At 41.9% G+C, this 72089-nt stretch overlaps 1 protein-coding gene across 1 annotated transcript; it reads left to right on the top strand.

Moving 5' to 3' along the window:
- The first annotated feature begins 10755 nt into the window (after nucleotides 1–10755).
- CNIH3 (cornichon family AMPA receptor auxiliary protein 3) lies at nucleotides 10756–59518 on the top strand. The gene is made up of 6 exons (XM_009901213.2): nucleotides 10756–11019; nucleotides 36362–36430; nucleotides 40272–40319; nucleotides 54177–54289; nucleotides 56055–56198; nucleotides 58436–59518. Exons 1-6 carry the CDS (start codon nucleotides 10939–10941, stop codon nucleotides 58461–58463), a joined length of 483 nt encoding a protein of 160 aa, XP_009899515.1. The 5' UTR covers nucleotides 10756–10938; the 3' UTR covers nucleotides 58464–59518.
- Nucleotides 59519–72089: the final 12571 nt, after the last annotated feature.

Raw genomic sequence — 72089 nt, forward strand, 5'->3', positions numbered from 1 at the left:
GATTAGCTTTTCTTTGCTAAGTAGTTTCACTGGTGACAATGGTTTCAATGGCTACAGAATTATTGTCACTATAATATATGCTTCAGAAGCCAAAATGTCTCTCCCTCCTCCTCTCCAAATACTTGCTGAAAAATATTTTCCTTTGAGATAACCATGTCCACAAAAAACTCTCCCTGGGGTCAGGTGTACTGAGCACTGGTGAGACCACACATCTAGTACTGTGTCCAGTTTTGGGCACTGCAATATGAGAAAGACATTGAGCTGCTGGAGCAGGTACAGAGAAGGTCAACAAAGCTGGTGAGGCATTTGGAGAGTATGTCTTATGAGGAGAGGCTGAGAGATCTGGGATTTTTTTAGCATGAAGAAGAGGAGACTGAGAGGAGACCTTATTGCTCTCTACAGCTACCTGAAAGGAGATTGTAGTGAGATGGGGTCAGTTTCTTCTCCCTAGTATCAGTGATAAAACCAGATGAAATGGCCTCAAGCTGCACCAGTAGAGGTTTAAGTTGGATGTTGGGAAGAATTTATTTACTGAAAAAGTGATCAGACATTGGCACAGGCTGCCCAGGAAGGTGGGGTGGAGTCGCCATCATTGGAGGTGTTCAAAAAGTGAGTAGATGTGGCACCTTGGTGACATGGTCTAGCGGTCATGGAGGTGTTGGGTAAAAGGTTGGACTTCATGATCTTGGAGTTCTTTTCCAATCTTAATGATTTTGAGAGCTGCAATCCAAATCAAATTCTTATACTACCTGTTAGGAAAAGAAATGTATCAGAGCATTAAGGCACCCCTTTAACATACCTGGACCCTGCTTCTCCTACTCTGTGAGGACAACAAAAACAAATGCCTGCTGATTCCATCCACGACACCCAGTCAGCAAGAAGCACACATAGAGCATCTACCTCTCTTAGTCCATTGGCTAGCTGATGTCAAGGAAAATGCATTACTGTAAGGTTATTGCAGATTTAAGGAGAAGAGGGCTTGGTTTCTTTACAGAAAAACTACATGCCTTGAACTGAGAAACAGATTTGTGGTGTGTGTGTGCAGTACTTATGAGTCATGATAGTTTTTGTAAAGGCTGTTTAACTTTTTGAAGTTGACGTGAGTCATTGTTCTCTTCCCAGGTAATAACTAGTTAAGATCACATTTAGCACTTCCATTTCTCTAGTAATCTCCAGGACTTGTATTTCATTGATCTTCAATGAAAAAACTGCTTCAGAGTTCTGAGTGACAAGTAAAGGCTTTAAGAAATAACACTAAATACTTCCATTTGGAGAGCGTGGATGACTAGAGCTGGCATCTGGTACTGCTCAGCCACTTTTGTGTCAGAAATAAAAAGGATAACTGGTTTAACAAAGGAAAGCATACCTTGTTCTTCCTGATTAATGTAGCTATAAAACATACAGGACTTGGAAAAAAGCAGCACTGAATGACATAAATTTTATATTAACCTCCAAAAATGAGCCAAACAAGGGCAGAATTTTTACTTGCTACATCAAAATTACTGTTTCTGCCAGCCATTTCCGGAGTTAAATTGAATATTTCAGCTGGCATTCTGAATATTATTAAAGATGAAAACCCAAAGTTTCATTATTTGGTTTAGGTAAATTTATTTAGGTGTTTCAAGATGACAGAAAGAAAAGGACAGGATGCAATAATATTTTGTATGATGTTAAAATCAGGAGAGCTAATGTACTAAAGGTTTATATTTAGAATAAGAATGATCTTTCAGCACAGCATTCTCATGAGACTTCTTGCTAAACATGTTCCCACTCCTCCATTGCCACCTCCAACCTTTTCTTCTGGTATTTTTCCAATTTACAACACGAATTCTTCAATTCTTGTTGTCAAATGCTGAGATAATTTTTTTATAAGGGACTCACTGAACTGCCGAGAAAGACTGAGTGGTACAGAGTGCTACAATCATTAGTTTAACTCCCACAGTTGAAAAATATCCCCAGTTGTGGCTTTTACATTTTCTTTCTGGTACAATTTGAGGACTGTTTCAAAGTTACAGAAGCTTGGAGGATCACTTTGCACAGTCTTTAATTAAATTCAGTGTTTGATGAAGAGTTTTGTTATTGATATGCTAATAATAACAACCCATAGGTTTGGGGCAATTGATAGTTATTCCTGTAAACAGAGGTCGGGAAAACCTGAGACTAATTGAGCAGAGGCAGAGGACAAGGAGAAAGGGTGACAGCAGCCAGTCCATTTGTTCTGTCACTGCACTGCACGCTGCCATATGTCTGCATAGCCTACCCTTCCTTTCACATTGTGGATGTACCCTCCTCTCATAAAACTGCATCAGAAGTGAAACCACTTCTTTCTAAATAAATACAGCTATAATGTAACGTTTATGTATACATTAGTCAGCACTGGCTGTTATGCAGACCATATTGCACCTATTCATTTATGTGTGCAAGTCAAAAATGACTAAGACCATTAATTCAGTTAGAACACATATGTCAGTTTGGTGAAATACTGAATTCTTTTCTAAACCCTAGCAAAGATACCAGGCCTTAGCTTACTGCAGCAGATTGTTGTTTTCTGAACAGCAGGGATGAGCATTCAGTTTTAGTATGAAGAGATAAAGAGGAAGAGCATTTGGTTTAATATGAGAGAATTCAAGCTTCCCCAGAGAAGCAGAACTCATGAAGGGTATCACACATTTGACTTTGTTCTGGCTTCTCTGTTCAGAATGATGGAGCCATGAGGTGTGATCTGATACAGCCTGCAATGGGTGGGAGCAACCAGCGGGGCTTGTAGATGAGCTGAATATTTCAGCCTCTGGGGTGGGAAAAAATGAAGCGCTGTTAAAATCAGAAGAATCTGGTCCAGAATGTTAATGTACTGTTTAGACAAATGCATATCTTATGGGAATTGCCTCATTAGCATAGCTGGCTCTGCAGGATCTTCAGTGGCTGAGGAAGGGTTTCTCATCTGTCACATATTTGGGAAATTTGTATCTTGGTTTTCATGCCTTTGGTGGAATTCACTTATTCAGAACTGATAAAGCTGAAGGCCACTCTCTCCCCAGCACAGACCCTAATTAAATTCCCTCTTAGCAGGATTAAGCAATGTTAGCCAGAATTACTTGTGTAAAGTTTCCATGTATTGATTTGAAGCAAAACAGGTAATGTCAAAGGCAACTGAGACTGTTTCAGATATTCCACATTAAGATCTTACTTTCTGTTCCCCTCATGGGCTCCCATTTCTGTGTTGGGCTTCCTCTCCAGACTAAAGGTCTGGAACAGCTCAGAAAAAAGGTTCATAGAATAAAAAACTACTAGTAGACATGTTATTTTGCCAGTGCTGAAAATCTTGCTGCTAATTTATGGAAGGCTCATGTCTTCTCCATGTATTGGAAGGGCTTCACATCTGGAAGGAGTCAAGTTTTGGAAGACGAACATGACTGCTACCGTTGCCGTGGATAATTGTGGTCTTCAACTAATTCTCATCCTTCTAAAATCATCACACAATTGTTAGAGATCTGTTGAAAGTATGTAAATGTTTCCCCTATTTCATTTCTCTGGTTGTGCCACAAAGCAGGACCTCCTCTGCAATTGCTGTTTCCACTTGATTTTGCTACTCCATCCTGGAAGCAAGAGCAGAGATCCTGTTTTTCTGGAGTGCTCAGTGTGCTGTCAGATAGTATATCACTGGTGAGAAAACAGTCTTAATGAAATCCCAGGAAACAAAAGCTGAATTTGGAGGAGGTGAGGAAGTGGGAGGTGGTGGATAGACCAGGCTGAGACTATGAACTAGAAAGAAGATATGGGAAAGACAGTTTAATGGGGAAGAACTGTGTGGTAGAGAGGAGAGGAGGCTGGAAAATATAGGGCAGGAAAGCATAGCTTAGGATTTTAAGAAGAGCAGTGAGATAAATGCTCACAAAATTGCTCCACTAACTCTGCAGATAAGAACTCTCAAATTCTCCTTTGTCAAACACTTTTATTTGCTAGCAAATTGTCAGTGACATGAGGAGTCAAAATGTGTACCATGCCTCTGTGGTGCTGGTTATTAAAGCATGGGATAGAACAGCTCCTGGGATTAGTTCAAGTGAGTGATCTGAGCTGCAAATCTGAAGCCCCAGTTTTGTCAGTTGGCTCTTATGGGCATGAATGTGATAGTGTATCATTCATAGCTTCATAGATTCAGAGAATGGGCTGGGTTGGAAGGGATCTTAGAGAGCACCCAGTTCCAATCCTCCCTCCATGGGCAGGGACAGCTTCCACTAGACCGGGTTGCTCAAGGCTCTGTCCAACTTGGCCTTGAACCACCTCCAAGGAGGGGGTATCCACAGCCTCCCTGGGCAACCTGTTCTAGTGTCTCACCACCCAAACTGTGAAGAATTTCTTCCTAATAATCCAGTCTATATCTGCCTTCCTCAAGCTTCAATCCATTGCACCTCATCCTATCACTACAAGCCCTTGTAAAATGTCCTTCCCCAGCTTTCTTGTAGGCCCCTTTCAGGCACTGGAAGGCTATTATAAGGTCTCCCCTAAGCCTTCCCCTCTCCAGGCTGAACAGCCCCAACAGAGGTCCCTTCCAACAGAATTTTCCCCATGATCCTGTGATAATGTAGTAAACATTTACTTGGCTGCTTCCTACAAAAGAAGGTGGAAATTCTTGCTACCAGCTGGTGAACTAGCATATTTATTCACCTAAAAGTAAAATAAGATTATAGTCAGTGGGTTCATGAACTATCATATTCCTAGTGTTGGAAGATAAGACCCAGAAACAAAATTTCACCTGCCTTTATTACTGCAAAGGTAACCTTTACAAAATGGACTGACCCTGAAGTAATAGAGTTGTATCCTCTGGAATCTGCAGATGATCTGAAATAATAATGCTTAACAGTGTGAAATGCTTCTTTTAATCTCTGTAGGATAGTAGCAGTAAAGCCCAGGGATGGCAGCTTGTATATAAGCATTGTTAGTAATTCAGTATTATTTAAGGTTCACAAAAGAAAGAGTCAGATGTATTATTAAAATCTACTCAGTGTAATGAATGTCAATTCCCTACTATAATTAATACAATGACTTTTACTCTAACAGGCATTCAGGAATATGTGATGCTTAAAACCATAAGTTGTAGCAGTAATACATGAATCTTAAAGCTACAAACCACCTTGGCTGAGGGTGTAGTGCCTTGTTGGTGGATTTTAGCCTCTCACTTCTGGTACTATTAGTCTTATAAAGAATTGTCACAGATTGTATTGTCCCACAGATTGAGGGACCCTCAACAGTCATCCTGTTCAACCTCCCTGCAATGAGCAGGGACACTTCCAACTAGATCAGGCTGCCACATGAAGTGTGATGGGGCTTCAACCAGATCCCTGGGCAATGTGTTCCAGGATTTCACCACTCTCATTGTGAAGAACTTCATCTTTATGTCCAACATAAATCTACCATGTTCTAGTTTAAAATCATTGCCCCTTGTCCTATCACTGCAAGCCCTTCTAAACAGGCCCTCCCCAGCCTTCCTGTTGGTCCCTTTAAGATATTGAAATGTAGCTCTGAGGTGCCCTCAGAGGCTTCTCTTCTCCTGTCTTTTAGGTTTATACAGTTGTGGTACTTATTTAGGAGTTGAAAGGACTCAGTAGCAGTTCTTTCTCCTCTCTAATGCCATTCCATAAATTAGCCACTGGAAATTTTGTTCAGTACCTTCAATTTCTTTCATTATCTAGCACAAAATGTCATTTCATATAAAATCAAGTGCTCCAAGACCTGCTAACATAAGGACATCTTGAACTCATAAATCTGCTAAGTCTATTTTCACAATGTGTATAGGAACGCTGGATGTCATTTGGCTTTGAGGGCCATCTGTTGCTCACCAAATATACCCCTTTGTTATTATCTACAGAGTGACTAAATGTTTTATGGTCTCCTCATAGAGGTGCTCATAAAGTGAAAGTCACTCCTAACTAAAAAATCCCAAACTCTTTGTTTGTGCTTTGATCTATGATAATAGGTCAAAGAGAGAAAAAGAATGCACTGGAGAGACGTTATAGCAGACTTCCAGTACCTGAAAGGGGCCTCGAAAAACGCTGGGGAGGGACGTTTTACAAGGGGTTGTGGTGATAGGATGAGGGGGAATGGATTGAAGCTTGAGGAGGGAAGATACAGACTGGATATTAGGAAGAAATTCTTCACAGTTTGGGTGGTGAGACACTAGAACAGAGAGGTTGTGGACGCCCCCTCCCTGGAGGTGTTCAAGGCCAGGTTGGACAGGACCTTGAGCAACCCGGTCTAGTGGAAGATGTCCCTGCCCATGGAGGGAGGATTGGAACTGGGTGATTTTTAAGATCTCTTCCAACCCAACCCATTCTATGAATGTGTGAATATTTGCAGAGTGACAGCTTTGAAAATCAGCATTGCACTACCAGTGCATTTGTGGAAATTTGAAGGCAGGTAAATGAAAGATGAGGTGCAAAATGTGAGCCTGGGGCAGCTAAAATCAGCTGCTTAACACCAGAGAGCAAATATTAGTGCATTTCCTAAAGGACTGCTGCAGAACTACTGGAATTTTTATTTCCAGTAATAGAAAAGAAAATGGGGTGTGTCTCAGTGTGGGAGTGCAATTATATTTATTTGGGGAAAAGAAATGTTAAAATAGCAGATCTGAAAGTACCAAGGTTTTTCTGAAGTTGGTTATACTTGTACTTGTCTGGGCTGCCTAGTCCAGATCCCTTCCATTGATAAAACTGCATGCTCAGCTCCCACGCCTTGTGTCCCAGCCTCTGTGATTTGCATTATTTCAAGGGAGCACAGCTGGGTGCTGGACTGTAACTTCTCATGCAGCTGGGAGCAGATCCATCAGTTTGTTTGAAGGTTAGGACCAAGACCTTAGAAGTGGATGGGGACCTAACAAATAGACTGCAGTGCTCACAGAGGTTTAAACCAGTGAGGAAGGGATCAGGCACATCCATATGGTTTTCACCTTTTGCCTTGGATTTTGCCGTGGTTTGCAGTAGTTTCATTTAGAATTTGCAAAGGAGCAGCTCTCTGATGTGAGGTCATCATGCCACAGAAAGCTGTAATGAGTTCATAACCATTTAGTGATAACTGAGTCAAATCCAGAGATGTGCTAAGTGAAGGGTACATCCTTCCACTACACTCCATCATCTAAATATCTCAAGACACTTAAAGTATCCTCATGGTATAACATAAGAAGTCAGTAGGACAAAAATGTCACAAATACATCTTGATAGATTTTCCTTACACTGCATATCTGAAACTTTTGTAATTAGTCAGCCACTAGTGATGATTAATGACTAGAAATATAGCTAATGGGCAATATATGTTTCAAAGTCAATACCAGGAAAGACTGTGTGGGCTTGGAGGTGTTGGGCTGTGGAACTGTCTCCTTGCAAAATGAGAAACAAATATTTTGCCCTTGTGTTCTTTGAAGAGCTCCAAATATGTAGCTGGAATATAAATGAAGTGAGAGACGGTGAAAAACAGGAGAATGTTTACCTTGGAGTGTTGTCCTAAACTGAGATTTAATGGGTGTTTCTACTTCTGTCTTTTATGATACAGACACTGTAGATATATTTTGTATACTTTGTATTTATGATACATGGAGTGTATTTATATTTGCACATATATGTGTGTGTGTGTGTATGTGTGTATACACGTTAAGTCCTGCAGAAAGAAATGATGTATTTTCATTTTCTTGGAGCATCAGTTTTTCTATGTTGAGGCTTAAGATAGGTAATATATATCCAGATACTAAAGTAAAGCATATGAAGAGAGGTGATTCCTCCCCTTTATTCTGCTCTTGTGAGACCCTGCCTTTAATACTGCATTCAGTGCTGGTGTCCTCACCATAAGAAGGACACAGAGCTTTTGAGCAAGTCGAGAGGAAGGCCACAAGGATGATCCAAGGGCTGGAACACCTCTGCTATGAGGATAGGCTGAGAGAGCTGGGGTTGTTCACCCTAGAGAAGACTGCAGGGGACCTTATAGCCACCTTCCAATATCTGAAGAGATGCTAGAGGAAGGCTGGAAAGGGACTTTTGATAAGAGTGTTTAGAGGTAGGACAAGGGGGAATGGTTTTAAGCTCAGTGAGAGTAGGTTTAGACTGGATCTTTGGAAGAAGTTCTTTAGTACAAGGATGGTGAGGAATGGAACAGGCTGCCCAGAGAGGTTGTGGATGCCCTCTCCCTGGAGACGTTCAAGGCCAAGTTGGATGAGGCCTTGAGCAGCAGAGTTTAGTTAAGAGGTGTCCCTGCCCATGGTGGGGAGGTTGGAGTAGATGATCTTTGAGGTCCTTTCCAACACAAGCCATTCTATGATTAATGTGGTCAAAAAACCAAACCAACCCAAGCAACAAACAGAGAATCCCTTAAGATTTACCGAACCAAACAACAAACAAGATTTCTGTACCTCATTTACAGCTCTTTTCAAACTGAGCAGTTATGAATAAATCATTCATTTTCACAAGCATGCACTCAGCAGGATTTAAGATGCAAAAGAATTAAAAGGTCAGAGAGATACAATGTGCTTACTGCATCCCTGTATGATGCAATATTACTTCTTATTATTTACCATGTTCTGCCCTTCTGAATTAAAGCATAAAATCACATGTATGGTCTAGAGCAGCTCAGTTATAAAAGGCTATATCCATCAGCTTATTCCTGATTTGCTTATTAATCACTGGCCTTGACTCTTGATTCAAATCAGAACTCTTTCCTTCAGGATGTAAGTGAATATTATGTATTTAATAATATACCATCATTTTCAACAAAAAAATACATTGTAAACATTTAAAAAGAAAGCTTGATTTGAACTTGGCTTTGATCTCTTGTACCATGAAGTCTGACTTTTTACAAGTGACCACTGGCAAGTTTCTAAATAAATTTATTTTATTTTAATTATTTATTTAAAACATGAAATGAAAATAAATGAGAAGAAATTAAAAGATAGGAAAATAAATTAAATGAAAAGAAATTTCTCATTTTGTTACTGAACCCCCTTGCATCCATAAAAAGAATGAAAATGCTGTGAACTGGAAATCTTTTGAAGTTTTGTTTGGGTGTTTCAAATATATAGCTTTACAGATTCAGAGATCACATTGGGTTGGAGGGGGACCCTCAAAAGATCTTCTTGTCCACACCCCCTACAGTGAGCAGGGACACCTCCCACTAGATCAGGCTGCCTGGGGCCATGCTGAGTCTGATCTTTCATCCATGGTTTTCAGAATATTTTTAAATGGGACTTACTGGTGGTTCTGTGGTATTTTCTCCTGGAAACTTTTTGCTTACAAACCTGCTGTATTGTGTCAGCTGATGAGTTCCAAAGAGGTGGAAGAATTGATGGTAAATCCTACACAGATCACCTGCAGAAATAGCTAAGTCATGCCTGGAAACACTATGGATACTGTTAAAAACTGGTTAGGCCTTACCTTGAGTACTGTGTCCAATTCTGGACTCCTCAGTTTGGGAAAGATGTTGAGTTGCTGGAACGTGTTCAGAGAAGGGCGACAAAGCTGGGGAGGGGTTTGGAGCACAGCCCTATGAGGAGAGGCAGAGGGAGATGGGGTTTTTTATCCTGGAGAAGAGGAGGATCAGAGGAGACCTTATTGCTGTCTACAACTACCTGAAGGGAGGTTGTAGCCAGATGGTGGTTGGTCTCCCAGGTAACCAGCATCAGAACAAGAGGACACAGTCTCAAACTGCACCAGGGGAAGTTTAGGCTCAAGGTGAGGAGAAAGTTCTTCACAGAAAGAGTAATTGGCCATTGGAATGTGCTGCCCAAGGAGGTGGTGGAGTCACCATCCCTGGAGGTGTTCAAAAGGGATTTGGATGTGGCACTTGAAGCCATGGTTTAGTTGTCATGAGGTCTTGGGTGACAGGTGGGACTTGATGATCTTTGAGGTCTTTTCCAACCTTATTGAGTCTATGATTCTATAACAACAAGGTAAGAAGTCAAGGGCTTACCCTTCCTCCCTTCCTTTAAATACATTCTTCAGCAATTTGGATATTGCATAGACCTGAAAGCCATCAAGAGCACTCTCCAAGTTTGTGGCATGTCAGAAAAACTTACCTTTATTTATTCTGTAGTAAACAGACTGCTGTCCTGGTTGTGCTGGGACAGAACCACAGGCCAGCTATGGGTTGCACACCATTAGCAGTTCTGAGTCAGCCAGGACAGCCCATTCCAGCCCTAATCATTCTGCCACTCCAGGGTTGACACCTTTTTCATCTGATGCAAAAGGATGAGCTGATCCTAGTTTGCTGAACTACTCTATTCCAGTTCATTAGCTCCTAAGCGTGGTTTCTATCTCTGTCTCTGTCAGACGATGGCCACTCCAGCGCTGACCTCACTTCTCCAAGTGACACCCTGCCCCCAACTCGACCTTCTGCCAGCTGCTCTTCACTTCTCGGCGAAGCCGAGCAAGGCACATGGTCCCGGGCATGTAGTCACGTCCCACCAGGTTCTCTTAACCCTAAAGGAAAAAGATGAGTTCAGTCAGGAACAGGCTGCTGTGGCAGCAGGGCCCTACCGATGCCGCCGCGAAGCCCCTCGCTGAGGGGACCCGCCCCTCGGGGGCGCCCTGGCGACGGGGGCCGCCCACCGCCGCGCCTCAGCGGGGAGGGGAAAACGGCGGCAGAGGAGCCGGGCGGGCAACCCCAGACGCTGACGGCAGTTGTAGGAGTCGGTGCTGGCTCGGTGGAGCGAAAGCGAGCGGCGGTGTGGGGCGCGGCGGCCGGCCGGCCCCACTGCCTGCCTGCCTGCCTGCCTGCCTGTCTGTCCCGGCTCGCTGCCCCTGTGTGTGGCACTCCGTTCCCATGCCAGGGTGCTCGGGCACCTGGCCCCTTTCCCCGCTGTGATTTCGGGGAGTCGCGCGGTAGCCCGCCGGCACTGCCACCTCTCCTCACCCCTCCACCGCCACCGGGCGGCGGCGGGGGTCGCAGAGGGCACTCCCCACCATGGCCTTCACCTTCGCCGCCTTTTGCTACATGCTGTCGCTGGTCCTCTGCGCCGCCCTCATCTTCTTCGCCATCTGGCATGTGAGTACCCTAGCCCCTCCGCCGACCCTGGAGACCCTTAAAAACAGCCCTAGGGAAGGAGGGAGGGGGCGAGCGAGCGAGGTCGGTCGCTCGCCTCGCGTTGTGGCGGGAGCGGACAGGCTGAGGCGAGCAGCCCCGCACTCAGGAAGCTGAGGTGAAGCCCCCGCTGCCGGCGTCTGCCTCTGGTGTGGCAGCCCCGCACTGGCAGCCGTGCCAGGGCAGACGGACAGCGGCATGGAACCTCTGCGTGGGAAGCTGTATTTGTTAAGTTTTTGCCAGCTCAAAGACCAACAGCCGCCTGTTCGTTCGTTCTTCTGGGAAGAGCTTTGAGCCACAGCACTGCCCTGCCCCTGTGGAGACCTCCCTGGGCTCGTGGCTTTGTTTGAGCTCAAGGGTGGTCATGGCTCTGCCACTGACTCTGCTGAAACTGGAGGTCCTCGAGGTAAGAACGCTGCTCTTCTTGTCTGAGAATGTATCGTCGTGAGGGAGAAACCACTCCAGACTTGAAAGCACAGTTAGGCTGGTTTTCCTTCATTAATTACTACATTAATAACTTGAATAAAAGTCGGATTTTAATGTGAAACTTCATCCCTGTAATGCATCATGAACTGCATATTGGAGTACCACCCTTATTAAATCCCACTCCAAAGTGGTGGTGGCTCATTCTTTACTGTTCCCTGGGTGAATGTGGTAGGTGTGAGCATGTCACTTAGAAAGTGTTTGTTTCAGCATCACTGAAATTATTCTCATGGATAACTTGCAATTCCTTTAAACGATTGCATACTTTGAAATTACCAATGCTGTTTGTTCCCCAAATACCTTCATGCCATAAACATTCAGGATGGAACAGGAAAAAGCTGAAAAACAAGAGCAAGTGTCATGGTTTAGCACCAGACTTGGTAGATAATGGATGGATTCTATCTTTTCCAAGCAAAATGATGTTGTGGATACTTGGTGGAGTAAGACAAAATCCCCTTCTTTTGATTGACAAGCAATGGAGATACAGAATTTATTGAAACAAGAATAAAGCCACTAGCTTAGTTGTATGTAAGTGTATTAGAAGTATGAAAGAGATCACACTGTTGTGAGAATTCTTTGAAATGGAATTATTTGGAACAGGTCTCTTTTTTTTCCTTACAAATGAAACTCCAAAAGCATGATGGTGATGTCAAGTCCTGTAGTCATGTCACGTACTGAGAGGCTGAGAAAGGGCTCTAGCTGTCAACTCCTGCACTTCTCATCTCTGGAAAAAAATAAATAAATTAATAAAACCACAAGTAAAATCTAGGTGATTACTTATGTTTTCTTTGCTCCTCTTCACCACAACTTTAGGTCCCCAAAAGTGTGAACCCTACGGTTTCTTCAAAGGGTTGAGATTTAAAAGTGTATTCTGCTCTGAATCTTTTGCTGCAAATTGCACAGGTTTCTTCATTACCATCACAGTTTCCATGTGGTAGTGGGTTTTTTGTTTGTTGGAAGTCTGTTATCATGTAATTAGTCTTTTTTGACTGAAGTTGTGGATGTCTGAACACATGTAGTACTTCTAGCAAATCAGGCAAATCATTCTTCCACAAATCAGTGTAGTTATTGTAAATTTACTTAGTGGAATGTTTTCCAGTCTAGAAACTCATGGAGAGCAATCCTATTAGTTCTAGAGCTCCGTAAGAGGCAAGTGGGAAAGGGAAACCTTTTGTCAGCAGGCTTATATTTATGGTGCGTGGTTCCTGTACCTGTTGAAAAAAAACATCAAGGAGCTGAAACTGACAGTGGCTGGAAGTGCTGTTCTATTGTAACAGAGCTAGAATTGGTACCATCTTTTCTTATAAATAGATAAAAAAATCTATTAAAATACATGGTTAATGTCATGGAATAGCAGATTTAACACCCTGCCTGAATAAACTTTTTAAGCCTGCCCGGTACCCACATATACAAAATACAAGGATTTTTATTATCCTTCCTGTAAGGAACTAGGTTATAACAGCTCCTATTTCTTCTAAAATGCAGTCTAACATGTAGCTTATGTATTGAGTCATAGGAGTTTTTTACCTTAAACCTCTTGTTGTGAAAACCTTCCAAGAAACAAAACTCCTACTCCTTCCCTGTGACCTGATTTTTTTTCCCCCACTGTAATATACTTTTAAAGGACAGTAGATACATTTTTAAAGTACATTCTTATAAGGGAAGAGGAGGATTGAAATAATTATCTTTTCCTGTTAAAATGTTGTGTTTTTTTTTTAAGGTATTTTTACATTTTTGAAACCCACACTTGATTATTAAGACTAAGTTGTGAGGATCTCTTAACTTTAAAAGATTATGAGGTTCTTCAGCTGAATAAGAACTTATATTTTGTAAATTATTTTGAAGGACAAAAAAGAGCTATAGAACTATATGATAGAGGGATAAGCTGTATGGAGGACAAGCTGTAGAGGAGGGCCCAGGTGAACTTCATGAAGTTCAACAAGACCAAGTGCAGGGTCCTGCACCTGGATCAGATCTATCCTTGCTATCAATATGAGCTGAGGGATGAAGCAATAGAAGGCAGCCCTGCAGAAAAGGAGTTAGGAGTTCTGGTGGATAAGAAGCTGAACATAAGCCAGCAATGTACACTTGCAGCTCAGAAGGCAAATCACATCCTGGGCTACATCAAAAGAATTGTGGCTATCAGATTGAGAAGAGGTGGTTCTCCCACTTTGCTCTGGTAAGACCTCACCTGGAGTACTGCATCCAACTCTGGGAGCCCACAGCACAGGAAAGATGTGGACTTTGTGGAGTGTGTCCAAAGGAGGGCAATGAAGATGACTGGGGGCTGGAACACCTGTTCTACAGGGTCAGGCTGTGGGAGCTGGGACTCTTCAGTGTGGGGAAGAGAAGGCTGTGGGGAGACCTAATAGCAGCTCTCCAGTACCTGAATGCTGGAGAGGGACTATTTATAAAGGCCTGTAGTCCCTCTCCAGCCTTCCTGTAGGATGCCTTCAGGTATTAGAAGGCTGCTTGCATCATTTAAATGTTTTACACAAGGTATTCTCTCATCTGGACCTATGCAGCTGAGTGTGTTTCGTTGCAGTTGTGTGATACAGCTAACAGAATAATTAGGTCTACTGACTACATAATTTTGTGTTCTCAGCTAATCATGTTGTGAGCCCAAGGAGACAGTACATGGGCTTTTACTGATGATCACAGACACTTTGTTTTTCTATTCTCACCTCTTGTTCTTCTTTATAAACAGCTTTTTACTAATCAGTTTTACTCCCTTCCTAAATGAAGACTTAGCTTTAGCTTTCAGCTAACATTTAACTGAGCCATGTCAAGTCTGTTTGAACTCGTAACGAGATTATCACATTAATTTCTACTGTGGCTCCACTGAGTTGTGTCTGAAGTGAAGTGATTGAAGCTGACCAAATTGTGGTCTATTTGTCATCACTTAAAATGTGACATGCTTATGTGAAGTCCTGCAGCACAATGACTCTCCTCAAATACATAAGGTTTGGGTAAGCCAAGTCCTTCCCTTTTTTTATCTGCCTTTTTTTTTTATTTTTAAAGAAAGCTTTAAGAAAAGAGCTTTTCCAAGTGTTCTGTTTTATAATACCATAGTAAAACAATTTAGAAATTCCAAGAATATTGCTGTTTAAAAATATGTTAAAAAAAAAAAAAAAGGTAATTTCTGTAGTGGAGCTTCTCTTTTTATAACTCATGCCAGCATATCTTTAGATGTGTGCAACTGCTTCACAACCAGTAGTCCTTAAGGATTGCTAGAAAGTGTTAGGAGTATCATGCCAGTGAAAAAATTAATGATGCCAGGCTGAGAAGTTATACCACATTGAATGCATTTTGGAGTATTCTGATGTAATTATGAGTTCAAATGAATCTGCAAGCACCTCTCTGGCCTGATAAGAGTTGTGTATGCTGAAATTAGTGAGACTTACTGGAACCAAGCATAAGAATATGGATTTTCACCCCCCACCCCTTTCTTTTATGCTTCCCCTCCCCTTTTCTTCTGAAGTATTAATCCTGATAAACTACCCTGATATGACTTTGGATTGATCTAACAGATAAAAGTTCACAGGTCTATTTGAAGAGCGGGAGGCAGCAACTGAACAGATTCGCTGATTGCATTGGGTTGGAAGGGACCCTCAAAGATCATCTTGTCCTCCCTACTTGCAGTGAGAAGGGAAATCTCCAAATATGTCAGGTTGCTCAGGGCCACATCAAGTTTGACCTTGAACATCTCCAGGAGTGGCACCTCAACTACTTCCCTGGGTGACATGTTCCACTATTCTGCCACTCTCATTGTAAAGAACTTCTTCCTCACATCCAATCTAAATCTACCCTGCTCCAGTTTAAAACCATTGCCCCTTGTCCTATCGCTACAAGCCCTTCTAAACAGTCCTTCCTCAGCCTTCCTGACTGACTTTTAGTTTTAAATGAAAGCATCTTGTCCAGAGAAGGGCCACAAGGACCATTAGAGGGCTGGAACACCTCTCCTGTGAGGACAGACTGAGGGAGTTGGGGCTGTTCAGTCTGCAGAAGAGAAGGCTCTGAGGAGACCTCATTGTGGCCTTCCAGTATCTTAAGAGGGCCTACAAGAAAGCTGGTGAGGGACTGGTCAGGTAATAATAGGACATGGGGGAAATGGAACAAAACTGGAAATGGGTAGATTCAGACTGGATGTTAGAAAGAAGTTTTTCACCATTGAGGGTGGTGAGACACTGGCACAGGTTGCCCAGGGAGGTGGTAGAAGCCTCATCCCTGGAGGTTTTTAAGGGCAGGCTGGATGTGGCTGTGAGCAACCTGCTGTAGTGTGAGGTGTCCCTGCCCATAGCAGAGGGTTTGGAACTAGATGATCCTTGAGGTCCCTTCCAACCCTGACAATTCTATGATCTCTATGTGTGTGTGTGTAAACCACAGGGAAAGAAGATTTGGAACATATATTCTCCTTTTGGCTTTGTCTATTATGTTTTAACAGACAGCTTGAATTATCTATGCCTTGTTTTCTCATTTACTGTGTGTAGGTAACAGAAGTAAACTCCAAATACTTCATGTCATTTTATTTAACATCTGCCCCTAAAATGGTTTGGCTTTCTGACAGAATGTCTATGTACATAGAAGATGTTGCCACTTCAGTTATTTGTCACCATACTGTCCTGGAGGTGTGGGCTGTATTTTATTAGCAAGTTGTAGTGTAGATAAAAAAAGTCCAAAAGCTCTTCAAGAGTTATCACTGTGGAATTTGGTGAGTATGTGGTATCTGACTCACTTAGGCTTCCTCAGAAAATTTCTAGCCTGATTTGTGATAAATTGTACAACTTCAGATTAAAAGATACGTTAAAAGTACCCAAAAGAATCATTTAAAGTTTGGGTTCACAGCAAATTCAGTTGAGCAAAGCACTTCAGCCACATACTAGATGCTAGTCTATCAACATTCTCTGTGTATCAGTGACTTTATTAGTTCCTCTAACCTTGGCTTGGAGGGGTTTTGCCCAGGGAGGTGGTAGAAGCCCCATCCCTGGAGTTTTTTAAGGCCAGGCTGGATGTGGCTGTGAGCAACCTGATGTAGTGTGAGGTGTCCCTGCCCATGGCAGGGGGGTTGGAACTAGATGATCCTTGAAGTCCCTTCCAGCCCTAACAATTCTATGATAGCTATCTGTCTTACCTGAAAACCAGCAGAGAGCCACAAGCTCACTTGAACCTGTGCTCCCCTTTACTGAAGGCTGCCAATCATCTCAGTTTAACCTCTTTACAATACTTTAGGGCGTGTCTTGAAAGTAACTTCACAGATCTGTGGTTGGCCTTGAATTTTCTTTCAGATACTGACATTTCAGTGCTGTCCTTTAATGAGTCATTAATGCATTTCTCTGAGAATATTGGATAATTACATGATTAAAAATAACCCCAGATTAATGTTTGAACAGGAGCACAAATGCTGCTGCTGTGTGTTATACATATTTCTTGAAGACTTCTTTTTTTTTACATCTCTAAGCAGCTAAGCACATTGTCCCTGAAGGTTTCCTAGTCATGACAGTTAAAGGAATGAGTCTGATATTTCCACTCTTTAAAAGACAGAGCCCAACTAGATTGGTCTGGTTGTAACATTGCTTGACAGTTCCCTTACAACTTTTCTTTCAGAAGTTTGTCACATTAATGCTGGCAGGCAGATATTAGGCCAGGCAGCAAAGGCTGTGGAGCAAACTACATTATATGGATTGGAAAATAAGTATATTTCAGTTTAGTTACCTTGTCATGCTTAAAAATAATAATTAAAAATTGCATAGAGGTCTTTGGGGTCTACCACAGATTTAAATGCTGTGGAGAGATTAAATTGGATCTCTGTGTATGCTTGAACAGTCATAATGAGATTTATTTTGGAGAAAGATTTTAAATTGTGAGTGGTTGTCACTGGCTGCAGCTCCAGATGCTTCACAAGTCACCATGACTCCACTGTCTGTGTAAAAGCAATTATTCTGTGGAGACTTGTGCCTCCCACAAGTATGTTGTTTGTTTGTCACATATCCAATATATATTTTTTTTTTTTCCTGTTAAGATTAGCTGGCAAATCTACTTATGAAAGGGATTTTATATCCAGATTGGTAAATAGTGTATTTCTAGTGCATTTTTTTTTTACACTGCTGTGCTTGTTAATAAGCAAAGCAATGTGGCTGTCATAATTCATTAAAGTGTGAGTACAAGTCTTAGATGGCGTCTGGGGCATGAGATCATAGCTCTTGTTACATCTGTTTTATTCAGCCAATGCATACTACATTAACTCCCACTTTAAACATGGTATTCAACCCTCAGAGCTCTGGCTTAATTGAACCCCCCCAGTGCAGCAACATAAATATTCTTTATCCAAATATTTTGCAGAAAGAGTAAGAAGCTCAGCAGAGAATAAAAATCTTATGTATGCTAGACTTGTCTTTGACCCATTCCTTTCCCTCGGTGCCTTTGACATGCAGTTCATTTATCACTAGTGCTGGAGGTGACTCTACCAGGCAGTGAAACTAGGTCTCATTTAAGTCCTAAGTTGAGGATGCTGAAAAATTTAATCTTGTGGAGGTTGGTGGCTTGGAAAACATTTCTGTTTTCTGTAGAAACAAAGTCTCTCCCCCTTATGAAGCAGGTAAGAGCTATAATCATCTCCACTCTGCAGAGATAGTGGCTTAAAGTCACAGGACAGTGGTGAGCTGGTGGGGTAAAGGTAGAAGGATGTCAAATACCACTTCATTTACTAGATCAACTTCCAGGGTTTCACAGTGGGAAATTCCCATTAAAAAAAACCAAAACATAAATTCAGTTTGTGTCCATGATGCTGTGCAGAGAGCAAAATGCAGTTTTGATGACAGAATTGTTCCAGTGTTCCTTGATAGTAATTACAGGTTCTGAAATACCCAGTTCCTGTTAAAAGGTAGAATAAAAGATTTATAGATTAATTTTGATTGGAAGGGACCTAGGAAATAATCTAGCCAAATCTCCAATGTGGGCTTAATTTCAAAGGTAAGCCAGCTTGCTCAGGGCCTTTTCCAGATGATTTATGAACTTTTCAGGGGTGGAAAGTCCACAGCCTGCCTTGGAACCTGTTCCAGTACTTTCCTTGTCTCACTGCACACTGATTATCTTACACCCAGCTGGATTTCTGTGGGCGCAGCTTCTGACTTTTATTTCTTGTCCTCCTGGTGTACTCCTCTGAGAAAAGCATTGTGCTCACTTCTGCCTACCTGACCTCAGGAAAGTGAATGTAGTGATTAGATCCCATCATAGCCAAACCAGCTTCTCTAAGTCTCCTTGTGTGCTTCATGCTCCAAACTTCTACTACACACCAGAATGGAGAGGTCCTTTCCTGCTGGATTGGTTGCTCCCAGGTTGTAGTGTTGCCTGTGGATAGGCTATTCCCAAGTGCAAGACTTTGTCTTGGTTGACTGTCATGAGACTTGATGGCTGACTACTCCAACTTGTCAAGACTGCTCTTCATGGCAGCTGTGCCCACCAATATGTCTCAGCTGATCTCCCCAGTCCGGTGTCATCTACAAACTTGCCACATCTGTCTCATCTTCCAAATTATTGATGAAAATGTCAGCTTGCACCAGTATCAGTACCTGAGGAGCTTGACTTCTAACTGGGCATCAGTCAGACTTCAAGCCAGTGACCACTACTGTTGTAGTTTGAGCTGGGTGCCCCCCTGGTGCATTCACTTCCTGTGTCCAGAAGTCCAGCCCAGAGGGATGGACACAGGAAATTGTGTATTTCCTACCATAATTCTTTGCACCACTATAAGATCCAGTGCGGAGTCTGGCACTTCCTCTTTCCTTCCCTCTCCGAGACTTGGTAACTGGGGGAGAGATCTCCCGGCCATGGGCCTGATTAGGCCCAAGGCCACAGGGGGACGGGCAGTCTCAGGCCTGGCCAGCTGAGACTAGCCCAGCAGAGGGAGGGGGAAGAAGGAGCCCTGGGGGTTTTGCATGCACCCTCAGGTGGGGATGGGATCTTTCTTTGTCACTGTGCTTTGGGTTTTGTGTAACATTCACTGCTTTCTATTTAAACTTTCATCACTTTTGCAATCCGTTTGCCTGAGTCGTTATTTCTGCCTGTGGTGGGGAGGGGACCTGCCCCAACCCATTACAACTACCCTTTCAGTATGATGGTACAGGGAGTTTTTCACCTCGCAGCCTGCTCATTTTGACCCCCTAGTTTGAGTACAAAACTTTTCTGCTGGGACACAGCATCCTGCTCAGTCTTATGCTGTGTGCCCAGGAAAATTCAGAGGAACATCAATGCACTTTGTGAAGGCAGGACAAAAGTCTATTTTTCTCCACTAACCATTGAAAAAGTGTTACTATATAAAGCAAGGTTTTATTTTGGGAATGACATTGTGAAAAGTTACATTAGAAGGCAGTGAAAAATCACAAAACATTTACAAAGAAAGTAGGTTTTCTCAGCAAGGTACTGCAGAGGTGCAGAACTTTCAGCTCCAGTTTTGACACTGGGAGCACATGAAGCAGAACATGAGAGAGATGAAGAAGTAGTGCTTTCATTGAGTTGTCCTATAGTACGCTGCTTGCAACTCTTCACCAACCCAGTAGGTCCTGAAAAACCTTTGAGCTGGTTTTGGATCCTTTTGTACTGCTATGCTTTTGTGGGCCATGTCATGGTGAGGGAATTTTTAGGATGTCAGGTAGTGATAGGACTAGGGGGAGTGGAGCAAAACTAGAAGTGGGTAGATTCAGATTGGATGTTAGGAAGAAGTTTTTCCCCATGAGGGTAGTGAGATGCTGGAACAGGTTGCTAGATGCTAGTCTATCAACATTCTCTGTGTATCAGTGACTTTATTAGTTCCTCTAACCTTGGCTTGGAGGGGGTTTTGCCCAGGGAGGTGGTAGAAGCCTCATCCCTGGAGATTTTTAAGGGCAAGCTGGATGTGGCTGTGAGCAATCTGATCTAGTGTGAGGTGTCCCTGCCCATGGCAGGGGGGTTGGAACTAGATGATCCTTGAGGTCCTTTCCAACCCTGACAATTCCGAGTTTCTATGACCTGCCCTATATGATCCTGCTTTGGATGGGGAGTTGGACTCTGTGATCTCTGGAGGTCATTTCCAACTCTTACCATTCTGTGATTCTATTCTGCCATGTCCTTTGTGCATCAAGGCCTCATTGCTTTGGGGACTGAGCAGGTGTGGAGGCAGCCCTGGTGGTGTGAGGGGCAGTCTGTTGTTAAATGGTGAAAATGACAAAGTTATAATCCTTGCAATTCTTTGATAACAGATACTGTGCAAATGCAGGCTTTGTTGATAGCTTTGCCTTTTTTTTTTTTAATGGAATGACTTTTGATTATTTTTTTTTTTAATGCATTTAAATGCCAACATCTTCATGCTGTGAGTCACTGTTTCAAGTGTTTGATCGTTTAGTCAATCTTCTGTTGCATGATGATTTTATTGTGTTATGAGTTCTGGCTACATAGCTCACATTGTATCACCATCTCAGCAGAAATTGCCTTGTACTTTCACAGAATGGGCATTTATAAGCAAGCATAATGAAGGCTTCACTGAGATCAGTTTCATTGCATGTGCTTCAGAGTTGTTCTTCCCTCAGCATTACATAAACACTATTAGCAGATCCTTTAGAAATTTGATCTGCTGACCATTCAAGTGGCAGGCTTGTTTGGAGTTATGCTGCACTGTATCTTAATCATGCTCTTGTCATTAAACCTAAGAGTTTCATAAGAACATAGAAGAATGTATGAGGATGGTTTTTTGGGGCTGCTGTTACTTTACTTTCAATGTTTTAGCATTGTTACTGGCCCTCTATATCCCTTCCACTTGCCCTGTTCCTGCAAGCACAGCTGTATTGCTGCTGTATTGCTTCACCTTGCCTCTGCAAACACAGCTGTGTGGCTGATGGCTACTTCATGTATGGGAAGCTTGTGAGTTCAAGCCTGCAGTGGGCACTATTGTCCTCCCTACTCTAGTCATGGGGTCTGTGGTGACAGGTTGGACTCGATGATCTTTGAGGTCTCTTCCAACCTTGGTAATACTGAATACTGTATTTGTGTGTCTTGGCCAGGGGGTTCTTTTCTTCAAGTTCTGCCTGGCCTTTTTTGGGGAAAGAAAGACAGAAATCTGGGGAAGATCTTCACAGAATTGCAGAATGCCAGGTCAGGAGGGACCACAACGACCATCTGCTCCAACATTTGTAGGTAGTAATGTAGTTGAAATGAAATGGCCCAGCACCCTGTCCAGCTGAGTCTTAAAACTGTCCCCAGATGTAGGGGAAACTATACTGCCCTTGGGAGATGCTTCTATTGTTTAACTGTTCTCATGGTGAAAAAATTCCTTCTGGAGTCTAATTGGAATCTCCCCAGGAATAACTTGTACCTATTGTCCCTTGTCTTTTCCATGTGAGTCTTTGAAAAGGCCATTTCTGCCTGTGTTAGAAAAGCCACTGCCTCTTACTGGCCCAGCTGGACTTGTGCTATGGTACTGGGGAGGCAGGAAACAGATTTGGCAGCATTTCCGCCTGTCACCCCATAGCTGGCTCCTTTCTGAGACAGAATTGGTAGGGGCCCACAGAACTAATGGGGAATGAAGGTGGTGTGGAAAGGGAGAGAAATGGGACTGTGGGAGGGAGGAATTCAGGGAGAAAGGTGTGAAGGAAAGAGCAAATGAGAAAGCAATTAAAAAAATATATGTGAGTAAGGGACTAACAAGGGAAGATTGAGAACACAGAATTCTTATTTGGGAGGCAATTATTTGAGAAGAGAAGGCTGCCTGAATCCAGAAGATATGGTTGACTTCAGGTGGTGAGCATTTTTGGACAGCCTGTGTGATGAGTTCTGTGTGTGGGTATGGTGTAATACTGTGACAAGCTTGAACAGGTTTTTTTTAGTGACAGAACCCAGATGCTGTTGTGTATTTCCTGGATTTTGATGATTGTGCTCTAATCACAATTCCTGCTGGTAGGAATGGAGAACAGACAGGGGGGGAAGGAAGCAGCAGCAGCAATGTGAAACCTGTGAGAAAATAAGAGAGGAGTGTGTGTGGGGGGAAAGGAAGGTGATGCTTCTCCAAAGCATGTATCAGTGCAGCAGAAACTAAAAATGTCAAAGAAATAACATAACAATATGTAGGAACCTTTGAAAACTCAGGAATAAATTGTGGTGTGGTGATGAGATTGGAAACTTGCTTAGACAGCACTAGCCAACTGGCCAATCTTCTGATTTTTCATGGCTTATTGATGCTTGACTTCTGTCTTATTGATACTGAAAAAAAACCCCTTCTCTTTTGATCTCATTCTCTTACCTCCTCCTTTAGAGCAAATATTTTTACTAGTTGTATCTATTCTGGCACATTTTCCCATCTGTTGACTACACTTTCCCTGAGTTTGTTCACCAGAAATATACTGTTTATTCCTAGCTTTGGGATTATCAGCTTGGTGGTGTTAACTAATCATCATTAAAAGGAAGTGTTTCAGTTCATTGTGAGAATAATTGATGAAGATGGAACTTTTTGTGGCTTTAACGTGTCTGCATCTTTCTCCTCACATATCCCTCATACTGCAGGTTTGATGAGAACGCAAAGAAGTGTTGCATGAGAGCACATTGCATTTAAGGTGGGATGAATTAGAAAAGATTTGTGGTTTTGAGGAAGAACAAGGACAGAAGAATGCACTTGCTCACATCTATATGTAGCTGGTTACACTGCCTCCAGCCAGAATTAACCTGCTGCTGGTCCAATGTGACCAAGCTACCATGCTTTCTCCTATCCTCCACATCAGGTCAGCCCTTTGTCATGCCTAGTTTGTCCTGAGTTTGATGGGGAAGAAGCTGGGTAGTGAAGAACAATGGCCTGTATAAGTAGATGTACAACCCATAACAATGTATCTGTGATTTAAAGAAACATCCTACTTGTTTAGTTTCTTACTAAGCTTTCTTAGTTGGAGTTTAGTATAACGAGAAGCAAGCGCAAACAGTGCTTTCTCTTGCACTGAAAGCAGAGTTCCCTACCTTCTCCTGGGCATGTATAGAAAATAATGCTGTTTTCTTCTCACCCTGGGTAGTTGAGAGGTCTGCAAACCAGTTCATCTGCACTAGTCATTACCTGAATCAGAGCCACAGATCTGAGGTCAACACCTCAGCTGTAAAGTTTGGATCCAAACTCTCATAATTTGCTCTTGGCCCATTGAAAAGATAAGATTAAGGGTGAAGATTTGGCTGTCATACAGCTGCTTGCTCAGATGTGGTCTTTGTTTGCATCCTTTCCAGGAGAGAAGAAAAAAATCTTGAGTAAGATTCTGTATGACCTTGCTAGGATGCCCTTTCTCAGCTTTCTGAATCCACTGTGACAGACTGTTTGCTTTTCCAGACAGTCCTGACTATCAGATCTGGTTGGTACCTAACTAACAAGCGATGGCATTCCTGTTGCAACATGTCAATTTGTTGTCTCTGGTGCTCTGTGAGAAACTGCTCATGTGTCCTTGGTGCTGAACTGAAGAAGGCAGAAGCAGTTAGATACTGAGATGTCTAAAAGTTTTTTTTTGTCTTGTTATCTGAATTGGAAAATCTGTTTGAGAAAGAATCCACATGAAAAAACTCCATTGCATGTAGGAGGAGGAGACCATATGCGGGGCAGAATATTGGCAGCATGTTTGTGTCAAAAGTATAAGGAGTGTGGGAGATTTATACTTAGTTGTTATGGCTGCAGAGGTTCAACCTGTATATCCCATAGCCTGTAAAGGTGTATAATTTTAGGCCTTTGGGGCTGGTGGGAAACATTGTCAGACGAAAAAATGTATTGGGTTGGAAGGGACCCTCAAAAGTCATCATGTCCAACCTCCCTGCAGTGAGTAGGGACATTTCCAACAGGATCAGGTTGCTCAGGGCCACATTAAGTTTTGACCTTGAATGTCTCCAGGGACAGGACCTCAACGACATCCTTGGGCAACCTGTTCCAGTGTCCCACCACTGTCATTGTAAAGAACTTGCTCCTTAAGTCCAACTTAAATCTCTACCCTGCTCTAGTTTAAAACCACTGACATTCGTCCTATCACTACAGGGCTTTCTAAACAGTCCTTCCCCAGCCTTCCTGTAGGTCCCCTTTGGATATTGAAATGCTGCTGTAAGGTCTCTTTGGAGCCTTCTCTTCTCCAGGCTGAACAGCCCCAACTCTCACAGCCTGGCCCCACAGGGGAGGTGCTCCATCCCTCTGATCATCTTTGTGGCCCTCCTCTGGACCTGCTCCATCAGGGCCATATCCTTCTTGTGTTGGGGGTCCCAGAGCTGAAGTCAGTACTTTGTAAGATTTTATTGGTTCAGGAGGGAAGCCTGGCAGTCTGGATTTACCTTAACATTTCTTCTCTGCCTAAGGCTGTAGGGAGCAAAACTATTAGCCTGTTTAGAAAGAGGCTCTGTAGAGTTCTATCAGCATCATCCCTCCTGCACAGCTTGCTTGTCTCCCTTCTCCTTATGAACTGCAGTTTTTAAGTGCACAGCTGATTTCTGCCTCCTTGGATTTCAACTGGCCAAGGCTAGAAGGCAATGAGTGGGTATGAAGTTTTGGTTACAAGCAAAGGTAATCTCTGAACTCTGTATTGGAGAATAGATGTAGCATTGGTCTCTCCTGAAGGAGACAGTTGACATAAGCTGGAAGAGGGGAGATTTAGAATGGATATTAGGAAGAAATTCCTTAGAGTGAGGGTGGTGAGACACTGGAATAGGTTGCCCAGGGATATTGTGGACGTCCCCTCCATGGAAGCGATCAATGCCAGGCTGGACAGGCCTTGAGCAATCTGGTCTAGCAGAAAATGTCCCTGCCCATGGCAGGGGGATTTGAACTAGATCATAGAGTCATGGAACAGCCTAGGATGGAAAGGACCTTCAAGATCATCCACTCCAACCTCCCTGCCATGGGCAGGGACACCTCTCAACTAGACTCAGCTGCTCAAGTCCTCATCCAAAATGGCCTTGAACACCCCCAGGGAAGAGGCATCCACATTTCTGAGCAACCTATTCCAGAGCCTTGCCACCCTTGTACTGAAGAACTTCTTCCTAAGATCTATTCTAAACCTCCTCTCCTTCAGCTTAAAACCATTCTCCCTTGTATTGTTGCTAGACACCCTTATGAAAAGTCCCTCTTCAGCCTTCCTGTAGACTCCCTTCAGGTATTGGAAAGCAGCTGTAAGGTCTGCCTAGAATATTCTCTTCTCTAGGCTGAACAACCCCATCTCCCTCAGCCTGTCCTCACAGCAGAGGTGTTCCAGCCCTTAGGTCATCTTCGTGGCCTTCCTCTGGACTCCCTTCAAGAGTTCCCTGTCCTCCTTATACGCAGGACACCAGAACTGGACACAGTGTCTTTTAAGGTCCAACCCCAACTATTCTATGATTCCCAGTTTCAGGATAACTGGGGCACATATTTCAGTGTCTGTGGTGAGCAAACGAAATCTGTGTCCAGAGTCCTGTTGTTAACCAATAAAACTGTTTCTCCTTGTTAGATGGATGAGATTGTTTTTAAAAGCCCATTTCATAGCAATTGTAGAAATCTGCAGATAGATGCTTGTCAAATCAGCCTTCTGGGAGCACTGTGTTTGCAACAGAATTTTGCAGCTTCTGGGGATTTTTAGTGGTATTTTCAAAACTAGTAATAACAATAAGTGAATTCTTTTCATTCAGAAACCAGGTTGCTGTTTCAAATTGTTGTCTGCAGTGCTGCAATAATAACCAGTAACTCATGAAGATAGTAACTTTCTATTCAAAGCACTCAAAGCTCAGTAGAGTCATAGAATTATGGGGGTTGGAAAGGGCTTGTGAAGATTGTAGAGTCCACCCCCCCAACTGTCAACTTAAGACCACCATGGCCATTAAACCCTGTCCCAAAGTGCCTTGTCCACGTGTTTCTTGAACACCTCCAGGGATGGGGACTCCACCACCTCCCTGGGCAGCCTCTTCCAATGCCTGACCACTCTATCACTGAAGAAATTATTTGTAATGTCCAATCTAAACCTCCCTTGGCACAATTTCAGGCCACATCCTCTTGTTCCATCACCTGATACTAGAGAGAAGAGGCCAAGACCAGCCCCCACCTCACTACAACCTCCTTTCAGGTATTTATCATGAAAACCACCAAGACTTGAGTCTTTGTGTGTTAGATGATGTTCAATGAAAGGATATAGACAAGGAATAGAATATGACAAAAAGGATCAAATTCTCTGGCTTTTGAGGCAGGTTGCCCATCCATTAATCCAATTTTGAGTAATCTTCCTAAGCGCTGTCACTCTAATAGAGGAGAGAAGAACTCTTCACACTAATAGAGCGTCAGGAGGAGTGATTTCCACTAGGATTATACTTGACAGTGCAAAGATCACTTGCAATTTATTTTGCTCTATGCCCCATTCTTGCTTTGTTGATTATTTAACTGCACCTTCTAGAGGGATTTAAGCCTCATTTTAACTATAATTAGGATGCAGTTGTGTCCCAGTATGGGAACTTGAATTACCAGGCAGGTTTGCAGCTGAGATATGGAGAAGGGCAGAGAACTAAGTTACATGAAATCACATTGAGACATTGACTGGCTGTGGTGGGTTGGAATTTCCCCCCCAACATGTGTTGATTTTGGATGGGATAGAGTTAATTTGCTTCACAGTAGGGGCTGTGTTTTGGATTTGTGCTGAAAACAGGGCTAACAACACAGAGATGTGTAGTTACTGCTGAGCAGTGCTCACACAGAGTCAAAGACTTCCCTGCCCCACCAGCAAGCAGGTTTACACGGTGTGAGGGGAAACAGCTGGGGCATCTGACCCCAACTGACCAAAGGGATACCTCTTTGCTATATGACATCATGCTCAGCATATAAAGCTGGGGAAGAAGGAAGAGGGCAATGGCTTTTGGCTTCCCAGGTTATGCATGTTAGAGCCCTACTCTCCTGGAGATGACTGAACATCTGCCTGCTGGTGGGAAGTGTGAATGAATTCCTTGTTTTGTTTTGCTTGCATGCACAGCTTTTGCTTTACCTATTAAACTGTCTTTATTTCAACCCATGAGTTTTTCTCACTCTTCTGATTCTCTCCCCCGTCCCACTAGGGGGGTGTGAGCGAGTGGCAGTGTGGTGCTTAGCTGCCAGCTGCGGTTACACCACAACAACCCATCTGGCTAATGGGGAGGTGGTGTTACAAATATCAGAGCTCTTGCTGGGTTTCTGAGCTAAGCAGTTAAAAACAGTCAAACAAAGGGGCTGGGGAAGGAACAATTGTCAAGTATAGGCTTAAAGGTCTATTCTTATACACTAACATGTAACATGGAGTTGGGTAATTCCCCTGTTTGGATAATATATCCATGTAAAATTACAACATTATAATGTGTAAGCTGAATGATGGCTTCTTGTCTTTCTGACTTTAAACACATGACTGAAAAAAGTGCTAAACTCACACATTTTGCAGTATTCTACTTGCCACAAGGAGACAGAGGTAGTGCATCAGTTGTGCATGCCACTGGGAGCTTCTGAAAGCTTGGGATGTGTATTAGGCAGGCAGTATTTATTAACTCTGTTGGCAGGTTCTTTATCTGAAGTACAAGCCCCTACAATATTTGTGGGTGCTTCAGCTCTGGAGCACTCAATATATGAAGGACATGGACCTGATGGATTGGGTCCAGAGGAGGGCCATGAAAATGATCAGGGGGTTAGAGTTCTTTTGGTGCTCAGTCCCTGCTTAGACTGACAAGGTGAGAGTGTGGTGTCCTCTGCCAGGTGAAGCCTGAGACAGGAACCTCGTTTCTCCATTTTTTTCATTTCTCCATCACTCATGATTGTGCTGCCAGATTATCCATAGCCCTTCTGATATGTTCATAATGATCTTCCATCTCCCTGAAGTTGAAAGTGAAGGGTTAATAACAGAGGGATAATTTGATGTAGGTAATTTATGTATAAAGACTCCTAAAGACATTTGGCATGCAAAGAAGGTTTTTAAGCTTTTCAAAAAAGCAGATTAGTGTGAGTGCAGAGGAGGGCAAGGAAGCTGGGGAAGGGCCTGGAGAATAAATCTGATAATGAGCAACTGAAGGAGCTGGGGCTGGTTAGTTTGAAGGGGAGGCTGAGGGGAGACCTTATTGCTCTCTACAATGACCTGAAAGGTCGTTGTGGAGAGGTTGGTCTGGTCTCTTCTCACAGATAATTAGCAATAGAACAAGAGGGAATGGCCTCAAACTGCAGCTGGGCAGGTTTAGACTAGACAGTGGGAAAAAATGTTCATAGCAAGAGTGGTCAGACATTGGAATGGACTGCCCAGGGAGGTGGTTGAGTCACCAACTCTGGATGTGTTTAAAAGTTGTTTAGATGTGGTTCTTGGAGACATGGTTTAAGGGTGAACTTTGTAGAGTAGGGTTAACTGTTGGGCTTGATGATCCCAAGGGACTTTTCCAACCTGAGTGATTGATTCTATGATCTAATTTCTATTGGCAAGTCTCAATAAAAAAAAGCTCCAGGCACTCAAGAGTTAATCCACTGCTTTTTGGGGGGAGGGAAGGGGAGGGGAAAGGAAATAGAGATTTAGTGCCAGCATTGTTTAGCTCTGTTATTAAGTCACACATAAGGACTGTAATGCATCAGGTTTGTGTGGGTTTGTGGGAATGTCAATTAACATGAGCTGGGCTGGAGTTCCTGCTGAACGTAAGAGAAGTGGTTTTGGAGTCATACCTTTTTTGATGCAAGTTTCCACTAAGTAAAACTTTTTCTCATTTTACTAAGTAGCTGTAGTAATGAAATGGTCTTGGCAATGCTGTATATGGTCTGTGTTCTCTCTGAACAAATTGAAAAGTTAGGAGAAGGCTCCCAACTTTCACAGCAGGTTTCATGCTGTGTTCCAAATGGAGCAGTGAGAAGAGGAATCATATGCCTCCTCTCTCTGCTTTAAAAATAAGCTTGCTGTATTTACCACTTGGATCTTCTGATGTGGTGTCTGCAGAAAGTGGGGGCTGAAGCTGACAGCCCAGGAAGTCCCCTCCAGTTCTATTTCCTGCATTCTGTTTCACCGATTAAGAGACAATAAATGAATAACGTTTACTGGTGTTCCTGTTTTGTTCTAGGACAAAGAAGAGATACTTTGATCTACAAAGCAAGGGATAATAAATGCATAAAAGAAGCAAACAAAACATAAATAAATAAATAAACATTGAACTTCATCATATAATCAGATTTTCCTAAAAGCAAAGATGGAGGCAAATTTTGCCTTTTTTGTCTTAAAAGAAACGGAGGGGGAAATAGAGTGGATTCCTCTGTAAGGCTTTCCAAAGTTATGGAAATCTTGCAAATATTTGTTCCTCTGACTTAGAACACTTATTATCTGAAAAACTGTGGTATGTGCACCCTTCTTAATAAAAATGAAGGTCTGATTGCTCATGCTACTTAACAAAATGTGACTCTGCAAGACCGTTGGGAGTTATTCTTTCTGCTTGAAATAGGAGGTTAAAATAAACCTTGAAAGTTTGTATCTTGGTCAGACTGTAGCTTAAGTTTTAGTTTCTGCTGCCTTAAATCCTCCAGCACTGCAGTTTCAATGTGTATTTCTTAATTTCCTTCTCTTAACTGTTTGTATAGTACTTTCATTAATGATTATAAGAGCAGCTGTATGGCCCCCAAGACTCTTGGGGAAGTAAATGTCAGTGAATCCATACCATAACATGTTTTGCATCCCTGGTAAATTGAAGTAGTTTGTTTTAATATTTATTTGATTATTATTGCTATTATTTATTATTAATTTTTGAGGTATTTTTACAGCCCCAAAAGACAGTCATTAGGGGCATGAGTGAGAACTTCTAACATTGCACAGCTACAGCATTCTAAAGTCAGTACTCTTCAGTATCTAGTTCACAGAAATCCTGAATTCAATCTAGTTGATTATAACCTTAATGAATAATGTTGTGCTCTTTTAGTGAGTCATACTCTGAACTTGTGAACCTGAACATGGAGCAGAAAGCTTGCCAGAAAACCCTCATGAGCTGAGTACAGATCCATACTAGATAACAGACCACTAGTGTTAAGAACATGAGTGAGCAGAATCATAAATTCTTATCTTACTAAGTATGAAATATGAATATTAAAATTCCCCCTTTTAAAGTGACAATCAGAGTGTTAAAGTGATCTGCAGATTTTCTGAAGAGTTTGAGAGTTAAGCCCAAGACTTAGAATGAAGATCATTTTTCAGCTTCCTGCCAGCATATACTATGATGCTGTGCAGCACTGGCTCCATGTCCAGCCCATTTCATTTCTTGTGAATTAACTTGGTCAGTAACAGCTTATTTTGTCCTCTGTTCTCAAGACAAAGTGAAGGGTATCTGGGAACTACTCTTCTGCTGCATGTCTACCTAGCTGCAGGTAGGTAGACATGAATCAGCTGGTAACCTCTCTGTATAAAAAGAAATGCAAATGCAGCCTAAAGGCTTTGTGTGTATTCGTAGCTATGAGCCTGCATCCTCTCCATGAAGTTAATTTGCTATTCAAGAAGTAATTATAGAATGTTTATAAAGTGCATGTGCATGCACTCTGGATGTTCTCCCATCTCTTCCTTTTTTTTTGAGGGGCTGCAGGTAGATGGAGCATAGCAGCAGGCTGTGTTTTATGCCTTAGAAGTTAATCACAAGATCACAGAATGTTAGGAGTTGGAAGGAACCTTGAAAGATTATCCAGTCCAACTCCCCTGCCAGAGCAGGATCACCTGGAGTAGGTCACACAGGAACACATCCAGGCGCATTTTGAATACCTCCAGTGAGAGAGACTCCACAACCTCTTTGGGAAGCCTGTTCTGTCTTTTCAGCCTTCACAGGCAGTGAAAGCTGTGCCATGCAGCTCAGTGGCAATCAAGATGTCATAGAAAGACATTGAGTTATTACATCACAATGCAGTTAACACTTATGATTTATAGGACATTACAGGAATATACAAGATGTTGTGACCAACTGTGGTAGTTTTAGGCAATGGCTTTAAAAAGTTTTTACTGATATTGAACAGAAAGTAGTAAAATGTAAATAAATCTCTGTTGGGTGTAAATAGGAAAATAATGATAATTCTAAATGATCCCATTGGAAGAGATAAGGGAATAAAACAAGTTGCCCCAAAACTATTTCTCTTCTCTTCTTGCTTCTTTGCTCTGGGAGAGACACTGACTCGCTTCTACCTGACCTTGGCTGCATTGTTTTGGCTAAGTCTAACATCCTTCTGCTCTTTTCTCTTCTCCCTTTTGTACAGGGGGATCAGGAGGAGGCAGGGAAGGAGAAGCTAGTAGTTTCCCCTGGTCTTTGACCAGGGGAGTCGTTGTGCTGTTTATTAATTGTAAACGCCTGTAAATATTGTAAATACTGTTTATCTTGTACATATTCATTGCATTCCAGTGTAGATTGTAGTTTAGCTTGTGAATACAGCTTTCATTTACTTTCAGTTGAGCTGGTCTGGCAAAGTTCATGTTGGGGGGCAAATTTCAACCCACCACACCTACAGACCCTCAAGCTTGAAATAACTGTTCTCATTGGAGATCACAGTGGAGGTGCAAACTCAGAGCAACTCTTATGGAGGGAGCTTTTCCTTGCTGTATTTACTTTGGTAGCATGAACCAGAGAAGTTCAGCTCAAGGAGAAAGAAGGAAAAAACATCTTCAACAAATATTTACCAACCATCTGAAAATTTAATTGTCAGAGTCAGTTCACATCATGGTAAGAAATGGGTAGCAAAAATTGTTCTTTCAGTGTGTCACTTTGTCAGTGTCACTGTTCTCTGCATTGTGTCAAGGCAGTGACTTATCTTCCATTTCAGGTCCTTTTGTGTTCCTACCTGACCTACTGTCTCTCACATGTTTTGTCAGTTGCTGTTTCTGCTCAACAAAAATCCAACAAAATAACTTGCCCAGCTTGTGTCAATATGGTTCAGACACAGTCAATGTTCAACACACTTTCCCAAATGCAGTGAATATGTCTATATGGCAGCTGACGGACAGGCATGAAGCTCCCAAACCTGTTCATCACCTTTCTGCCCTTGTGCTGAGTTGCAGATAGCCTAGGAAGTGCTGGTATGGGTGCTGTGAAAGCTGTGTGTGAGAATGGTGGGGTAGAGAAAGTGTTTAAATGAATTATTAAAGACAGTTTCTTCAAGATGGGATTGTGGTGCATTGACAGGGTGGTGGCAAAGAAACATATGTTAAGTGTTACTGTTCTGTGCTGTGGTTAGTGTGCTTGTCATCAAGGTCTGCTTTATCTTAACTTTTCTGAGGTGCCAATTAGCAATAATATCCAACTTCTTTGCTGTCACTGAATTCACACCCACACCAACTTCACTGCCACCCTAAAACATCACACTCAATTAAAATACATTTCTGTAAGAGCTCAATGATTAAAAACCATAATCTTCCTTTAAAATCAGAGATCATCATTAATTTCTGCCATTAATAGGTGAAATTTTTAGTTTGGGTGCATAAGACTGAACCCAAATTTTGTTTTCTTCCTCCATGCTTATGTGACTGCTTCATTATTCAAAGGTGCTGTTGTCTGCAGAGATGAATGCAGAAAGTGCAGGTCAGGCAAACAGGTTTTATAAATATCGTTGCACTTGCATCTGTACTGAAACATCCATTATCATCACAGCCTCATCTGTTCAGTATGTGTTTAAACTGGGGCAAACTCCTTGCTGACTTGCACTTGAGATTTTTGAGATTTGCAGATGGTGTGAATCACCAGAGAATGCAACCAGTATTTTTATAAACCTTCAGTTTTTATTTGGTGGATAGCACCCACAAGTACACTTCTGACAGCAGGGGAAAAAAAGGGAATGAAAAAAATCAAAAAGCCCAGCAAGGGCAGTGGTAGAACAAACTTCCTGCTATGTTTTGCAATGTGGAATCACAGGCAGCATTCTCCAGGTCAGAAAGTAGTTCAATAGCTATTGACCATTCAATCCTTGGCCCCCTTCTGCTGTAGTGTTAGAAATTATTGGTAAACATAGCTTTGGAAATAAGCAGGTAGCTTATTGCCCCCCCCCCTTTTTCTTTGAATTCCCACATGAATATCAAATGATCTTCATTCTCTTTCTATGGAGCTGTGTACAGCATTAGCTTTTACTAATAGAAGTACAGTTTTCCTCTGTGCAAGATCAGTTCCTAGCACATTTCCAAACTGCTATCCACTTAGCTATCTGTTTAACTTTGTGACTTGAGGATAGCCATTCTTCACGGGAATGCTCTATTTATTGTGTGGCCTTTAGAGAGATGAGGTCACTGATGTCCACCTGTATGTATGTTTTGTAATCTTGATGTCCACCCTGAATCAAATTAGATTGGCTGGCTATAAGATACTGAGTGTTTTGTAGAACACATTCATTTACAAAGTTAAAATGGTGGCAGTTCATATGGCAAAGTGCCCTGATGGGGATCTACCACACTGTCTCCAAGTGAATTACTCTGTCAAGATGCTGATAAGTATGGCAATTTCTGAGGTGAAACAGAGCTTGAGGATACCTGGATGCTGTTCCAGAGCATCCAGCAACTCTTACAAGCTGATGAATGGGAAGTAGGTAGCTGAAATACAAATGACTAGAAGATTGTTACTCTAGAGCATGGCCAGAACACCTCACGTCCTGTGAAAGCACTGTAAAATATTTCATGGAGACAGCAATTAGTTTGAGTTTTCTTTTGTAGTGGCAACTCCGACCACACAATGTCCTGAGGCACCAAAGCTGCTGCAGAAGGCTACTTATAATTGACTCATAGAGTCATTAAGATTGGAAAATATATTTAAGATCATCAAGTCCAACCATCAACCCAAAACTAGCATGACCACTCAACCATGCCACATCTACATGTTTTTTTAACACCTCCAGGGATGGTGACTCCACTATTTCTCAGCCTGTTCCAATGCCTGACCACAGGCAATGTTCTTAATACTATCAGTTGTTTCAGTGCACTTAGGAAAAATGCATGCATAACGTAGAATCAAATAAATACTGTGCCAGCTGGAGCACAGGAGGTTCCATGTGAACATAAGGAAAAGCTTTTTCGCTGTGAGGCTGACAGAACGCTGGAACAGGCTGCCCAGAGTGGTTGTGGAGTCTGGACACGTTCAAAACCCAGCTGGATGTGTTACTATGTGACCTGCTCTAGGCGATCCTGCTCTGGCAGGGGGGCTGGACTACATGATCTTTGAAAGTGTCTTAGTTAGGCTAGCTCAAGAGCCCTGCCTTAGTGGTTCAGTTTTTCAGAGCAACCTACTACTTCTTCATCTAAACATGCTTCAGGGTTATCATCTTGTCTCTGTGTTCAGTAAATCGTGAGAGGCTTTCCTGTATGTCTTGAAGGGAGTCTATCTTCTGGCTTTAGGGTGCAGATTCTCCAGGCTGTTGACTTGGACCAGTCTTTCCTCACAGCATCAGCTAGACCTTGTGCTGGCGGGATCTTGTACTTCACAGTTGTCTCCTGGTTTCTGTTGCTGACTACAAAAAAGGAAGAGCACATCACAGTCACCTGTTTTTTGTTTGGTGGTTATTTTCTGACCTCAAGGAAATTTCAGCTCATGCCACTGTTTACAACAGAAAAATACCTGTTACCACTGCACATTATTAAAAACAACTGTCACTCACAGCTCATGACAGTTCTCTGTCTTAAAGCTCCAGCTGTAAGTACCAGTGCAGTGAGCAAAGAGAATTTCTACTGATGCACAGAATCACAGTATCACCAAGGTTGGAAGAGACCTCAAAGATCATTGAGTCCAACCTGTCACCACAGACCTCATGACTAGACCATGGCACCAAGTGCCACGTCCAATCCCCTCCTGAACACCTCCAGGGATGGTGACTCCACCACCTCCCTGCAATCCCAAAGTAAAGCAGTGGCACAGCTATGAAAAGAGGCAGTTCTTTTACCTGTTACAGGGCCCTCTTTCCCCCTTTCTGTCAGTGCTCTCAGTGCTAGTGTTGGTGCCCAGATGCAAATAGAAATGTGTGCTTCTGGCTCAGATGGCTGTTACCCTCTTACAGTTGGTCCAACTGAGAATATGAAGAACTAGTCAAGAAGTATTAAATACAGAGGTGTCACAAGCCTTATTCTTCACAACTGTACTCTGACTCTCTCACAGTTTTCTCTTACCTTGTTCTAAACATCCACTGTACCTCTAATTCCTAACTTGCAGTGATGCTGCATCCATGGGGAGAAATGGTTCATTGATAATCACGCTTTATAGATCCCTTTATGGTTTTTTTCCCTGACACTTTGACTTGTCAGAGTTGAATAAACTGAATTCTGTAGAGTGCTCTTGTAAAACACCACACTTCTGATTTTAAATGCGCTTCAGTGTGATGAATGCAGCATTAGAGTGGGTTGTGGAGCAGTGCCTCGATTTGTGGATTGTGTATCTAGGTTTTATTCTCAACCCTCTCACCAGATGATTATATGAATCACAGGCCATTTTCAAGATTTCTGCTCCTGCATTCCATATCTGTAAAATCAGTGTGTTTTACCTGTGCAGCAGGTCTGTATCACAGAATCATGCAGAATGGTAGGGGTTGGAAAGGACCTCTGGAGATCACTGAGTCCAACCTCCCTGGAGATGCGTTCTTGTGTGAAATAATTCTGTCCTATTTGAAAGTTGGATAAAAGAACTGTAGCTGATAAGAGGGAAGAAATCTGGAAAGCAACAATGCTGGAAAGGTTATAGACAGGGTTTTATGGAGCGATGGGGTAATGGACTGTAGGTGTTACATGCGGGAACGTCCTGAGCTAAGGAGCACGTTGGGGAAGCTAGTTTCCCATATTTGCTATGGAAAAGGAGGAAGGGAGGTGATGCATCTAATTAGTCCTGATGAGCATTCATTACAATTTTTGAAAAACAAATTGTTTTTCAGATAATTGCCTTTGATGAACTTCGGACAGACTTCAAAAGCCCAATAGATCAGTGCAACCCAGTCCACGCGGTGAGTACAGCCCATGGCTTGCTAAGCAACAGCTGCTAAAGAGAGAGAGATGCTCTGAACCCTTGGTGAAAGTATGAGTGTGAAAATGAGTGGAAAGGCTGTTGTGAAGACAACTGTATCTTGGAAAATTGATTTATTGGGCCAGTCTTAGGAAGCCAGATGGCAGCTCTTTATGCTAATAGCTTTCCTGTTTGCTGAAGGAGGCAGGAAAGTAATTTGGAAGCTCAAAACCTGAAGGATATAAAAAGAAAGCATTAGCATTATATTTTTTCACTCTATGGCATGAGTTTTCTTCTTGAAATCACTTGCTTTCTCTACATTAAAGCGTGGGATGACCATCTTCTCTCATACTGTCTGTATCAATGAGTCAAAAGTTTGCAGGCATTTGATAAGAGATTCATTCCTAGACCTCTCTGTCCCATGGCAGGGCTCTAAATTCTCCTCTGCTGTAAGAACAAATAACACATTCTGCTACATCTGCTAGGGAAAAGGTTAAATATCATCCTGGGAGTGCAAACTCACTTTTACCTAATGAACCAAAAATTTAGGTATATGGAAATTCCTCTGTTAATTAAAACTGTAATCTAGGGTGATTTAGCTGACTACAGTTAAACAGGAATCAGATTTGTACCACCAGAATGGAGAGCAGAACTTGGCTCCCTGCCATCGCTGGGAATTACAATGATTATGACGGGTCTTGAATTTGATCTCTACAGGGTATCAAGTTATTTAATTGCCTGCAAATTATAACCAGATTCAGTAGCTAGGACTTTGCCATTTCACCTTGTTTTGTAACTCAGCAGAGCATTTGTGCTAGTGCTTAGAAGACTGATGATTTTAAGAGGAATCTTTACATGAACCTTTTAACAGGAAGCCTTGTTTACTGTTCTCTAATGCATAAGCAAAGAATGAGAACAGAAGAAAGCTGTTGTCTGAAGAAATCCTATCAATTACTTCCAGTAAATTCAAAACCAGATTACTTCCATAGAAGTAATCTGATTTTTTTGAATTCAATTTATCTGTTTTCACTTTCCATCTTGAGAACTGTACCCAAGAAATGTCTATTTAAATGTACCATGGAAATGCTCCATGGAAATAATGTCCTCTTATTTTTAAAATGGTTATGAAATTGCTTTCCAGGATTAAACCAAAAACAAACAAAAAAGTAGTTAGTAAGTCCCTGTTTCAGTCATGTTAGTGTCACAATCAAAAAGTTAATATTAGAGTGTCCATTGGAACACAGCAAAATATTCTGTGATGAGTTGATATATTTGATTCCCTTCTATGAAGTTTTCTCTGATGAAGTATGAAGCAATAATCTCAGAGTGCTTTCTTCTGCACAGTTGATGCACATGTTGATGCCTTTAATATTGACAAAAAAGGGAAATGTTTAACAAGTTATTAATTGTTTCTTATGTGTATGGTTGAGTGTATTTTCCTTTTGCTTTGTGCATAGTTGCTTGTGGCCATATTGCATTTGTTTGGTGGGGTAGTCATCTTCATTGCAGTGTAAGAATGTCAGATGTTTACTCCTGTGTCTTCCACAATGTTTTCATGACAGAGGGTAGAGCCTTTTTGACAAGGGAAGGCTGGATTAAGGAGAATTTAGTTCAGATTTACTGCTTCACACTCTATTACCTATGATTCAAAGACAGCCTACCTACTACTCCTCCAGGGCCAGCTACAGTTAGGCACCTGTCTTTTAAATGGAATTAAGAGGATTATCTTGCCCTCTCCACTTAGCTCCTACTGCAGGCAGGAAACCTTTCTGCAGCTTCACAGACACATCCACACACGTCCAATTTCCTGTTTGCAACCATGAGTCTAAAATTTCTGAATCTCTTTTAGATCACAGATGTCAGAGAGAGGCACAGTATTTGTCTGGCACCTATCAAGCTGCCACTGTCTCACTGTCTTTCCAAAGTGATACCTTTTTAAAGAGGAATAGCTTAAACTTGGGGACAGAAAGGGAAAAGAGACATATCTGTGGAAAATTCAAACTTGAAACAAATTTAAAGCATTTGAAAGGCAGAGAGTGTAGCTAAAGTTGCCTTTCCACATTGATGTATTATGTTACCTCTTTAAAAAGGGTAATTGTTTAGAATTTTTCCCCTCCATGTCTAAATGAAAATACTATCTGACAGTCTTCTAGGACAACAAAGCCACTCTGCCTTCTGCAGTGTAACCAACAGTATCACAGTATCACCAGGGTTGGAAGAGACCTCAAAGATTACCAAGTCCAACCTGTCACCACAGACCTCATGACTACTAAACCATGGCACCAAATGTCCCATCCAGTCCCCTCTTGAACACCTCCAGGGATGGTGACTCCACCACCTCCCTGGGCAGCACATTCCAATGGCTAACAACTCTCTCTGTGAAGAACTTTCTCCTCACCTCAAGGCTAAACTTCCCCTGGTGCAGCTTGAGACTGTGTCCTCTTGTTCTGGTGCTGGTTGCCTGAGAGAAGAGACCAACTCCCTCCTGGCTACAACCTCCCTTCAGGTAGTTGTAGACAGCAATGAGGTCTCCCCTGAGCCTCCTCTTCTCCAGGATAAACATCCCAGCTCCCTCAGCCTCTCCTCATAGCGCTGTGCTCAAGGCCTCTCCCCAGCCTCGTTGCCCTTCTCTGGACATGTTCAAGTGTCTCGATGTCCTTCTTGAACTGAGGGGCCCAGAACGGGACACAGTACTCAAGGTGTGGCCTAACCAGTGCAGAGTACAGGGGCACAATGACTTCCCTGCTCCTGACTCCAATGATGGGTTTATGCAGGGTGAAATCTAATTTTGTTAATGAATTTCTCATTGTGAGGCTTTTAAAAGAAAACCTCTCTTTAACTTGGCTTCTTTCTGTGACTCAGGCTTAGAGCATCTTTTGAGTCACAGTGCTTCATTAAAGTGACTTTCAGTAGTTCTGAATGCATCTGTGGCTCAACATTTCTAGGACATTTCACATATTCTTCACTAATGGGTTAAATTATAATATCAAGTGTTCCTCAGGTGCCCTCTTAGTGATAGAGGAAGGACAGCCATACCAAATTCCTAGTTGTTTTTCCACTTCCAGTTACCCAGCCTCTGGCTTCAAGATATCTGCAAATGCAACATCAAGTCTCTGTGGTATAGATTGGCACCATTGGATAGAGCCACAAATTCTGACTCAAAAAAAGAAGGTGCAGCCCCTGACTGAAGGCTAACACAGACTTGAATCCTCAGTTTATATTTTTACACCCAGTAACAGATACAGAAATAGCTTATTGGCACTTCAAACTGGGTAAATCGTTTGACTTTCAAGCAGTAGGTAGGAAGAGTGTACTATCATGTCAGATTAAGAACAAGTTTTCCTTCCCTGCAGCCATTAATTATGATCTTAACCTATTGTAATTGTATTGTGACTGTTTAGCTTGAAAAAGAGGAGGCTAAGGGGGAGACTTCATCGCTGTCTACAACTACCTGAAAGGATGTTGTAGAGAGGCTGGTGCTGGTCTCTTCTCACAGGTGATTAGTGATAGAACAAGAGGGAACAGCCTCAAGCTGCAACTGGGTAGGTTTAGACTGGACATTAGGAAAAAAAATAGGAAAAAAAATTCATGGAAAGAGTGGTCAGGCATTGGAATATGCTGCCCAGGGAGGTGTTTTGAGTCACCAACCCTGGATGTGTTGTTTGGATGTGGTGCTCGGGGATATGGTTTAGGGGTGAACCTTGCACAGTAGGGTTATCAGTTGGACTTGGTGATCCTGAAGGTCTTTTCCAACCTGAATGTTTCTGTGATTTCTGTAATGTATTATCTTTAATTTATAACACCAACTAATCTCCTACCTTTTGCCCACTTTTTCTTGGCAGAGAGAGCGGCTGAGAAACATTGAGCGCATTTGCTTCCTCTTGCGAAAGGTGAGCATCCACCAGCCTCGGGTTTGTGAGGCTGTTTATGGGAATCAAAGCCAGCCAGTGCCTTCCTCTTCTCTTTGAATGATCCTAATGCTCTGTTGATGAAAAGCTGGATTCTACTGCAGAAGTGGATGTCATGATGACCTTGTAAGGGCAGAGTAAGCCAAAGGACAAAAGGTTAACATGATAGAGGGTTTCTGGGTAAGAACTGAAACTTCAGAAGATCAGCCCATTCATTTTTGAGTCCATGCTTTTTGAAGGTGGTGAATCATTTTACAGTTGCAGCTTGAGGTGCTCTTACTGCACTGTCACCTGATATTTTTGTAGTACTGGCTTTAGAGATACCAGTTTTAAATTTTTATTTCCTTTTGTAAGTGTGGCTTGCTATTTGATAAACCAAACATTTTGTTGATGGCATATTTAAGTTTTTAGTGGCTGAAGAGAAAAGTTGATGTACTATTTGTTTTCACTTGACCTGAGAGATGCTAAGTGCCTCAGTTCCTGGGAGTTTTGAAGGAGCTGATAAATTGTAGGATTGGTGCATTAATGAGTTACTCATCTGTAGCTTGAACAATGGCATTCAGAAATACTAGTCATTCTTCTACCTCTGTCCCATTGAAGTAAAAATAATCATAGCTCCACATTATTCTTTTATATATGCTTGAGTTACTATAGTTTGCTTTCTGCAGAGTAGTAGTGGGGCCATCTAAATTATTCTGCATTCTTGCTTAAAAAGGTGATCACCAAAGTGTAGACTACTGACTGCATCCTAATCAAGGTGAGACCTAAATTCAGATGTGGTTTTAGGAAACTGATGGCCTCATCCTTAGAGGTTTTAGGAAAGTCAGTGCTAGAGATAATTGGTTTGAGGTGATCCAAAGGTGTAACTGTGACACCGTGCAGAATCCATGAAGTGTAATTTTCTAATCAGTCAAAGCTGGAGTCGTATTTGCTTGGCACCATTGTGAGCATGTGACTGTTAGGAGCCACATTTAAGTACTGAGCCTGTTTTTGTGACACTAGGGATATGAAAATAAGAGAGAGTACTTATCACCAATAGCTTTCCATTTTATCAAATAGGCAGGCAGCCAGTTTCAAGCTGTGTCCCAGTTTCTTTGATGCAAAGCAACTAGTGAGTGGTAGTGTATTAATGTGTGTGAGCCCCATGGGAGTGCCTTCCCTGCATCAGGGTTTAATTTTTATTGAGCCTCAGCCACACCGTGAGCAGCAAAATGGCTAATTACAGGCTCTGTATTCATAAGGGACTGGCTTGCTTCTGGTTCACTTAAAGACCTTGTTAATTCAGCTTCTTCTTCAAAGTTCTTTGGGGACACATTTGTTTTAATTGAGTCTACATGCAAGTGAAGGTAGGTGCAATAACTGCAGAAATTTTTAGTCTTGAAATCTCACAATCACTAAAGATAACTTTATGTAGTATAAAGGATGCGCTTTGTCAGGGGAAATTCTGGAAAAAGCAGTGAAGAATTGAGTGCCAGCTACATACACAGAGGAGAACATCACTTAGGATGCATTTGGCAAGCACCAAATGTGTCCCTCTTTATAGCTTTGTGTGGTTCTAGGTCTGTTTCCCTTTCTACGAAACAACAACATACCTGTTTTCATGTGTCTAGAAGTCAGGTAATTCTTTTAAAGGGTTTTGAAAACGGTGATGTTGTGCTGTTGATGACCTTAGAACTTAATTCTGCTGTAAATATGTTTTTGAAGAGGTTATAGATGAGCTATAAAAATATGTTCAGTTTCCTTAGGTGCTGGTTTTAGAAGGTGTTCTTGGGAATAATTCAATGGGCGTACAAGATGTCATCTAAATCTGATCCCAGTGGGCAAAGAGTTCCTTGAGAATGGATTTTCAAGTTCATCTCCAAAATATTTGGAGGAGGTTATTTACAAACTGTGAGCAGGTATATGAAATGTTAGCAGATGATATTATATAATTTATTTGCATTTTCTAAAACAAGAATGGGATTGGAATTAGATGATTGCTAAGGTCCCTTCCAACCCAAACCAGTCTGTGATTCTGTGAATGGAGGACGTAACTGTTCTGCAGACAGACATTTTCTGACATTTGGTTGGGGGAAAATGTTGAGTGACTTACAAACAGCAGAACTGGAACTTGGAGGGAACTGAAGTATTTCTTTCTACTGAATTATAGTTCAGTTAGGCATAAAATTCCTAAAACTGTGAGTGTAAGAAACTATTGTACCAGGACTCAACCCCTTTGCTTGACTTTTTGTTTTGTTTGGTTTGTTTTGGGGTTTTGGTTTTTTTTCCCCCTCTGTTTGGAGTTGGCTTTTTGTGGGGTTTTTTTTGCAAATCCTAAAGGGATGATTGGAGGAGAGCAAATTCAGCAGGAAATGTAACCACAGGCAAGGTGACATTAATCTCAAAGATGTTCCAGATGAACTGTCTTGAAAAATACAAACAAGCATACAGAAAAGAAACCCTGCAGGGACAACCTTTGAATTACCAAACTTAGCCAGCATTCCAGTAGCAGCAACAGTGAGAGTAGATTGTAAATCAGGAGCTGGGGTGTTTAAAACAAACCCACCAACCACCACAAAAACCATTTCACCCAATTTGTTTTGAAGATGACAGATTTGAACATTTTAGCTAGGATGTGGGGGATTGCCAATGCTTGGTCTGTTCTAGTGCTTACCTCACTATGGTATCCAGTGGAGCTGGATCTCTGGTGATAGTGGTAGATATTTAATCAGAGAATGTTAGGGGTTGGAAGGGACCACTAGAGATCATCAAGTCCAGCCCCTCTGCCAAAGCAGGATCACCTAGTGCAGGCTGCAGAGGAACACATCCAGGTGGGTTTTGAAAGTCTCCAGAGAAGGAGGACTTACTCTCTACTTGGTATTTCTGGTGTTTACCAGATTCAATTCTGGTTTATACCACACTTCAAAAATAGAATAAATCTCTCTTATAAATGTATGTTCCATAGTGTATACTCTAGTGCACATCACAGTTATGTTTTACTGTATTTACAGACTATGGTTGATAACCAAAACCCAGTGTTACCTTAAAGAGCAGTTGTAGAAGGTGTTCTGTTGAGACTGAGGTACTGTAAATAAAATGTAAAACCTAGTGAGTATAATACATAATTCCAGACACCTGGGTGTCTGTGGACAATTTTGTTTTGATATGTTTCCATATTAGTCTGCATGTTAGGAAGAAGTTCTTCACCATGAGTGTGGTGAGACACTGGAACAGGTTGCCCAGGGAGGTGGTAGAAGCCTCATCCCTGGAGGTTTTTAGGGCCAGGCTGGATGTGATTCTGTGCAACCTGATGTAGTGTGAGATGTCCCTGGCCATGGCAGGGGGGTTGGAACTGGATGCTCCTTGAGATCCCTTCCAACCCTAACAGTTCTCTGATTCTGTAAGTCTACAGCATGGTTCATTGAAATGCTTAATGTAAAGTCATATAAGCAAATTTAGCAAATGTGATGTATAATCACAAGGAATTTTTGAAGTGATGAGTATCCACCCATATGTAAGAAGGAATCATACTTTCTTCCTGGGGTTGTAAAACCTCTCAGGCAGAAACTACAGCCATAAGACAGTTTGTTGCTGAACTGGGATCAGCAGCAGTGGGTTTATATTTCGTAGCGCTATAAATTTTTTACAACCTACATAAAGATGTTTTAATTCCTCATTTGGTTATGGCTGACAGTGTTGCAGCATAGCCACACTGGAGGGATAAGTCTGCAGGGTAAATTTATAGCAGATTTGTGGTGTGTATTATATTCAGCACCTCATAACTGGTAGTCAGGATTTTGTCTTTGAAGTTTAGGTTGTTTGTGTCACCTCAGAGGAGAACAGAATCTGTAGTCTAGTCATTAGGTATCTTTGGACTGTGAATATAGCAGTGGTATTCTGCTTTACAGGACAAGGAGGCTGATGTTTCCAGAGTTCTGATAAACTGCTGCTGTTACAAAGATCAAAAAAAGGAACAAAAAAAGGCACCATGTGACGTGATTCCCATTTACAGTGATGGTTACAATGATGGAGCACATGAACTTAGTCCATTCTCATTAAAGACCAAAGAGTTCATCATTGTTACAGGTCTCTCAGTACATGCTGTGTTTCTTGATGTATCTAATGCTCTCTTGTTTCATCAATAGGATGAAACTGCTGAGTTTTGACTGATCATCTGGGTAGCAGCATAACTGTAAGGAGTTACACTGCTGCTGAGTGGCTAGGAGCATAAACCCTAATTCAGACAATGTGAATAACTTCTGAAGAATCAGTGTAGAATTCTGTGTCTAGAAAACATACTGCAGGTATCCAAATAGTTATTCAGTGTCTCCCTGTGACTCTCTGTGAATACAGAAGCTTGTTGCTGAGTAGCCATTGCTGTGTATAAAAGTATTTAAGTAAATACTGTGCATTTTAAAAATTACTTTCAGCATCTCAAAGATTTGGATTTGAGGTGGTGGAAGCCCCATCCCTGGAGGGCTTTAAGGCCAGGCTGGATGTGGCTCTGAGCAACCTGATCTAGTGTGAGGTGTGCCCATGGCAGGGAGGTTGGAACTAGATGATCCTTGAGGTACCTTCCAACCCTAACAATTCTATGATTCTCATAGTCTTGAGAAAAGGAGGCTGAGGGGAGACCTCCTCACTCTCTACAACTCCCTGAAAGGAGGTTGGAGTGAGAGGGGTGTTGGTCTCTTCTCCCCAGTAACAAGCAACAGGACAAGAGGAAATAACCGTATGTTGTACCAGGGGAGGTTTAAGTTGGATATTAGAAGAAACTTCTTTACTGAAAGGGTTCTCAGACACTGGAGCAGGCTCTCCAGGGAGATGCTTGAATCACTAGAGGTGTTTAAAAGAGGCACAGATGTGGTGCTAAGGGTTATAGTTTAGCACCAGTCTTGGTTGAGTCAGATAATGGTTGGACTCAACAATCTTTCTGGTCTTTGCCAACCAAACCAATTCTATGATTCTATGATAATTTAGGCACCATTTAAAGAAAACCCATGTAGTGCATTCTTGGTACTTATATGAATGTGTAGAATTTTGCAGTGAAACTTCAGAGAAACCACAAAAGTCAAACTGAGTAGAAAGCAGGGAAGAAATGCAAGGTCTTGATTTGATAATTCAACACCTGCCTTTGCAGCCCTTCATTTGAGCTAGGAATGTTTTACTCCTTAGAAAAATCATTTATTGCCTTCCCTCTGGGTTTTGAGAGGACTCTGTCCTGAAGGAGTGTGGCTAGTGTATATTTCCAGGAAGTCAGGGTGCCTTTTGATCAAATCACCCTGCATAGCTTTGTCAAGATCACAGAATCATAGAATCCATTGGGTTAGAAGAGCTGAACTTTCTGTTAACTGGCCTGATGAACAATATGAATGTGAAACAGTTGTTCGGTAACCTTTTTTAGCGGTTTAAATGTGTCATCTCTTCTTAGGACTGCAGAGATATTTGGAATTGACATTATAATATCAGAACTTTGCATTTTAAAGCTGTCTTCGGTACCTTCAAAAGGATGGTTTCAGGCTATTCTATTTGTCTTCTTTATGAAAGAAAATACAATGCAGGAGCAAATCTGCTTTTGTTGTATTTTGGTGGATGTTCTGTTGTCTTATATTTTACCAGCCTTAGAATTTTGCATTCTTTTTCAATGTCCTTAGTTGAATACTTTGATCTTTTAAAGCCCTGTTGTGCTTTGGCTGAAGATTCCTTTCAGCAAGACTTGGCTCTCCTTTTCTGTTGTGCTTTTGTTACTGTTTGTGTTACAGCAATGCTTCCAGAGCCTTATTGTGCCAGGTGCTACAAAAACCTCATCGCAATAAATAATGAGGACCAATTGTGTACATCCACAAGACATGTAGACATCAGGAAAGGAAGGGCTGTGCAGCTGATCTGATAATAGAAATCTTATTTTCAGGGTGCTGCTTAGTTTTCTTGTTAGCAGGCATAGTTAGACTCTTCTGTTTTAAATTGAACCTAAAAATGTGTTTGCTGTTTTTGAGGTGGTTCATTGAGTTAATAATTGCACACAGTCTTTCATCTCTACAGCAGCTGTTCAAATCCAGCTCAGTCTGGAGTGGGAGTCAAACTACTGTAGTTTGATGGCTGACTGTTTGGAATAGAATAACCTTGTGTGGTATGCTCAGAGACTTGTGATGCTTGCTCTACAGAAATACTAATAAACAATATGAAGAGATAGACCTCTGAGACCTCTGTCAACATCATTGTGAGAATGAGCTACACCCCCCCCGTGCTATATATCTGCACACAATTAGCTCCTAAGCTGCCTCAAAAGAAATTCTGGAGTTTGCATGTAGGCACTGAAATAAAGGATATTGCTGTTTCTAAAGCATTAATTAGATCTGCAAATTTTGTGGGATGTAAATTTGCCATGCTGTATTGCTTTCTGTCAGTCAGGACTTCGAGTGTAATTGCAGCATCTTGCATGAAACTAAATTAATTGAAGTTGTCTTTGGCTTGGAATGACATAGGACATTTTGAAGTGCCTGAGACTTCAAGTGTGTGTGAGACATAAAACTGGTAAGGGACAACAGGCTCAAAACTAGAACACAGGAGCTTAAACTGAAGGAAAAACTTCTTTCCTTCCAGTACCACATCTGGAAAGAGAGTCCTGAAGATCAGAATTGGAGGAAGTGTGGTATTTCTGGCAGGCAATTAATTCACTACCGACACTCATTTATTGTGTGCATTGTGCCCTCGCTATTTTTAGTCAAATTTACAAGTTCCTGAACTCAGCACTTTCCAAAAGTTAGAACATAAAGGTTGTTACTTTTAGCAGTCATTACCTGAGGATGTCTTTGTGCTTACCTAAGGATAATGAAAAGATACACCCTGCTGTGCCTGCACAGGTGTTCAGAGCAGGGGCAGATCATAAGGAGAAAAGTCACAAAACTATTGCAAGAGAGTGAGTCCAAATTTGTGATTCAGTGACAGCTTGGTTCTTACCCCTCTTTTACTCCAGAGTGGAAGGAAGATTTGTTAGTGTGTTGCCTGGTGGAAATTTAAGTATCTTTTGAAACTCATAATATTATTACTCATGCAAATATTTATGTATAAAAATATTTCAGGTTAACTCACTCTATTTTGCTGTGAATCTCATCTTTTAAATGTTTATTCAATAATCCAAGTGGCAAGCAAAGTATCCCCTGTAATATATGACCTCTTACTTTACAATTCAGATTTCCCCAGTACTGTTCTGGAGGATATGTAAACATATGTCCTTGCAGTGTCAAAACATCAGAAGTAACAGCAGAATAAGGTTGAGAATGCAGCAAAAAGGTACATGAGTAAGTGTTGCCCATGTGTACTCCTGAAAGCAGTGTACTTCTCAGCTGCTTGGGGTAATGTAATTTATGCATTTTATTCCTCAGAGCTGTGTTGGAGACACTGGCAAAATCTGACTTGCTAATGGACCTCTAATTTGGTATGCAATAAAGTAAATATTTGCATTTTAATAAAACTAAAGAAAGTGGAGTTGTATCGAATGTCACCGTTATGTTTTGCAGAATGCTTATTGTGGATTGAAGTCAGGATCAGACCCTGCAGAGCCACTATATGAGTACAAAAGCAATAGGATACCTAAAAATAGAGTGCAGTGATTTTTTTTACCTTGTACCTGTTGTATGGAAGCAAATTGTTTCTGGTGGGAGTGCAGTGTCCTGTCTTGCATTAAGGTGCTGATGTTTTCGATAAAGCTGTTAGAATAGCAGGGCAGGGACTGTCTTCACCATGTCTGTGCTGTACCAAATCTGCTTCCTCAGACTGACAGCTGTTACATGCCAGATACAGAAACAGCCCTTTCGTGAACACTTAGTTTTCAGCATTTATGAAACTGTCAATCTCAGGCAGACCCTCAGGAGAAGGCCTGAGGGCCCTTCCTGTGCCATGCAGATGGCTGAACTTCATTTTAATGATCACTGAGATTTCTGCATTCAGAGACCTGCCTGTGAAATGAGGGGCTGGTTTTCTAGATCCTAACAAACATGGAGGTATTCAAAACCTGCCTGGATGTGTTCCTGTGTTATCTGGTGTAGGTGATCCTGCTCTGGCAGGGGGGTTGGACTGGATGATCTTTCGAGATCCCTTCCAGCCACTGAAATTCTGTGACTCTGTAATTAAATCCATTTCATAACCCCTTTACCTGTTGCCTGTTACGACCTCCAACAGGCTTTGCAGTGCAGAAATATTTATAGGTATTCTTGATGAATGTCCCATAAAGACCTGGTCTTCCTCTATCACTCTTGTTAAAGTTATTATTTGTATTATGATAAATCTTAAATGTTCTAGTCATGAACTAGCCCCAGTGGAATCTATGGATTTTTGAATGTAATTATCCCCACATTGCAGAAGACAAAAAATGAGACAATGAGAAGTGAAATGATGGGCCTAAATATAGGCATGTTTAGTAGCTGAGGTAGAGCATCCAGAAATCCTGTGTTTTATTATTAGATCTGGTACTGTGTTACAGATGGATATGGAGTGCTTTGTGAGAATGGTAATTAGGCTTTCTGCTACTCATTTTTGTCTGGTATTTGTGCTGTGGAGTGACTTATGTTCACATCCACTTAGCACTGTCTAATGAAATTCCAAGAGTGCATTAGAATAATGAAATTACCTTTGTAGAGCATGGGTGGTGTGCTGCTTTGTTTCACTGTCATCCAAGAAGGTGGAGGGGTGAAAACATAGATGTTGCATCCTTTATTTGTGCTCTGCATTTGGTCCAGAGCACTGAGTCTTGCACGTGTGCACCATTGCTCTCCCAAGATAAAATGCAAATCTGTGCATGTCAGCTTAGTAGGTACAACTGTAGGAGATAGATAGATAGATAGATAGATAGATTTGGAATCCATTTTCCAGACATTTTCTTCTCAGCTAGTTGCATACATCACAGAATCACAGAAAGGTGACAGTTAAAAGGGCCCTCTGAGGATCATCTAGTCCAACTCCCCTGATAAATCTAGGCAGCAAACTGCCGAGTACTTGGTTTTAAATTACTTAAAACACTTTAGGTGTAGGTTTGTGTTATATCAATTTCAATTTGATTGCTTTAAGTGACTAGAGAACAGAGCTTGTAGAGACATGAGCAAAAGTGAATTTGCACAGGAGGACTGAAAGAAATTGAACCTGAAAATTTGATCCGAAAGTCTTAGTGTATTTACTGTGACAGCATCATATTGGGCTCTAGGGCAGCTTTTCAGAGGAGATTTTGGAAGTGAAGTTGAATTACAGAATGGTTTAAGTTGGAAGGGACCTTAAAGATCAGCTGGTTCCAACCCCACTGCCATGTGCTGCAGGGACACCTTGCACTAGACCAGGTTGTCTAACCTGTCCTTGAACACCTTCAGGGAGGGGGTATCCACAACATCCCTGGGCAACCTGTTCTAGTGTCTCACCACCCTAAGTAACTCAAATAATTTGAAGTAGATTAGAAAGATACAGCAGAAAGTGGAAGCAGGAAGCCTTCCTTTATTTCAAGAGTAAATTTAATGTGTTTCATGTGTTTGCTCAGTGCAAGCAGTATGTTTAAAACTGTTGCAAATATTAAGATGTATGGGTCTGTGTATTTACATTACACACAGCTGACCCTACTTCTTTGGTTTGTGCAACAGCAGGAGGAAACAGATAGGATTTGTTTCAGTGTATGTATATACCACATACATGCACAGTCTGGGCTGTTTCTGATTTCCCTGTTTTTGAGTTTGCCTGCACTACAGTTCTGTGTTGTTCAATTAGGAAAATTCCAGAGTCATTAAATACTTGCCTCCCTTTGGTCTCACAATGTTTTTAGTTCAGCAGCTTATAATCCCAATATCTGAGCTTGGATCTAGCAAGCTCTATCAGAGCAGGCTTTAAGTTATAGTTTAAATAACTCTTGTGTTCTGAAAACCTTTAGTATGTCTCCATCCCCTCTTTCCCTGCTACTGATGAAAAGCAGATCTGCATGTCAGCTTTAGCAAGGGATATGGTGGGGAAAAGCAGCAAAATGAGCACCATAGGGACAAATTGCAGCTGTCCTTTAGTAGAAGCAGGTGCAGTAGCATTAACCACTGCAATAAAGCAATGTGCAGTTAGATCAGCCCTAATTCGGAGCCCTGGAGTGATTCCATGCATGCATGGTGTTTTCAGTTTCTTGTTGCTTTTAGATGGATGGAGAAGGGCTTATTTGTTTGTAAGGTGAATCACCAGAGCTCTTACTTTACCTGAAAGAGATTTGATCTCCACTGCTCCTCAGTTTTTCCTTGCCCTTGGTGGGGGAAGAAGGCAGAAGTTGTCTCATCCTCTGACAGCATAATGAAGACTCAGAAACCTTGGGAAGGGCAGAGTGTCTAACAGCTGGCAATTTCTGTGGATGGTGTAAAATGTGTGGTTACAGTATGGAGGCTGGTGTGCACAGATGGAAACTGATGTAGACTCAGAGTCTTTTGAGGGGAAAAAACCCAGCAAGTCTGTGAGAATTACTATTATTGTGTAGCACTCAGGAGTATTGATCTTAAGAGAAGTGCTGGAAAGAAGCATGAGGTCTTGGCAGGTCAGTGGCTTAGCAGTGACTGGGAAAACAGTTTTGATTCACTTCTTGGGGTTGAATTTTTAAGCATAAGAATTTAATAGCACAAATGAAGAGAAATTTATATTCCTGCTGTAATATCTTCCCAAGTTTGGTATCCGTGAGGTGTTTTATGTGTTCTGTTTGCTGTTGAGACAAGCTGTAAGACTCATTCTATGTAAAAACAATGTCGTGTTCTGTAAAAGCCAAATTACATTTGAGGAGGAAGTATCCATATGGCATAAATAAATTAAGGAGGAAAAGTACTGGCAGGAAAATGTGGGTTTCTCTTCTGTGTGAGAGCAACAGAATATATTTAGGAAATGGGAAATAGAATAAATTTATGCAGGAGTGAGCTTCCTGAGGTATGCTGCTCTGCAATTGCATTCTGAAGAGGTCTTTGTATTCCTATAAACACAAAGAAGCTGCTGACAGGTGTTTAGCTTCAGTGCTTGTTTCCCTCATGCTTCAGTTTAACCAAAACCTAGATGCCTATACACAACAAAGTCTGCCTTATTTTCTTTGAAATTAGAGGGGGAGAATCTGCATGGCCCTTTGTGTGTACTGCTTTGTATGAGGATGCATTGAATGTTTATTTTGAGATGGTACTGAGTATGATACTTACCTAAGATTTTACACTTTAATTGCAAGTGATGGGTTGTGAATAAGGATTTTGAATACTACTGATACTGAACTGTATATATCAAAGCAGAATTTGTATAGTAGTTTCATTTGCTTATGGTGTTTCATTTGCATAAGGTGTTTCTAGTTAGCAGCATTTTGGTCTAAAAGCTGAACTCTTTTTCAGGTTTTTCGTGGTTTTCCACCTGTAAATGCCAACCAGCAGTACTTCTGGTGATAGATTCATAATGCTGTTCAATAGCTTGCAGCTCAAGGTGACCAAGGTGTAGTCCTTGAGAAGTGTTCTGCTTTGCCAGTTTCTCCTTTTCTGTAACTGTATTAAGACTTCATCTGTGTCAGAAAGCAGAAGTTATCTGAATCAGGGTGTTCCTGGTTCAAAATAGCAGTATACCATTTATATCTGAACATGTTTACCATCTGACAGCTGCCTATGGTCTCCCAGGAATGAGTTAAGCACAGTAGTTTACTTCCTATTGCACAGCTATTTGTATCACAGAAGTTACTATTGCAGCTAACAGCAGGAACAAGGGTTGACTGCTGCTCAGCCAGCTTTTCTTCTCTCCAGGAGCAGAATGCTGCATTGGGTAAAGTTGACTGGAAGTTTCCATTGTTTTCAGATGACATTGTGTCAAACTGCAGGATGATTTTCATGGCCAAGTACTGAGGCAGTGTTATTCTTCAGTTGCTTATCCTCATAAGCCTTGCCATTGTACAATACACTTTATGCTTTCAATTCTCTCACCTCCTTTTAGATTTGGTCACTCAGGTGAATTGCCTGAATATAAATGGTAATTGGCTTTGCAGGCTGGGCTTGGTTTGCTTCTTTGCATGAGTTTCCTTCAGGAACTGTGATCAGCAGTCATCCTCCGTTTATTTATGTCCACAGGAGAATACTACTCCCAAGAAAAAGGTGAAGAGACATAAAAGAGCCATTTGTTGTTTCTATCAAAAGCTTAGGTAGATTTAATTTACACCACAAACTGTGACTGGAAAGTGAGTCCATTTCTGAGAGTTCACTGCCTCCTTTGTTTCCTCTCTAGCTTCACAGCAGATGTTTTGGGTTTTAAGCTCTGCATAAATTTTCACCATGGATTTCGTTCCCCGTTATTACCAGCCAGCCCACTGATCAGGCACCAGGGTTGTGTTCTTGCTGTGTTTGTGGATTGTGTTGGAATAAAAAAAAAAATCAAGTATGTGCTAATGAATACAATGTGGTTTTAAGTTTGGTGATGCTTAGTGAGCAGACTGACATTGTGAAGAGCTTTCTTGTCTGCACTTTGTGATGAAGATGAATCATTCTGTGGGGAAAGGTTATAGTGATGTCGTAGATGACATTCTAAAAAGGAAAAAGAGTAAAATAAAAGAATCCAGCAGTGATAAATAACTACCATCTGCAATCTGAACTATGTTATTGTATTAAGATTTGTCATCCACATAAGATAAGCTTTTGAGAAGAAGTTGAGGGCGTAGACACTGAGATATCCAAACACATTAACTACTTCAAGCGGTGAAGTTAAATGAAGGTTAAAAAATAAGTTCCATGAGAGGTGGAAAGACTCCTAGAAACAAGAAGACAGAATTCATTGCAGAACAGCTGTATGAGAGTAGGTAGGCACTGGGAGTAGTTCTGTAGTAGGTTTCACATTGTTTAGAAAAAAAAAAAAAAAAGAGAGCTCACTTTAATTATTTAACAGATGACAATGAATTGACATTAAGCTCCTCAAATGCTTTGTGTGATTTACCTTTGGTTAATGTAGCTCCAAGATGCAGCAAGGGATGCAGATGAACTGGGTATGGGATTGTCTGGCTTTCAGAAATAGGTAGTGCTGGAAAATTCATCTCTTCTATGAGTTGTAAAAAAGAAATAGAGATTTCTGAGAAAAAAATGCATTGCAAGGAAATATGAGGAGAAAGACAGCTAAGCAATGGGAAAGCAGTGAAAAAAACCCACCAAAATACCTTTAGAAATAACTACTCTGAATCAACATCACATACATTTCTGTTTCTGCTGGCTGCCCACTCACTTTCTTTTTTAATAGAAAGAATCACCTTGGGTCTGAAACAAGTAATGTGGGGAATCATGGATTTGCTAAGGAAGTCAGCTTCCTGTCTTAGTGGGGTTTGGTTTGCAATCCTAACTTAGTAGGGCATTTGATCTCCTTAGGGCATGTATAACATAGCAAGATGGTAGAAGCAGCCTTTTATTTTTTCAAGGACATTCCTCCTTGAAAAGCTTCAGTAATAGCTGTATTATTTCCTTTCTGGAATGCATGGGTAATGAAATCTAGTTCTCTAAAAACTCTTTTACAGGCATTGGTCTCACAGTGCTTCTGTGAGGGAGGCAGTAATATAACCTACATTTTGTAGACAGAACCCTGGAGCACCACCTAAAGCAGTAAGAGATTGGTCCCATGCTTCTGAACCAGCTCCTGGAGTACAGCTGTGGTTAGAACCTGAACAAACCTGGCACTTCATCTTGAGCGCAGTACTCATAGCCAAGCTGTCTGTTGGCTGAGGTATACCTAGGGACAGACACAGACACACAGGAGATTTGCAGAGATTATTTGTTTTCTGAAAAAAACAAACAACCAACTACTTAGGTGGCTAAAATCAAAGAGATGTTTGACTGATGGCCATTGTTTCTGTTCCTTTCTTTTCAGCTGGTGTTGCCAGAGTACTCTATCCATAGTCTTTTCTGCATTATGTTTTTGTGTGCACAAGAGTGGCTCACATTGGGGTTAAATATTCCTTTGCTGTTTTACCACTTCTGGAGGTAAGCCCACCTTTTGTATGCTGACTGCTTGTTAGTTACCAACTCAGCACATGTGCTGACCAAGAGATGTCAGGTTTTGTGGTTGTCAGTCTGAAATCTTCAGTAGTTTTGCATTGCTGTGGTGCTGTGAAAAAAACACCTATGCTTTTTGTCTGTCAAGAGTCTCACTGTGGTACGAAGATGCTGTGGTAGCAGATACCTTCTGTTGTGAAGTAGCTCAAAGAGTAATTCTGTGAAGAAGGCAAGCTCATTATCTCAAGGAGGAGCTAAAAAGTAGGAGCTAGTATAGCTCTCAGAAAGCTAAATGAAATGAAGCTATGAGTGCTTTTCTCCCTAGTGGTTGGATGCAGTCAAACCAATACTGTTTTAGGATGCTGTTTCACTAAGGCTTAACAACTACAGTGTTACAATAATGGCGGTTTAAAAAGTTTTTAAAAACAAATGGAAAAAAAAAATATAACCCAAGGTTAAAATGGTCAGAATCTGCATAATGATATCAGCCTCTGGAGAGAGCTTTTGATTATCATTGTTTCCGTGATTCTCCATATGCTGTGCTACAATTACCCCATAATTCCTGCTGGTTTTACTGCAGACAGGTTTGGATTCATTGTGTAAAGTTCTGCACAAAACCATGGGAAGATAATGTGTAATACCTTCATCCCAATGAAGACAATTAAGCAAAGTTTCTCTGTGAAATAAAAATAAATCAATAATTGGGGATGTTGTTATTGTTAAGTGGATGTGGCTAAAATTGGAAGGGAGAAAGGCAAAGTTATTATGTGAACATTCACTTGCAAAGTTTACTACTGCTCACTTATTTGGGGGTTTATATCTATCTGTTTATCCGTCTGTCTATAAGCAATCCCAGCCATCTTCACTCTTTTCCTTACTATTTCAAAGCAACTGAAATAGCAATATTTCATCTGCTTCATACTGATCTTAAAGCAGCTCATGAACTTTGAGGACTTCTTTTCTTGGCTTGCCTTTACTTTGAACTGCAAAGGAACTGAGACAAAAGCTCCTTTTCCAAGGGGGAAAAAAAAAAAAAGAAGAAAAGAGAGAAAGAAAGAAAGAAAAAGTTCTTTTGTCAGGATTTTCTCAAACATGCAATCATTGCTGAGAACAATTAGAAATAGCCCCACTGTAAAGAGAAAAATCTTTCCCAATCAAAATTATTTGTATGATAAATTTTTGAGCAGTGCTACATCGTAGAATGGTTATTCCAACCCCCCTGCCATGAGCAGGGACACCTTCTACTAGATGTGGTGGGTTGCTCATGTAGATCAGGCAGAAAACATTAATTGGCCAGCTCTTATATTACTCCATATTGACTTTTTTCCTTTTCAGAGTTGGAGGAACTGAGCTGTTAGTTTGCTGAGACTGTCACCTTCCATCATGTCTGAAATCAGTTGTGCAGGTGCAGTTGAAGCTCAGCAATCCTTCCTCCATGCTGTGATCACAAGCCACCATATATTGTCACTCACAATCTCTAAGTTATTAGTCAATAATCCAGAAGTAATTATAAAGGAATGGAGAATGTCTCAATCTAAAGAATTCATAGAACACAGGAAGTTCACATTCATGCATGGCTTGGATCTCTAAAAATGGTCTGCTTAGACTAGTGGCTTGGAAAAGAGAAGAGAACTCCTCCTATATCATGGAAGATGGTTGCCTTCTGAGCTGGTAATCAGGAGGGTGTATATCTGCACATATTTAATCCACACTATTACAGAGTCATTCCAGGTGTTTTCTCCTGCTCTTCCAGGTATTTTCGTTGCCCAGCAGATAGTTCAGAGCTAGCATATGATCCACCTGCAGTCATGAATGCAGACACATTGAGTTACTGTCAAAAAGAAGCCTGGTGTAAACTAGCTTTTTATCTCCTTTCCTTCTTCTACTATCTGTACTGGTAAGTCTGGTCATTTCACTAAGGAAATAGTAGCTGCTGTTAGTTGACACGTGAAATTGTGTTTAGGAATGACTGGAACCACCTGGCCCATTATCTTAGTCTTAAACAACTTGCTTCTGATCTTGATTCATGGAGGCATGCCCACTTACAGCAGCATGCGCTTGTATCTACTGACACCTCAGTACAGAATATTAAGCCTTTATCTAAGGCATGAGCCAGCCTCAGGGTCAACCCTAGGAAAAAGATTATTGCTCCTGTGCATGGTCTTAAGAGATAAATAGCAAATGTTATGATAATTACATCAAATGAAAATGATAATGTTCTTATAATACAATAGAAAAAGAAAAATAATACATCTGCTGGTGTAGTGGTGCTCAAGATAGTAAGTAGATGGGGAGCACAATGACTGTAGTCATTCCTACAGGCACCCTTTCATGGCAGGGTAATCCTGTGCATGGTCCAAACCCCTAATGTGAATAGATTCTTGAAGATACGCACCCTAGTTGTGTGTTGTCCCCTCTGCCCCTTTCCACTCTCAGATGTCTTTAGAACACAGTCAGAGATGCCCAGTGCAAGAATCTGTGAGGAGCATACTTAAGAAGAGGCCTTGGCAGGATCCCTGTAATCACCCCATAAAACTGCTTGACAGCAAAGGTTAACATGCTTTAAATGGAGGTGGTGTTTTATGATGCCTTTTTTCTCCTCCTCCTTCCATAATGTATTGCTTAGAGTGTCTCTTCAAGCCAATCTTGCTTGCACTTATCCCTCTATAAACAGATTTGTATGCTGGTGGAAGAGGATAAATGTTATTTCTTCTTTGATTACTGTTCTCTGATCTGTTGTTACCAGTATCTTGAGGACTCATTATTGTTTCCCACTATTGCTTTTAAATAACTATTGAGAATAAAGTTGTCTGTCCATGTGTGCATGTGTATGTCCCTGTGTCTACATACATGAGAGAAAGAAGGTAGAAGGGCCCAGACTCAGAGAAGTCGGCAGGTGCCTATCTCACACTAAGATGAATGGGGCATAAGAACCTGAACAAGAGTTTAGCATCCAGTAGCTTTGTGGGTTTGGGCTGAGAACCTTTGCCTGCCAGTCCTTTTCACAGGAAAGCATGGCAGAAATACTAGACAGGTTCTGTTGGTACTGCAAGGAGTTGGATGGAGAGAGAATCATGGCAAGGTATGGTTGGAGAGAGAAGCAACCACCAACAGAACAAGAGGACACAGTCTCAAGCTGCACCAGGGGAAGTTTAGGCTGGAGATGAGGAGAAAGTTCTTCACAGAAGAGTGAGTGGCCATTGGAATGTGCTGCCCAGGGAGGTGGTGGAGTCACCATCACTGGAGGTGTTTCAGAAGAAACTGGATGGGGCACTTGGTGCCATGGTTTAGTTGAATAGATGGTGCTGGATGATAGGTTAGGCTCGATGATCTCAAAGGTCTTTTCCAACCTGGTTAATTCTATTCTATTTTTAATCCCACCTTTTTTTGTTTGGCTAGGACTCTGTCAGACTCAGCATTGTAGTGTGATCTAGCATTTCTGCTGGGACTCTGCTGTTTTGCAGCTACCTCTGAGCCTTGCTTCTTTCATTTTAAACTGTGGCCAGGACACAAAACACAGCTGCCTGATGCTAAATAAAATACTATTAATTGCATTCAGTTTTGCTACGCTCTCCTGGGTATTGCCAGAATTAGAAATGCAGTAAAATGGAGCTGTGGTAACACACTCAAGTTTCTTCATTTTTCAGAGTTGTTTTTAATATGTGTGGATTCACTCCAGCTTCTGCCTGCATTTTATGTTTCTTCTACTGCATGGAATTTTTATATTACCCTTTTTCCCTCCAAAGGAAACAAAATAATGCAGTTTTGCAGGAAACCCTGCCTGCCCTGCTGAGAGCTGCTGGCTGGAGTTTTAAAGATCAAGCACAACAAAGCAGAATGGTTTTGTTTCTTCACTGTTCAAATTGAGACATCAGACTGCACTTTAATAAGCTCAAACACAGCTTGTGGTGAAGTATGATGTCGATAATGAATTTGTTATTTCTTGAATGCTTTTTGATACCTGTCTTGAATACACCATAATTAAGATGCTTTAGAGAGAATGAAAGAGGGCAGAGGGAAGCACAGGCCTTTACAGTCAGACCTGAGGAACAGACAACAAAGGGTTATAAAAATCAAAGTGCTCTGTGTGCTTCAAAAGGATACTTTCATTTTGTGTCTTTCTTTTACATTCAGCATGATCTACACTTTGGTGAGCTCTTAACTGAAAGATCATCATTAAAGACTGAAAACAACAAAGGCTGGAAGCACAAGGATGAGTGATCCAAATGATGCATGACTTTAAAAAGGAAAAAAAAAATAAGAAAGAAAAAAGCAAAGAGATGAAAATTTTGAACCCAAGAAGTAAACAGACTATATGAAAGAGAGAACCAGCAGAATACTGTGGGAGAATGTCTTCATTAACTGTGGTTTATCTCCTGTTTCTCCATGTGTTGCCATCAATGACTTTCAAAAACCAAACTCAACAAAACAAAAATGCAACAAGGTGGGCCAAGTGACACAACTATTCACCTCTCCAAGGATAATGCTGCTTGGTTTAGTGGATTCATTATAAACTATAGTCCCTGCTGTCTTCCAGGGGGGCAAAGTTTCTTTTGTTAATGACAATTCTGGACTGAAGAAGCAGAGTCCAAGACCATCTCGCTCAAAATGAACAGCTATACAACCTGTTGTGACAATGAGCACCGACTGGAGTTCAGATAAGATGTGTGACTGTTCTGCAGAGGGTGTTCATGAGACACTAATCAAAGAGGGATGTCAGATCTTGTGGAATTGCTTTAGCCCTGCTGGGTTTTTTTTCCACCCATAACCAGAATAACAAAGGAATCTGCAGTTACAGTGTTCTGTTTTCTAATGATGTGCTACTCCTGTAGGTGAACATCAAGTGTATTCCAGTACTTCATTTGTGATGCACCAATGACATACAGTGATAAGTATAAATACATTGGGTTTGACCTAATCATGCCAAGCACTTTTAAGAATAGTGTTCCTCTGACTGAAAGAAAACCAACAAAAAAACCCAACCAACCAAACACAAAACCTGCAAAAGATAAAAAGCTACACATATTAAAAGAATAAAAGAGGGTTGTAACATAGGTTATTGTATTAATCACAATGCTGGATAACAAAGTACTGGAGCAGCTAATTGTGATCTGTAATTCTGTTTTGCAGCTTTATTTCTGCTGTCAAATTTAGGCTGGAACAAATGTCTAAAATGGTTTTGTCTTGTATGAGGTTTGTATTGAAAGATGTTCAGGTTTTTTTCATCATTTGAAAGTTCTTTTCTTTTAATATGATTGCCATGGAAATTCATATATATGGGCTGTATATGTATGTATATGCAAATACACATCTCCATAAATACTCACAATCTATGTCTATTTTAGATCACTCTGTTTGATTGACAGGTCAAAGGCATCAAGTGTCCAGAACTGCTGCTAAATATGTATCTCAGCCCTGGACCTTGTGGACCAGGGCTGGTTCCTTCAAAGTTGCTACGCTATTTCAATGCTGCCACTGGTGCTCTGGTGGGTAGGCAAGCCTGTAAGGTCAAGACTAACAACAGACCACTTGGATCTTATACTGTGAATTAGCTAATAAGGTGTGTTGCTACCAGACATGCTTCAGAGAACAGTGTAGAGAGGCCCATCTGTACACAAGCTTGGTTACAGCTGGCCTTGTTAGCACTAGCTCATTGTTGACCCTGCCAGATTCTTTCTCGGTATTGAGAGCCAATAAATTGTTCCCATACCAGACTCTGATGGCTTTTAGTCTGGGCACAGAATTTCAGCAGGAGGGATTCAGTCTCACACTCAAAATTGCCTCTGTGTTAATGTACCCTGTTTCAGGGCATGGTGCAGAAGCAAAGGCTGGCAAGGTCCAAACTGAGCTGGAGTTAACATGTGTGTATAGTACCAGGACTCTTTTTGATTTGAGCTGGCTATGTTAACAAAAATCCTGTTGACTTGCAAAGCACACTTGCTGCATCTGGACCGTGCCAGCTCCCAAATCATGCCTGGCCATTCCTTGGAAGAGTGCTAACTGATCTGCACAAAAGTGATACTGTGGCTCATTCTAACAATATTTGGATGATCAAGTTGTCCCAAGTGCTACCATTCACAGACGCAGCCAGTAGGGTGTATTTACAGAATCACAGAATTTCATGGGCTGGAAGGGACCTCGAAAGATCATCCAGTCCAACCCCCCTGCCAGAGCAGGATCAGCTACACCAGACTGCACAGGAATGCATCCAAGCAAGTTTTGAATATCTCCAGAGAGGGAGACTCCATAGTATAGCATAACCAGTTCTGAGAGCATGCAGCAAGGCTGCCAAGTCAGATTATTTGGGAAGCTAGTTTGGATTGCACACACAACAGAGGTGACTAAATTGCTCTTGAAATCACGCTGACCCTGCAGCCAACGTGCGTGTATTCACCCGGAGTGTACTTGATGTGAGAAACCTTGCTGGGTCATCACAGAGCTAACTGATAAAGCCCTGCTGCTATGGTATCATTAATGCACAACCCATAAAAAGCTGATGATTGTAGCTGAATTCCTTCTCTACATCCTGCTTAAAGCATCTACTTCTGCAGAAGTATGGGAACTAGCTTCAAACGTGCAAATCACAGTGAGTAACTTCTTGCTACCTCAAACTCTCAATTCTGAGCACGTGACTGGATCACTTTGTGCATCTCCTAGGATTCACAGGCGGTGGAAATAAAGGAATTCAGATTTCCTATGTACCAGATACATGCTTTAAAGTCAGTTTCATTGAAAGGTCTGGGTATTTGTATTTTTTTAGAGATTGGAATGGGAGAATGTGTAGTCACCTCTTGCCTGAAACCACACAGTCTGGGATGGGGGCATGAGCTAGACTGCTAGGTCAATTGCTCACTTACAGGAGTAAAAGGAGCAGAAACTCTTGTGACTTTCTGTAACTGTCATTGGCACCTAACTCTTGGCTTTGCGCAAGAGTCACTTACATACTTCCATCTTCTGAATGGATCTTCAGGTGACTTCATGGACAGAATCACAGAATGTTAGGGGCTGGAAGGGACCTCAAGAGATCATCTAGTCCAACATCCCTGCCAGAGAAGGATCACCTATACCAGATCACACAGGAACTTTTCCAGGGTGGTCTTGAATATCTCCAGAGAGGGAGACTCCACAGCCCCCCTGGGCAGTCTGTTCCAGTGTTGTGTCACCCTCACAGTGAAATAATTCTCCCTCCTGTTTCCATGGAACTTCCTATGCCTTAACTTCCACCCATTGCCCATTGTCCTGTCATTGGGCATCACTGAGAAGAGCCAGTCTGTTGGACTTGCCAGCCATATTTTAAGAGGAGAAGCACAAGTAGAGGAAAGAAGAATGAGAGATACAAGAGCAGTCGGGCTGAGAGGGACCTGGGGGTGCTGGTCGACGGTAGACTGAACATGAGCCTGCAGTGTGCCCAGGCAGCTAAGAGGGCCAATGGCATCCTGGCCTGCATCAGGAACAGTGTGGCCAGCAGGAGCAGGGAGGTCATTCTGCCCCTGTACACTGCACTGGTTAGGCCGCACCTCGAGTACTGTGTCCAGTTCTGGGCCCCTCAGTTTAGGAAGGATGTTGACTTGCTGGAACGAGTCCAGAGAAGAGCAACAAAGTTGGTGAGGGGTTTGGAACACAAGCCCTACGAGGAGAGGCTGAGGGAGCTGGGGTTGCTTAGCCTGGAGAAGAGGAGACTCAGGGGTGACCTTATTACTCTCTACAACTCCCTGAAGGGAGGTTGTAGACAGACGGATGTTGGTCTCTTCTCCCAGGCAAGCAGTACCAGAACAAGAGGACACAGTCTCAGGCTGCGCCAGGGGAGATTCAGGCTGGATGTTAGAAAAAAGTTCTATACAGAAGGAGTGATTGCCCATTGGAATGGGCTGCCTGGGGAGGTGGTGGAGTCGCCATCACTGGAGGTTTTTAGGAGAAGACTTGACGGGGTACTTGGTGCTGTGGGTTAGTTGCTTAGGCGGTGTTGGATTGGTTGGTGGGTTGGACGCGATGATCTTGAAGGTCTCTTCCAACCTGGTTTATTCTATGTATTCTATGTATTCTATTCTAAGATATTAGTTGCTGTGTATCTGGCTAAATACAAGCTTTGACCAAAGTAAGGGAAACAAAGAACTGCATAACTGTTGATGAAGAATAGAAAAAAATGCTGTGGTCCTTGGTCACAAAACAATCTCTTCCCCATGTCACATTTTTAAGGGTGAAATAGTCTATGCTATTACTTTTGTCTGTAGTTCTTCCTTCTTGGTTAGTGGAGGCTAGAGATTTCCTACTTAAACCTGCTCATGTCCTATGTCTTTTCACAGAATCATGGAATGTCTTGTTGGAAGAGACCCTAAGGATCATCTAGTCCAACTTTTCTAGGTAATAATGTAGTTGAAATGAGATGGCCTGGCACCTTGTCAGTTTGAGTCTTAAAACGGTCCAGTGTAGGGGAATTCACTACTTCCCTTGGGAGATGATTTGAATGTCTGACCATTCTCATGGGGAAGCATTTTCTTCTGCAGTCCAATTGGAATCTTCCTAGGATTAACTTGTAGCCATTACCACTTGTCTTTTCCAATGTGACTCCTTGTGAAAAGGGAGTCTGCTTCCTCTTGGTAGCCACCCTTTAGGTACTGGTACATAGTAAAGAGATCTCCCCTAAGCCCTCCCTTCTCAAGGCTGAACAAACCCAGTTCTCTCAGCCTTTCCTCATAGGACACAGTTTCCAGTTCTCTAATCATTCCTGAGGCCTTTCTCTGGACACTTCCCAACCTGCCCACACACCCTTTTTGTACAAACTTCATCCTGGAAGGGTGAGTGTCACTACTTAGGAGCAGCAATTTTCTTCTCTCCCATGCTCTGGTAATACAGATAAATCTCACAAAAGTCATAGAAAGCCACATCATCTCCCTCTGCTCCTTCAAACAGGTGTGCAGTGAGCTCACATTTATTTAATGAGTATTTGTTTTCCTCATTTGCACCATCTGGAGAGTAAAGGGAGAATGGTGATAAACACTTGTGAAATCTTTCCATGCATATAATAGTTTAATTTTTAAATTTTTTTTTTCCATAACTGTTACATTTCCTTATAGAAAAAAGAGAGGAGATGGGGGGTGGGGGGGGGGTGTGGAAATTGGGGAGGATGAGACCTGAATGAGCTGCTTACCAAAAAGGTAGCCAGACAGTGTGCTGGTCTGTAGCTGCCTGTTTCTGGAAGTGATGAAAAGGCAGCCCAGTTGGCAAGGTTGGCTCTGTGGTTCTGCCTGTCCTATTTATAATCAGATAATTGCAGCAATGCTGAACAAAATTGTTGCTACTATGACTGCTTTCAGCTTCAAATACAGCAAATCAAGGCAGGTAGCAAAATGCTTCGCCTACAAATAATTAACTGCACTTAAGCTGTCAGAAATGTTTTTTTTTTCCATCTGTTTCCTTGGGCCATACTCTTCCTTTTGCACTAAGCCACTGAAAATGGAAGAAAAGGTTCTTCATCCTACACTTTCTGAGAGGCACTGCACTGAGGTTGTTATGATCTGGCACTGCTGTTGGCATCATGATTACTCATACATTAGCACAGGTATTAGCAGCCTATTGCTCTTTCTTTCTCCATTCTGTCTCTGCAAGATATTTTTTTAAAAACCCAAATCAAACCCTTTTTTTTTTATAGGTCACAACCAAAAAAAAAATCCCCAAACAACAAAAAACCAACAGCCAAAACCCAGAAACCTTTGAATTTACTGGAAATTTTCTGTTGTTGTTTCTGGCTGAACATGAGCCAGCAGTGTGCCCAGGTGGCCAAGAAGGCCAATGGTATCCTGGCCTGCGTCAAGAACAGTGTAGCCAGCAGGAGCAGGGAAGTCATTGTGCCCCTGTACTCTGCATTGGTTAGGCCACACCTTGAGTCCTGTGACCAGTTCTGGGCCCCTCAGTTCAAGAAGGACAACGAGTCCAGAGAAGGGAAACGAGGCTGGGGAGAGGCGTCAAGCACAGGCCTGTGAGGAGAGGCTGAGGGAGCTGCGGTTGTTTAGCTTGGAGAAGAAGAGGCTCAGGGGAGACCTTCTTGCTCTCTACAACTACCTGAAGGGAGGTTTTAGCTAGGAGGGGATTGGTCTCTTCTCCCAGGCAACCAGCACCAGAACAAGAGAACACAGTCTCAAGCTGTACCAGGGGAAGTTTAGACTTAAGGTGAGGAGAAAGTTCTTCCCAGGGAGAGTTGTTAGCCGTTGGAATGTGCTGCCCAGGGAGGTGGTGGAGTCACCATCCCTGGAGGTGTTCAGTAGTGGAGGTGGCACTTGGTTTAGTAGTCATGAGATGTTGGGTGACAGGTTGGACTTGATGATCTTTGAGGTCCTTTCCAACCTTATTGATTCTATTATTCTAATGGACTTCAGTTAGTGTCCATTACTACAGAGCTAAATGGGAAATAGGTTCACACTGGAAAATTCCTTGGGTTTTGCCACTAGGGATCCCATCCTTTAGATCTTGATATCACATGAATAATGTCCCATAATGTCCTGCTCCCTATAAAAACCACCAGCAAGGTCTCACACTTCCTCTTTCTTCCCTCACTGCCCTGTGGGAGATGCTCCCTGTCTGGTAATGGAAGGGGAGTTATCTTGAGGCCTCTTGGGCCTGGCTAGGCCTAATGCTGGGAGGAGAAGGGGGAAGGGCAGTCTCAGATCTGGCCAACTGAGATTAGCCTAACAGTGAAGGGGGGGAAGAAAGAGCCCTGGGGGGGTTGGGTGTATCCTCAGGTGGGGAGAGGGGAGTGCGGGGATGTTTCTGGGTACGCTTTGGGATCTCCTTTGTCATGGTGCTTGTGTTTTTTATAGGGAGCAGGACATTATGGGAATGAAATACATAGCTTCCTGTGTCCATCCACTGGGCTGGACCCTCAGGACACCAGAGGTGTATCTTGTGTGGTAGCAGCAGAAGGCACCCAGCCTAAACTACCACATGTATTCACAGGCTCACAGGATGTTATGGGTTAGAAGGGGCCTCCTGAGATTATCAAGTCCAACCCCCCTGCCAGAGCAGGACCATAGAATCCAGCGCAGGTCACACAGGAACACATCCAGATGGGTCTTGAAAGTCTCCAGAGAAGGAGACTCCACAACTTCTATGGGCAGCCTGTTCCAGTGCTCTGTGACACTCACAGTGAAAAGTTCCTCCTCATGCTGAGGTGGAACCTCTTGTGCTATAGTTTATATCCATTGCCCCTCGTGGAAGAGGAGAATGCATTTCAGAGAGGTAATTGTTTCTCAGTGCCCGACTGCCACAGAAAACTATTCCAATGTGGTAAAAATCTGGCTACTTACTGGAAATCTTGCCTCCTCCTTCATGTAAGCCTCACTCAGCATTGTACAATTTTCACCAACAGGTCAGTGGAAATTAAGACAAAAAAACCAAACAAACAAATAGCTCTGGTTAATCAGAAAGGTTATTGGATGTTATATAAAGCTTGGGTTGTTACAAATAGAACAGGAAATCAAAAGCTGAAATAAAGAAAGATAGTTTGTTTTCTTTCTTTTGGAAGCAACAAATAATATTAGATTGCCATCTGTGCTGGGCTGAACTTATCTTTGTTCTGTACAGTAATGCAATTGTGGGAAGGAGGAAGAACTCTGCTCTAAAATATAGCAATCCTCTATTTTTTTTCCCCCAGGCATAAACATGCTGTTACAAAATGGTAATGATACCTTTCAGTGGTACAGCTCAACCTAACCATGAGGCCGTTTGCTGCAGATGATATTTCGCTGCAACTTAGTAAGTCACAGTCCTAGCAACATTTTAAAGTTCTTAATACAATTAAAGTAGTCATTTTCTTGCCTATAAATTGCTAGCCAGCTTCTCAGGTAAGGGAAAATGTACTTTTGTGGCCAAATTCCATGACTTTCCGAGTAGTCAAACTCTCAGACCTGAGGAGAAATCAATTTCAAAGACATATTTTGTATGCTTTGCTATGTACTAAAATGCACCCAACAGAAGGGTGCGTGGAGGAGGGCTTCCAAAATTAATGTAGCGATGCTGGTCATTAGGCATAGGAAGTGAGTGCAGAGAAGGGCAACAAAGCTGGTAAAGAGCCTGGAGAATAAATCTTATGAAGAGTGACTGAAGGAGCTGGGGCTGATTAGTTTGAAAAAGAGGAGGTTGAGGGGAGACCTCATTGCTGTCTACAGCTACCTGAAAGGATGTTGTAGAGAGGTTGGTGCTGGTCTCTTCTCACAGGTAATTAGTGACAGGACAAGAGGGAACTGCCTCAAGCTACAACTGGGTAGGTTTAGACTGGACATTAGGAACACTTTCTCTGCTAGAGTGGTCAGGCATTGGAATGTGCTGCCCAGGAAGGTGGTGGAGTCACCAACCCTGGATGTGTTTAAAGGTGTTTGGACGTGCTCAGGGATATGGTTTAGGGGTGAAACATGTAGAGTAGGGTTATCAGTTGGATGTGGTGATCCTGAGGGTCTTTTTCAACCTGAATGTTTCTGTGATTCTGTGATAAATCTCCCTTTCAGAAAAAAAACACCACCCAAAAAAAAAACCCCAAAAATTAGGTCCTCATGGTTGAGTTTTCAACAGTGAGGAAATAGAATTTCATTCTTGCCTGTTATGCAGCTTTCCTTTGTCACTTTGGGCAGGCACTTCATCTCTCAGCTCACCACCTTCTAACTGGAGGTGATGGCACTTTTTTTCTCCCTCATCTTGCCTGTCCTGTCACTTTAGATTATGAACTCTCATGAGGTGGATTCATTTCTTTCTCTGAGTAAAGCCTGGCACTGCATAGCTGAGATAGGGAATTACAATGGCTAGGTGGTATTATAATCATAAATAATTCATACTTTTTGTTGTTGTTTTGGTTTTGGTGTTGGGTTTTTTTGTTTGGTTTGGGGTTTTGGTTTGTGGGTTGTTTTTTTCCTCATGGGAGAAAATAACTGAATTCAGTGCAATTAGTCAAAATGTATTTGTTCCACTGTCACCAAGATCAGTACCTGACCTGTTGTGTTGCTCTGCCTTGGGGGCTACTGACAAACCTAAATGTGCTTTCACCTCTGAGTGCATGCAATGCTGTAATTTGCTGCTGCCAAAAAGCACTGTAACACTTAATAAATTTAAAACCCCAATCCAAACAGCTCCCCATTTCAGGATTTTGCACCCTTTGGATTCCTCTTTGCTCTACCCTTTCATGCCCTTCCTTTATCACACAACAGCATCCTGCTTTACTCTTATCAGTGTCACACTGAAAGCAAACTCGGTGCAAACTCATATTAGAATGGTTCTAATCCAAATCCTCTCTCTGCTTGCAGACCTTTATTTGAGAAGAAAATTACCCTATTAAATGCAAGTCAGATTTTTTAAATTTTTTGATAGAAATCTTTTTTTATTATTATTATTCTGGAATAAAGCCACATGTGTACAGGAATATGATAACAAATTTGTTGCTAGACTAGATCAGAGGCGTAGAAGTTTCCTCCAGCTGGCAAAGACTGACAGATATTTATAGACATAAACTAGCCAAAAACCAGCAGAGCTGTGTTCACAGGCAGGAAAGTGCAGAAGGGCAATGTTACTAAACTAGAGCAGGGTGGGTTTATGTTGGACATGAGGAAGTACTTTACTACGAGAATGTTGAAATACTGGAACAGGTTTCCCAGAGATGCTCATCCCTGGAGACATTTAAGGTCAAAACCTGATGGGGCCCTGAGCAACCTAATCTAGTTGGAAATTCCATTGCTCACTATTAGGGGGGTTGTACAAGATGACCTTTGAGGGTCCCTTCCAACCTGATGCATTCTGTGATTTTGTGCACTGGTTTCAAGCCCTGGTGTAACCTCTCTAACCTTTTGGAGGGTGGAGTCATGCAGGCTTCTGGTGGGTCTCTCCTCATAGGTGCTCCAGCCCTCTGATCATTTTCATGGTCCTCCTCCAAACCCACTTCATCTAGTCCATGTCCTCCTTGTGTTGAGGGCACCACAGATGGACACAGCACTCCAGGTGAAGTCTTATCAGACCATGCTGTGTCTTCTGGGAAGGGACCAGTTACAATCAGCTGAGCTCACCTCTGTGCTCTGTGGGCAGTGACCCCTTGCTGCCCTCCCTGAGACTTCTTAACAGGTGTTGCTGGCTCCATCTATGCCACCTGAGCTGCTTGATCACAGCTGCCAGCCCTTAGCAGAGGCGTGCTGCTTTTCTGGCTTCAAAGAGCCCCATAAAGAGCATCTACTCGTCCTTTTTTTTTGGCTGCAATTCAGTCTCCCACCCACCCTGAGCGTGCAGAATACAGCCCAAGAGAAAAGACCAATGCCCCAAAGCCAGGAGCAGCAACCAGAAGGGAGCTCTCACGTTACAATCCGAGCTTCAAGCCCCATGGTACTTTGTTCCAGCCAGCACTTTCGTTTTGAAGTTGGCACGCTGACAGCATTGTGTTGAATATCCTCAGCAGATCCAACTCAATCCATGACAACCACCTGGGAAGCTGGTAAACTAAACAGTTCCAAACTTCTGCAAAGTGGATGCATGTTTAACCCCTGTTTCTTCCAGCATAGTTTATATCACCTGTGAATTTGGCCACTTAATGTTTTGATTCCAGATCCTTGAGTTCAACACTCAGGTAGGTTTGTTTATGTCTATATCTATATCTATTTATTTGTTTTCTAAGAGTTTGCATGAGATAAACTAAGAGAATCAAAGTTGTTGGTTTGGGGGTTTTTCTGTGTCTCTTTTATTGTCCATTTGCAAGCCTTTAAATACTTTGCTGTTTAACTCCTTACTCCTTGATATACATACACAGGCATAAGCTACCTAGGAGCTAAATAAATTCTTGTTTGGTAATATAATGAACAAAAGGAAATGCTCTTCTGTTATCTCTATTTATCTACTACTTATAGTAAGTCCAAACAATAATATTACTTACAGAATTATAGTAAGCAAGAAGCAGCAGCAGCCATCTTTCTGGACTGCAGTGGCTTTTCTAACCAGTTCATTTAAAATTTCGTTTTGACAAGTGCTGCAGGCAGGTTCAGAGGAGATGCTGTGCAGTCATTGTAACCCACAGCACCTCAGGTGTTTTGAGAGTCTTTGCTCAAGGAGTATTGAAGATACTCCCTTTGGCTCTTCGGTCTTAAAAAATTAAATGCAGTTAGCAAGGTCTGGGGCGGGAGCAAGGAAATGGGAGCTGGTCTGCCCTGCCTGTCATCCAGAGAGCTCTCATTCTTACAGCAATCTGTTGGCTTTGAGTGTCTGTGAAGGAATCTGTTGTCTTTTGTATCATAGGTTTGCCTTATGAGAGCAGGCAATGTCCCTTTACCTTAACTATGAAATGAGATTGTTAACTCATATTAGAAAATGTGAATCATTCTTTCAAAAGCTGTTGCCTTTAAGTAGAAGCAGTATTTATCCTTCAAAAGCTTCCTGAAGTGGCAGTGGCAGCAGCAGAATTTTAATGCACCTTCTCTCATTCATCATTTGAAGTCTACAACAACAAGCCATGAATCTTTGATGAACCCTGTCAAACTTCCTACAAATTGAAACAGCAGCTTTATAAGCTTCAAAGAAGTTGAGAAACAATTTTTTTTAATACTATATCTACTTTTTTTTCCTGTAAGCACTCAGCCCACTGCTGCATCACTGGATTAGAAAGCCTGCTCTCCGTATTTCTAGTGTAAATGTAAACCTATATACTTTAGAAGGCTATTTTTCCCAGAGAGGTCCCAATAAAAGCTGCCAAATTCTAGGGTTCTCTTTAAAGATTTTGGGGTTTTTAATATTTTGTTGCACATGCAATGAATCCATTGACCCTATCTAGAGACAATCTCTTATCTGAAGCACTGATGCAGTTTTCACGCAGTTGCTGAGAATCCTTTTTTTTTTTTTTCTTCTCTGCAACATGTTTTAACACATGTGAAACACTTAGATCTCCAGCAGATATCTTGTTCTCAGAGCTTGGTACAAATTTCATCAGAGGCAAATAGTGGAGGATATTAGTTTTGACATTTCCTGTTGTGTTATGTTGCTTTTGTGCTTCACCCTGCTAGAGGATGTATCAAGAGAAGTGTAGCCAGCAGGTCGAGGGAGGTGATTCACCCTTTCTACTCCATTCTGGTGAGACCCCACATGGAGTACTGTGTCCAGTTCTGGAGCCCCTATTACAAGAAAGATACAGACATGCTGGAATGTGTCCAAAGAAGGGCCACAAGGATGATCAGAGGGCTGGAGCACCTCTGGAGACAGACGGAGTTGTGGTTGCTCAGTCTGGAGAGGAGAAAGGTCTGAGACCTTATTGTGGCCATCCAGTATCTAAAGGGGGTCTACAAGAAAGCTGGTGAGAGACTTTTTAGGATGTGAGGTAGTGATAGGTTTAGGGGGAATGGAACAAACCCAGAAGTGGGTAGATTCAGATTGGATCTGAAATCTTTAAGGAATCTAATGCATTTTGTTAGCACTCTGAGCATCTCATAGACATGTGGGCTGCAATGCATGGTGTAGAAGTCTGTCAGATCTGACTGCATGATAGCTCTCAGGAATATACCAGCTGACTGATTGTTACCAAAACTACCTAGTTTTGTTCACATTCAGCAAGGAAAAGGGGAGCCAATCTGTAAATTAGTGCTCCTGTGATCCTCTGGTTCAGGTCAGTGAAGTTAATTCACCTGAGAACCTGAGAATGAAGGCTCACATAACTAATGTTGGTGCCTGACAAGTGATCACTCTTTTCAATTACCAACGAGCAATTATTTGCTCTCAGTATCACAGCAGGTTGAGTCTTGACTTACAGAAATAATTTGTAGTAGTGGATTAAAAAAAAAAAAAACCTTCATTTTAATTTGCAGTTTTTAATTTATTAGGCAAGTTGAGGGTTGCACAGTGGTATAGCTGTTCCATTGCATTTCTAGCACAAAAAAAGGCAGTGAAAAGCCCAAACCATGACATGCTAGATATTTATTATGCGGGCAGAAAGTTTGGCTGAATTCTTAGCAGCTCCTTAAGCAAATGTCATGGTTCTGTTCTCCAGGTTCTGAACTGGAAGTTCCAAGGTGGGACTGGGTCTCTCACACCACGGATGTGCGAAAGTCAGAATTTCTAGGGTTCTTTAAAATCCTGGATTAAAGACCATAATTCCTTTAGAGTTGGCTTGCTTTGCGTTTGGTTGTTGTTGAAGTATTTAATTTATTGTTGGAATTGCAAATCTCTTCCTACCTCCATACCAAAAAAAAACCATTGAAAGCAACTGCTACAGACTTTTAGCAGAACTTAGGTTGTGCTCTGGGACTATAGTAAGAGTAGAATTGCTCTTAATTTTTTTACATTAATTTCACTGTCTGAGCCTGGGCTGTGATAGATATCAAACTCGATTTTACAGCTTTGGTTTCACAATGAGACCAAACTCCTTGCTGGTTTATTTGCAATTTGAGAATATTCTGCTTAAGCCCTAATTTAACTTTCTGGTTTCCATATTCCTTCCAGTCATTTGAAGAGGGAAAGGTTTATAAATACTCTCTGGAGACCAGAGTTGAGAAATAAGGGGAAAATTGTTATTTTTTTTATTATGAATATAAGGAATGTCTGGTTCTAAAATCTCCTCTATTTTCATCTGTTATTTTGGTAGCCCCTTGAGGAAAATCTGCTGGCTCATCTTCAGAAATTAGTTAATTGATGATTAGACTGGTGTAGCCAGGGGACAGACTCACTTCCCTGCTGTTTTTATTACTGCTGAGAAGTACCTTGTGGATAGGAAAAGAGCAAAAGGAATATGTGCTACTGCTAAAGCCACTGAAATTGAAAAAGAGAGAAAATAGCAAAAAGCAAACAA

Source organism: Dryobates pubescens, chromosome 2, assembly GCF_014839835.1.
Source record: "Dryobates pubescens isolate bDryPub1 chromosome 2, bDryPub1.pri, whole genome shotgun sequence".
NCBI lineage: Eukaryota > Metazoa > Chordata > Aves > Piciformes > Picidae > Dryobates > Dryobates pubescens.

Excerpts from the sequence above, each read along its gene's own strand:
- CNIH3 (XM_009901213.2), top strand. The coding sequence starts at position 10,939 with ATGGCCTTCACCTTCGCCGCCTTTTGCTACATGCTGTCGCTGGTCCTC. Across the intron at positions 11,020-36,361 it reads TCTTCTTCGCCATCTGGCAT|ATAATTGCCTTTGATGAACT; the intron begins GTGAGTACCCTA and ends ATTGTTTTTCAG. Across the intron at positions 56,199-58,435 it reads TTCTTCTACTATCTGTACTG|CATGATCTACACTTTGGTGA; the intron begins GTAAGTCTGGTC and ends TTTTACATTCAG.